Genomic DNA, 71754 nt, shown 5'->3' on the forward strand with positions numbered 1-71754 from the left:
TGCTGAAAAGGCAGGTGGAGGATGGCGTGCATGCTTCCCGGGGGTCGGGACCCATTCAGGTGCGAGTGATGGAGCTTAGCATGGAACAGGTCCCCAGCAAAGAGTCTGTGAGTGTGTGCAGGCTTGCGCGGGCTACTTGTGCAGTGGAGGGCGGAGTGGAACACACTCACCTTTCCTGCGCGGTGGAGCAGGGAGGCGAGCAAGCCGGGTTCCTATCCTAGATCTGCAGGGCCTCAGCTAGCCATTTCTCCGAGCTGCCCTGGGCAACGGGAATAAAACCAGTCAAGACTGACTTCAGAGGGTGGGATCAGCCTTAAACGAGAGGATAAAGGAGACGTGCTGAGAACAGTGCCTGGCGCACTTGGGGAGCTCGTAATAGCGCCTGCCGTTACTTTGCTGCTGCTACTGCTGTTTGTAGTAGTAAACAGCCCCGCCCCGCCCCTGGATTGCCGGAGTTCCCTGAGGACAGAGTCCCAAAATGACCCCTAGGGGGCGATATCACCCCCGTCGAGAACCCCTGGCTGGAGAGCACCACTATGCGATAGAAACAGGAATCAAGCCACAAAGGTAATTTTAGATTTAGAAAATTTAGAGGTAGCTGTGTTAAAAGGAGAAGGATAAGAAAGAAAGAAGAAGAAGACGTGGGGAGGGGGAGGAGGAGGAGGAGAAAGAAGAAGAAAGAAGAAAGTGAAATGAATTTCACGTATGTTTTATTTACTCAATATGTCCAAAATATGATCAACTAACTGATAGAAAAAATTATTAGTGAGATGTTTTACATTCTTTTTGAAACTCTTTGAAACTCAGTGCGTTTTACACTCCAGCCCATCTCAGTGGCTACGTCTCAAGCCCTCAACAGCCACGTGCTATCCGATAGTGATAGTGATAGCTATCCGAGAATTTTTTTTTTAATATTTTATTATTTATTTGTCAGAGAGAGAGGGAGAGAGAGCGAGCACAGGCAGACAGAATGGCAGGCAGAGGCAGAGGGAGAAGCAGGCTCCCCGACGAGCAAGGAGCCCGATGTGGGACTCGATCCCAGGACGCTGGGATCATGACCTGAGCCGAAGGCAGCTGCTTAACCAACTGAGCCACCCAGGTGTCCCTATCCGAGAATTTTTTAGCACTGGCTCTCATTCCCAGCTGTGTCAGATATTACCCACATGGCCTTGGGCTAGTCATTTCACCTCTCTGGACCTCGGTTTTTCCATCTGTAAAATGGGGGTACTAAGTCTATCTCCAAGCTGTAGTATGAGAGGCAGATGGCGAGAGTTTAAAACCCCTTTGCCCGCTTTCCCACAAGCATGGGAGGAAATCCGGTGAGTTGTCAACTGCAAAGCCTTTGTGTAAGGCTTAGTCATTCAAGGTGGTCCCTTCCCTACTGAACACTGGTCATAACTCAGTGCAAAGCTGTAAGTAGGAAGGTGTTGCCTTCTCAGACTTCCCTAGCTGTTGCAAAGGCCTGGAAAACAGGATTCACCTGTCTTGGATTTTTTATTTTTATTTTTTTTAAATCATTTTAATTATTAGACAGAGCATAAGCAGAAGGGAAGGGCAAGGGGAGAGGGAGAGGCAGGCTCCCCAGCTGAGCAGGGAGCCCCAGTCAGGGCTCGATCTCAGGATCATGACCAGAGCTGAAGGCAGATGCTTAACCAACTGAGCCACCCAGGCACCCCAAACCCTTGCATTTTCAAGATGGAGACACTGAGGCACAGAGCAGGAACTGACTTATCTGAGGCCAAAGAGTTTATGGCAGAACGAAGCAAAGATCAGGGCTTCCCACTCTCAGGCCAAGCTCTGTTCTCAGTGCCCCTTCCTCTTGCTCTGGACCAGGTGTCTGAGCTCTAGGGGTTAAGTAAGCCATGGTGACTGCACTCAAGGTCCAGTGACGGAGACAGTCCAGCGTGGTAAGAGCTGTAGTGGTAGGAGTCTAGAAGCGGGGTATCTAACCCAAGCTGGGCTGGGGGGAGAAAGTTAGGGAAGGCTTCCTGGGGCGATGCCAGAGCTTAGTCCTAAAGTGTGACTGGATTAGGCAACCAGAGAACTGAGCAGGGGATACCTTCCAGGCAGAGGACCCAACAGGGATGGAGGTTTGGAACAGAAAGCAGCACTGGGGCTCAAGGCAGCAGGGTGCTGGCAGGAAGACTAGCAGATCTGCCGGGTCAGGAAATGATGCTGGAAATGTAAATAAAGACCAGGTCGTGAAGGGTCTCTTAGACCAAGCTGGGGCTGAATCCCATGTGCCTTGGGAGCCCCTAGAGGACTGTAAAGAACTGAGATGGCCAGACTTTTAGTTAAAAGGAAGATTCCTGGTGTACCTTGGTGGCTCAGTCCATTAAACGTCTGCCTTGGGCTCAAGTCATGATCCTAGGGTGCTGGAATAGAGTCCTGGGTCGGGCTCCCTGCTCAGTGGGGAGTCTGCTTCTCCCTCTCCCTCTGCCCCTCCCCACTGCTCATGCTCTCTCACTCTCTTTCTCAATCTCTCTCAAATAAATAAATAAAATATTAAAAATAAAAAATAAATAAAGGAAAATTCTGGGTGTGATGTGGTGAGAGAATGAAGAGGGGGTAGGAGTGGCAGCAGAGAGCCCATTGAAGCCAGAGAAGATGCAGCCTGAAACAGGGCTAGAAGGGAGCGAAGAGTCAAGGGACAGTTAGATTTATGCAGTAGAACTGACAGAATTTAGTAATTCAGCAAACAAGGGGACTATGTCAGCTATTGCCATGTAACAAACCATCCCCAAACTCAGGGGATTAAGAAGACATTTATTCCTACGAGTCCTGCATCTGGAGACTGGCTGATTTAATCTGAAATTGGCTGGACATTTCTGCTGGTTTGGGTTCATACAGGCATCTGCTGGTCTGCTGAGAGCCTCTGTCCTAGGCTGGCTTTGCCTGGGGGCAGTTGGCTGGAGTGGCTCTCTGCTCCATGTGTCTTTGCCTCCTCTAGGGACGGTAGGCTCACCCCCACATGTGCTCATGGCAGTGGCAAAGTGTAAGCAGAAACATGCACAACCTCTTGAGGACTAAACTTGGAACTGGCTCACTGTCCCTTCTGCCTTACTCTGTTGACCACAGCTAGTTCACACTGAACCCAGACTTGAGGGACAAGGATATCTCCCCCTCCTTTTGATGGGTGATGGTGGAGGCAGCATGAGATAGTAGAAGCACGGAGCTGAGCTGAGAAGGGAAACGGCACTGTGTGATCTTAGATATCTACCTCTCTGGGCATCAGCAATCCCAGCCGGTCGGGTTGGATTGCATCATTTAACATGTTCTTCTAAATCAAGTTTGCCAGGGAGGGGCTGTTCATTATAACTAACCATGGAGCGTTTACTATATGGCTGGGCTTTTTGTTCAGCTCACTCAAACATAACAGCACTTTGAAGTTGGTATTGTTATTGTCCACACTTTCTTTCTTTTTTTAAAGATTGTATTTTATTTTACTTTTCTTTTTAGAGGTTTTATTTATTTGAGAGAGAGAGAGTGTACGAGCAGGGGAAGGGGCAGAGGGACAAGCAGACTCCCCACTGAGCGGGGAGTCCAACAGGAGGCTTGATCCCAGGACCCTGAGATCAGGACCTGAGCCAAAATCAGATGCTTAACCGCCTCCGCCATCCAGGCACCCCAGATTTTATTTTTTTAAAGATTTTATTTATTTATTTGACAGACAGGGATCGCAAGTAGGCAGAGAGGCAGGCAGAGAGAGAGAGGAAGGGAAGCAGGCTCCCTGCTGAGCAGAGAGCTGGACATGGGGCTCAATCCTAGGACCCTGAGATCATGACCTGAGCCGAAGGCAGAGGTTTTAACCCACTGAGCCACCCAGGTGCCCTCCAGATTTTATTTTTAGGCAGTCTCTATACCCAATGTGGGGCTTGAACTCACAACCCTGAGATCAAGAGTTGCACATTCCACTGAGTGACTCAGCCAAGCACCCCTCATCCCCATTTTCCATATAAAGAAACAGCGCAAAGAGGTGAAATGTCAAGCCCTGGGTCTTCCATCAGTGTAGGTCAGTTTTGCCTGTTCTTGAACTTCATGATGTTTGAATCACATGTGCTGTGTCATAATGTGCAGCTTCTTGGGCTCAACATGATGCCTGTTCTTTCTATGTGGTTGTGCATAGCAAGGAGCTGGAGTTCCTTCTCGCTGGTGTGCACTATTCTACTGCATGAGTCTGCAGGAGCTCGTTTCTCTGCTCTACGACAGATGTCTGTTGGGATAGTTTTCGGTCTGTGGCTGTTAAACCGTGCCTGTGTGAACGATTCTTGCACAAGTGGTTTGGTGGACATACGTGCAGGTTTTTGTTGGTTATATGGCTGCGAGTAGAAGGTTTTGGTAAGAGGTTTGGCTCTTTTTAATTTTCTACATTTTCCAGATTTTATAATTAGAGAAACAGGTGAAGGATAGACTTGCTGGCAAAACTAATTAGAAGTCAGCTCTTGGGCTCAGATACAGACAGACAGACACACCCATGTTAACTCTTTTCCAGTTTTCTCCATATATATTACTTCACACTCACAACACCCCCAGAGAGGTAAACTTGATGCCCTGATTTTACAGAGGAGGAAACTGAGGCTGAGGGAGGTCCCATGCCCTGGAGAGGAGAGGGCCATAGCTGTGGATGCACTTTGCAAAATATAAAGCATTCCTCAGATTTGTGAAGAATGATTTCCCCATCCAGGGCTCACTCAGCCATACCACACAGCTTCTAGAGAAAGCACAGACCCGGATTTCTCTCGGGGGCGGGGGGGGGGGGGGGCGTTATCCTACCATAACAAATCTTTATCACAGAGCCCAGGGTTTTTTTCTTCCAAAAGGATGAGACTGGTTTCTGAGGATACATTAAACCCATATATCCTCTTGGTTTCTGGCAAGGTTTTATGACTCTGTTAAAATAAAGATCCTTCAGAAAGGGAAGGTGACTAATCTTTATGCAAACCGAATAAGCCCTGGGTAGGAAGCCCTTGTTAAAAGGGCTACAAAGAGCCCCTGCTGTGGACCAGGCTCTCATCCTTCCCACTGAACCCACAGAGCAGTTCTGGGAGAAAGGTGCTATTACCCCAATTTACAGATAGAAGAAGAAAAGCCCAGGAGGTGAAATGACTTGCCTCCACCCCACAGTTGGGACTGTTTGGGGGAAAAGGAACTCAGTCTTATTACCTCTTCCCAGGGTCCGTTGGACTGTTTCTCAGTCCATTTAAACTGACTCCATCGGGAAAAGCAGGAGCCGGTGCCAGTGAGGATTCCTGGGTACAGAGGTTGCTCATGGACATCCAGGAATAGGAAGGAGTGCCATTGGATCTGGAAGGTTCCTTCCTCTTCCTCTCTTGGGACAGGGGGTTCCCCTGTCTCTCTGCTCTTTTCTCTGTCTACTCCCTTCTTCTACCTTTCTCTGCAGACCTGTTTTCTTATTTACTTATGGTTTTTCTGCTGCCCCCAAACCTGCCCTGGTCTTGGTCTTGGCCATGGCCAGATTTCAGCCTCGGGGTCCTTGACTTGCAGTTTGCACCTCCTCCGTCGTCAATCTTCCCAGCTGCTCGCAGTCTCCTTGCTAATTTCCCAGGAGAGAATCTGGTTGGCTCATTTGGGGTCATGTGTCCGCTGGTCCAATCAGCGATGCTCGGAAGTGGTCTGCGCAACAAGCTGAGATTGACACCCTGCTTTTTCCCTCCCTCGCGCTGGAGAGATGCTAGAGCTGAGAGTATATGGTGTGGCTGGGGTCTGTGCGGTCTAGACTCTGCAGGGAGACACCACTGGGCTGAGGGGAGTCCTTGCTGCTGCTGCTGCTGCGGTGGTTTATGGGGTTGCGTTCGACAAGGGAGAAGCTCCCTGGTATGGACGGTAGTTCTGACAGTGGCAGGCATGACTCACTAAAATGCACAGGGATGGCTTGTTGGACAGTAGACAGAGGAGACCTCATTGCCTGCAGACCTGAATTTGGTTGGACATATCATAGAGAAACCAGAGAAGTCATCACTCACTCTGTCAGGCGTTTGGATCCATGGTCTTACCGGTTCTCCCCAAGCTTCTGTGAGGTCCGGATTATCAGCTCCGATCATGGAGGCAGTGCACACCCAGAGAGCTTGCATGACTTGCCCAACGGCCATAGCAAGAAAGTGGAGCAACAGGAATTGGAACCTGATCCTACCTGACTTAAAATGTATGCTTTGAGGGGCACCTGGCTGGCTCAGTCGGTTAAGTGTCTGGCTCTTGATTTTGGCTAAGGTCATGATCTCAGGGTCCTGGCATTGGGCTCCCTGCTCAGCAGGGAGTCTGCTTGAGTATTCTGTCTCCCTTTCCCTCTTCCCCTTCCCCTGCTCATGCTCTTTCTCTCTCACAAGTAAATATATATATTTTAGGGGCACCTGGGTGGCTCAGTGGGTGAAGCCTCTGCCTTCATCTCAGGTTATGATCTCGGGGTCCTGGGATCGAGTCCCACATCGGACTCTCTGCTCAGCTGGGAGCCTGCTTCCTCCTCTCTCTCTCTCTGCCTGCCTCTCTCCCTACTTGTGATCTCTCTCTGTCAAATAAATAAATAAAATTTAAAAACATATATATATATATTTTTTTAAAGATGTATGCTTTTAGCCACTGCCTGCCATCTTTGTACCCTCGTTACACTTGTCAAAGTCTCTATAGTTAGTACACATCGCATACATGATCTTACTGGAAGTATGAAACATCCTTTGGGGCAGCATACCCATGCTTACATTTCCATTTTACCAAGGAAAAAACTAAGGGTCCAAGAGAAGTCATGACTTATCCTTAGTTACCTGATGGTCCGTGGCAGAGCTGGGACCAGAACCCAGATCTTCTGGATTCAAATGTATCAACAGGTATTACTGCATCAAAATGTGTCCATGTCATTGCTGGTAGTATGGTTCTTTTTTTTTTTCTCAAATGTTCAAACTTGATTGTCTAAGAGAAATAATTACAAATATATCATTCCCTATAAAAATTATGTATTATAATATACATTCAGTTCAAAGAATAATCATCAACATTCATGTATCTACCACCACCTTAAAAAACTCCTACACAATCTCATTCCTGCCTTTTTTCCCCTCCAGGGGTGACCACAATCCTGGATTTTATATTTAACGTTTCCTTGCTTTTCCTTATGGCTTTACCAACATATATTTATGTCTCTAAACACTTTGTTTCTCCCTCCGTGTTTGCGACTTTGGCACTCAGTGTTGCTTGGGAAAAGCACCCACTTGAGTACAGCTTTGGCTTATTGAGGTTGGCTTCTCCGCGGGGCCCTGGCACAGGGATACGCCACATTCTACCACTCCTGTGGATGACGTTTCAGTGGTTTCTAGTTGTTTCTAGTCCATGTCACGGTGACCATTCTTGTTCCTCTCTGCTGATGAACACAGAGAAGAACCTCCCTGTGATCCACACCTGGGAGCAAAATTACTGGGCCATGAGGTAATCATCGCATCTTCAGCTTTATGAGATAATATCAGAGTGTTTGCTAACAAGATTCCTCCTCTTTCCACTCTGCTAGTGGTAGGTGACAATTCCCGTTGGTCCACACCCTTACGGGGTGAGGTGACAGGATCAGATTTAAAACATCTTCCTTGTCTGCTGGTTGAATGTGCTATCTCACTGTTGCTTTCATTTGTATTTTTTTGTTTTATTATCTGAAGTGTGATAGGAGAGGCAGCTGCTTATAGAGCTGCAGTCTTTATCGCCAAAGGTAGCAGGATTGTGGGAAATTTCCCCAACCTTGTTGAGGGTGGGGAAGGATGGCAGGCAGGAGAGGAAGGAGAGAGCTTCAGAATCATGTGGCTTCTCTCAAAATTCCAGCCCAGCATTCCTGACCAAGGCAAGCTACCCTGTCCTTCCCAAGGTGTCACCCACCAGCCTCCCAGGCCTCTCCGAGCCCACGCCTTTCACTGAGTGAGGTCATTGGAATGCCTGGAACCCAAGGGACAGCCACATGGATGGGTTTGTGAGGCAAGCGCACAGCCCTCCATAAGAAATGACTGCACCTGGTCTGTCTGGAAGGAAGAACATTCCAAACAGTCCAACCCAACTTCACATTTTCCATGTGAACCAAAGTGGGAGGAAAACTTCAGCCAGAGGTGGAGCATGGAGTGAGAGGGTCAGAGAGGGCATCATTTTCACCTATCCCTGTGAGGCCCCAAACCAGTTTTACTCCTGGAAGCACATGTGCCTTAAGGCTTTTCTTCTAGGCAGTATGGAGAAGAATGGAAATCTCAAGAATGACTCCAGACCCAGTTTTTCCACTTCCAGCTGGGTGACCTTGGGCAGATGACATCACCTCTCTGCTCACTATAAGGTGGGGCCATAATGCCCATGTCACAGTGGGTGACTCTTGGCCCCAGGGCTAGCTCAGTGCCTGCAACATAGCAGGAGCTTTATAAAAGACATAATAATAATAATAATAATAATAATAATATCTTTTCAACTTTGGGAATGTTCTTGAGCAGGCTAAGATTAAGATTGGTTTTCTTGGGGTGCATGGGTGGCTCAGTCACTTAGGTGTCTGACTCTTGATCTCAACTCAGGTCTCAGTCTCAGGGTTATGAGCTCAAGACCTGCATTGGGCTCCATGCTGGGGTCAAGTCTACATTAAAAAAAAAAAAAAAAAAAAACCAACAGATTTGTTTTCTTTTTTATTTTTTTTATTTTTAAAGATTTTATTTATTTATTTGATGGGGAGATCACAAGTAGGCAGAGAGGCAGGCAGAGAGAGAGGGGGAAGCAGGCTCCCTGCTGAGCAGAGAGCCCAATGTGGGGCTGGATCCCAGGACCCTGAGATCATGACCTGAGCTGAAGGCAGAGGCTTAACCCACTGAGCCACCCAGGTGCCCCAGATTTGTTTTCTTAAATTGAGAATGTTTCCCCTCCTCTAGGAAGATATATGTTTTTAAAGATTTTATTTATTTATTTGAAAGAGAGGGAGACAGAGAAATAGCATGAGCAGGAGGAAGGAAAGAGGAAGAGGCAGGCTCCCCTCTGAGCAGGGAGCCGAGGTGGAGCTCTATCCCAAGACTCTTGGATCATGACCTGAGCTGAAGGCAGATGCCTAACTGACTGAGCCACCCAGGTGCCCTGGGAAGATACATTTTTTTTAAGCTGACGTTCCCACAGTTTGAGGACTGGAAGAGAAACTATTGCATTGCTGTAGTTTAGTTTCTTAATGGTTTAAAAATCAGTCAATCTGGGGCGCCTGGGTGGCTCAGTGGGTTGAGCCGCTGCCTTCGGCTCAGGTCATGATCTCAGGGTCCTGGGATCGAGTCCCGCATCGGGCTCTCTGCTCGGCAGGGAGCCTGCTTCCCTCTCTCTCTCTCTCTGCCTCTCTCTCTGCCTGCTTCTCTGTCTACTTGTGATCTCTCTCTGTCAAATAAATAATAAAATAATAAAATCTTTAAAAAAAAAATCAGTCAATCAACGGACACAGACTGAACTTTCCCAACAAGTCCCTGAGCCTCTCTGCTGAGTCAGATGGGAATGATACTTGAGACTTGACATCGCTCAGTGTTTACTGGGTTTCAGAGGCTGGCCTTGCTAGGAGCGATGGAAGCTGTTGAGGCAGGTAGGGTGGCTGTTTCGAAGACAAAATCTGAGACTCAGAAAGGGGTAAGGGACTTGCCCAAGGTCATACAGGAGGGTGGGGAGAGAGGAGGGATTGGAGCCCAGATTGTCCTGCCCAAGCCAAGCTCCCCGCTGCACCCAGCTCCTCCCACCTCTGGTGCCAATCCCCTCCTGAGCCTTCTCTGCTACCCCGCCTCTGTTCTCTGTGCTCCAGCCAGCTGGGCTCTTTCCCAGGCCTTGCACTTTCTGACCTCTGGCCCTCTGCTCTTGCCTTTCCAGCCACCAGGAATGCCATCCTTCCTGACCTTGACTATTGAAATCTTAATGTAGCTACCCATTGGAGCTATATGCAGCCCTTAAGAATGATGTTATGGGAGGGTGCCTGTGTCTCAGTGGGTTAAGCCTCTGCCTTTGGCTCGGGTCGTGATCCCAGGGTCCTGGGATCGAGCCCCGCATCGGGCTCTCTGCTCCTCGGGAGGCCTGCCTCCGCCTCTCTCTCTGCCTGCCTCTCTGCCTGCTTGTGATCTCTGTCTGTCAAATAAATAAATAAATAAATAAATAAATAAATAAAAGAATGATGTTATGGGAATGACTGATGGAACAAAGTTCAAAATATATTAAGTTGCAAAACAAACTATGAAACAAATTCATATATAATTATAATCACATTTTTATTTTATTTTTTAAAAGATTTTATTTATTTGACAGAGATCACAAGTAGGCAGAGAGGCAGGCAGAGAGAGAGAGGAAGCAGGCTCCCCGCGGAGCAGAGAGCCCGATGTGGGGCTCGATCCCAGGACCCCGGGATCACGACCCAAGCCGAAGGCAGAGGCTTTAACCCACTGAGCCACCTAGGCGCCCCTATAATCACATTTTTAAAGTGTGTATATATAAATCTGCCTGGCCAGCTCCATCCCAGGGGGCTACCGGTAGGCCCCACAGTCTTCAGCTAGGGTCATGCCAGAGATGGGCCTTACACAGAGTGCCATCTGCTTTATCTTACCCCGATCATCTGTACCAGAAGCTCCAAGCTCCAAGAAACCTTTGGATTGCCCATGTCCCAAATACTTAAACCCAGATTCAAGCACGCAGAAGAGAAAACGAGTCTTTAAGAATTTTTTGTGACAACATTGCCAGTTTCCATTTAGAAAGCTGAATATAGGGGCACCTGGGTGGCTCAGTCATTGGGCATCTGCCTTTGGCATCGGTCCTGGTTCCAGGGTCCTGGGATCGAGCCCCAGCATCGGGCTCCCTGCTCTGTGGGAAGCCTGCTTCTCCCTTTCCCACTCCCCCTGCTTGTGTTCCCTCTCTCTCTGTGTCTCTCTCTCTCAAACAAGTAAATGGAATCTTAAAAAAAAAGAGATTAGTTAAAAAAAAAGAAAGCTGAATATATTTTCTGGAGTTGAACTTTCACCATGAAAAATGCTCATTGTTTTAATTTCTGCAATTAATTTCTCTGCTAACCAAAAGGTGTTTTTGTTTTTTGTCTTTGTGTTTATTTTAAGAATCATGCATGCCCACTCTAGGAAATTTGAAAAATTTTTTAGGAATAGAAGAAAGGGGGCCACTTCTGTGGCTCAGTGTGGGTGAGCATCTGCTTTCAGCTCAGGTCATGATCTCAGAGTCCTGGGATCGAGCCCCACGTCAGACTCCCTGCTCAGTGGAGAACCTCCTTCTCCCTCTGCCTGCTTCTCCCCCTGCTTGTGCGTGCTCTCTCTCTCTCACTCTCGCTCTATCTCAAATAAATAAATAAAATCTAAAAAAAAATAATCGAAGAAAGGTCTCTAGGGAGATATACATTGTAAAAATTTGGTATCTTTCCTGGTGACCTTTTTTTCTTTCTTTTTCTGTGCACGGAATTATTTTGTTTAGTTTTCATTGTTGCTGAGCAAATAGAATGATGGTTTCTGATTCATAATTTACAAAGCTGATTTCATGTATTTATAACAAGCCTGTGATGCTTCCAGAGGCTCTGCCCCCTCTGGGAATTGTGGGGGTGGGACTTGTTGCTCTTCCCTGTGTTCTCCTGACACTTTGACAGCGCTAGTTTCACTGTGTCACTACTAGCACTAAGCAGTATGCTTTTAAACTTAAAAGAGTTCATCTCGAGTGTCTCAATTGTCCTTCTAGAACCTAACTCTTGCCTTCTTTTCTTTTTTAAGTCCCAGAGCTCTGGACGTGTGCCCTTCTCGATGAATTCTCAGTAATCGGTTTGTTTTGTTTTCTCTAAGCTCATGCATACTTCAAGTCTTGGGAACCAGAATGTTTTGTCTGTTCAGGCTCAAAGTGATCAGTGGGACAGGAACCAAAGTTAAGTGCCTCATGATGTGTCAAGATGAACTTAGGAAAATGGTGAGCTGTTGACCGGACTACTTCTGAAAATCTGTTGGTACTTCTTTTCGTCTCTGGTTTTAAAAGCTCCCCAGAGGCAACCTGAAACCCAGACTCTTTCTTCTCAGAATAGGATGGGGGAAATTCCAAAGTTCTCATTAAACACATTTATCCCTCAAGGTTTGGAAGGAGCCCAAATGCCAAAAGTGAGAATCCCAAAGCACTGTCCACATTAGTGTGAGCTCCTGATAAATGTCTAACAAATTCAGCATGTGTCCTCTGGGCTTGAAGAGTTGCTGGGCGAAGTTCCAGAATAGTGAGACGTCTTGGGATTTATCCGGTTTAGGAAAGACCTTTAATTACCAGCTGTCACCTCACTGTTCTTCAAATAGTCAAGTCTTGAGGTCTTTTCACTGTGGGCCAAACTGATGGAGGGCCCCCACCAGTGTGAAGCAGAAGGATGACCTTGTCCCATAGGCAAGACAACTGTGAAGGGAGCTGTGTGTGTCCAAGTCTGCGAGAAGAGAGAGCCACCTAGAATGTCCCCGCCAAACCAGTCCCTGGAAGGCCTTCTCCAGGAGGCCTCCAATAGATCCCTGAATGCTACGGAAACCCCAGAGGCTTGGGGTCCAGGGACACTCCGGGCCCTCAAGATCTCCCTTGCTCTGCTCCTTTCCATCATCACAGTGGCCACAGCCCTCTCCAACGCCTTTGTTCTTACCACCATCTTCCTCACCAGGAAGCTCCATACCCCAGCCAACTATCTCATCGGCTCCCTGGCCATGACTGACCTCTTAGTCTCCATCTTGGTCATGCCCATCAGCATCGCCTATACCACCACTCGCACCTGGAGTTTTGGCCAAATCCTGTGTGACATCTGGCTGTCTTCCGACATCACGTGCTGCACGGCCTCCATCCTGCATCTCTGTGTCATTGCTCTGGACAGGTACTGGGCCATCACGGATGCCCTGGAGTACAGTAAACGCCGCACAGCCGGCCGGGCGGCCGCCATGATCGCCACCGTCTGGGTCATCTCCATCTGCATCTCCATCCCGCCACTCTTCTGGCGGCAGGCCAAAGCTCACGAAGAGATGTCGGACTGCCTGGTGAACACGTCTCAGATCTCCTACACCATCTACTCCACTTGCGGGGCCTTCTACATCCCGTCTGTGCTGCTCATCATCCTCTACGGCCGCATCTACGTGGCCGCCCGGAACCGCATCCTGAACCCGCCTTCGCTCTACGGGAAGCGCTTCACCACTGCCCAACTCATCGCCGGCTCTGCGGGGTCCTCGCTCTGCTCCCTCAGCCCCAGCCTCCACGAGGGGCACACCCACACAGCCGGCTCCGCTCTCTTCTTCAACCATGTGAAAATCAAGCTGGCCGATAGTGTCCTGGAGCGCAAGAGGATCTCCGCGGCTCGAGAAAGGAAAGCCACGAAGACGCTGGGGATCATCCTGGGGGCCTTTATCATCTGCTGGCTACCCTTCTTTGTCGCATCTCTGGTCCTCCCCATCTGCCGGGACTCCTGCTGGCTCCACCCCGCCGTCTTTGACTTCTTCACCTGGCTTGGCTATCTCAACTCCCTCATCAATCCCATAATATACACTGTGTTTAACGAGGAGTTCCGGCAAGCCTTTCAGAAAGTTGTCCATTTCCGGAAAACCTAGTCTTATTTGCGGGTGACTCTTGTGATCTGTTGCATCCTGTAACCCACTGGAATTGTCTTGTTTATTTTTCCTGAGATTTGGGTCCATCCTGATATGTTGGGTTTGGGTTCGACCAATAGAATTGTTCAGCGTTCTTCTTCCTGTTGTCTTCTTGACTTCTGTGCCTCCCAAAGTGGGGCTGTTTTGTGAAGGGTGACAAGACTGAAGATTCCACTTAGCATATTTTCACGGCTCATCCATGTTGGGAGAAATGGGATCCCAAGGATTCCCCGTTGATTGAATTCAGATGAGAAGCTGTCCGACTCTACAGAGAGACCCTAGGTTCAAATGGGAGACTTTCTGGTCTACCTAAGTTTTGTATGGAGCTCAGAGGAGGAGAGTATGTGAGGTTATGACCTGAGCTGAAAGAGAATTGGAGTCAGGGTGGAGAGTTCTCCATACAACAAGGCACCTTGATTAGAAAATAACAGGCAGGGGCACCTGGGTGGCTCAGTGGGTTAAAGCCTCTGCCTTCGGCTCAGGTCATGATCCCAGGGTCCTGGGATCGAGCCCCGCATTGGGCTCTCTGCTCAGCGGGGAGCCTGCCTCCTCCTCTCTCTCTGCCTGTCTCTCTGTCTACTTGTGATCTCTGTCTGTCAAATAAATAAATAAAATCTTAAAAAAAAAAAACAACAGGCAGATCAGCTACCCTCTCCCCTTCCTCCTTCCCCAGGAGTTGCACCGCCTTAATGTTCTGAAGTTAAAACCCACAATCACCCTCAAAGACGTAGATTGACAGGCTTTGGACCCACCAAGCTTTGAGTGGGACACCATTCTGAATTTTGTTTCATGAATTTTTTTGAATTATTTTTTTATATCCTGTTCTCATCAGAGATCTTAAGATGTTGAGTCTTGTCAAATAAAAAGCATGAGATGTCATGGTCAGTGAGGTCTTTGGGTAATTTCCACCCCTCATCTCCAGATGAAACTTTCAATCCACTTCAGTCTCCACCATTTACTGTGCACCCACCAGGGGCCTGGCCCTGTACCAGTGTACTGGCATCTCCTCTCTCACTGGAGCCTCATCATAACAATGAAAGCCAGTCTCATGATGGTTAAAGCTGAGCACCTGATGCCTAAGTTCAAATTCAATTACTACCAAATTCTAGCTGGGTGGCCTGGGGCAAGTTTTTGAAGACCTCCTTGCCTCACCCTCTTCAGCTGTAAAATGGGGATAATAATAGGTATGTTATTGTATAAAAGCAATACAATGCTTTGTATTGCCCCGCAATGTTTGTGGGGTGCCTACAATGTTCCTTGTGCACATTTTGTTGTTGGCTCTTTATCCCCAATTTACAGATGCAGTAGAGAAATGTTCCTATTGTTAGGGAAGATTTCATAAAGAGGGGACAGCTCACCAAGAGCTGAGCCTTTGTGGCATGGGGAGCTGAGGAAGGGGAGATGAGATGGGATGAGTCCTCTTGGGGGAGATGGAGCAGAGCCGAGGAAGGTAGGCAAGATCACACCAGGTGGAAGAAAGCAGGCACAGAGACGGGGAGGTCTGTAATGCTCAGTGGGGGCGTCTCTGGGCACAGAGAGAAGAATGAGAGCCCAGAATATGGGATATCAGGAAGGGAGGGAAAAGCGGGATACCAAAATGGGGAGTGGGCAGGGGCCCACAGAGGGGTCTTGTGTTGACCTTGAGGTTCCTGCTGGACATTTCACAGAGTGCTCTCGGGACCATCTGCTTTAGATCCAGCAAGCTTGTTAACATTGGATTTCTGGTCCCCGCCTCAGATCCATTAAATCAGATCTCCGACAGTGAGGCCCAGGAATCTGCATTTTTAAAAAGAGTTTATTTATTTGACAGGCAGAGATCCCAAGTAGGCAGGGAGGCAGGCGGGGGGCGGGATGGGGGGGAAGCAGGCTCCCTGCTGAGCAGAGAGCCTGATGCGGGGCTTGATCCCAGGACCCTGAGATCATGACCTGAGCCGAAGGCAGAGGCTTTAATCCACTGAGCCACCCAGGTGCCCCATGGAATCTGCATTTTAAATAAGCCTCCCTCTGACTTCTTGCAGTAGATTATTTCTATCTCTCTAATGTTTGGGAACCTCCATGTTAGTGTCTTGCTCCCCCTGTGAGGTCCTTCCCTGAGCCCAGAGACACCTCTCAGCATGCTCATTGCTCTCCCCTCCACCTGGCATGCCCTTTCCTACCTTCCTACTTGTGCTCTCTTTTCCATCTCCTCCATCTTAATTTGGGCCATCTTCCTGATCTGGGAAACATTAGGAATTCAGAGACAGGACAGGAAAGTGTTGCTCAGTGATTAGCTCAGGGAACACAGGCGTTGAAGTCAGAAATAGCCAGAGTTGAATCCTAGTTCTGCCATTTATCAGCTGTGTGACGTAGGGCAAGTCCCCTGTCCTCTTTGTGCTCCAATTTCTTTATCTGTTAAATGGGGTTGTCAGTATCTAAGCCATAGGGTTTTATAGGGATTTAACGAGGTGGTAATTATAAAATGCTTTTTGCGGTGTCTGCCACATAAGTGCTCAGTAAAATATCATCTGTAACTGTTTGAGAGCTTTGAGCCAATTACAAAGGGAGCTCAAAAGTCACCTCCTCAGAGGCCTTCCTTGACCATCTAGAACAAAAGTCGATAAACCTTCTAAAAGACGCCTTTATAGGGATGCCTGAGTGGCTCAGTCAGTTCAACCTCTGCCTTCACCTCAAGTCGTGATCCCACAGTTCTGGGATTGAGCCCTGCATCAGGCTCCTTGCTCAGCAGGGAGCCTGCTTTTCCCTCTGCCTGCTGCTCCCCCTGTTTGTGCTCTCTCTCTCTCTCTGACAAATAAATAAGTAAAATCTTTAAAAAGAAAACATGGCTTTATTGGGACATAAGTCATACACCAAATAATTAACCCACTGAAAGTATACAATTCAGTGCCTTTTAGTATAACCATCACCACAGAGTTGTAAACCATCACCACAATGAATTCATCACCCCAAAAGAAACCCTACACCCTTAGCCAACACTCACCAGCCTCGCTGACCCTAGGCATCACAGATCTATTGTCTGTCTCTATAGACTGCCTATTGCAGACATGTCACACAAACGGAATCAAACAATCTACTCTTGTGGCTGGCTTCTTTCATTTAGCATAATGTTTTCACAGCTCATCCATATGATTTATTTTAGATTGTATTTATTTATTTGAGAGAGAGCACTAACCAGGGAGGTAGTCAAGCAGAGGGAGAAGCAGACTCCGCACTGATCAGGGAGCCTGACGCAGGGCTCAATCCCAGGACCCTGGGATCATGACCTGAGTTGCAGGCAGACACTTAGCTGACTGAGCTGCCCAGGTGCCCCCACAGCTCAACCGTATTAGAGAATGTACACTATTACATTTCTTTCTATTACCTGCTAATATTCGGTTGTATGTCTAGACCCCATTTTACTTATTCACTCATCCATCGATGGACATAGTCCAGTTTTCCCCCATTATAAATAATGCTGCTGTGAACATTGTACAAACTTCTGTATGGACACATGTTTTTATTTGTGTTGGGCACACACCCAGGGATGGGATTGCTGGGTCATACAGTAACTCTATGTTTACCCTCTGTGGAACTGCCAGATTGTTCTCCAAAACGGCTGCTCCATTTTGCGTTCCGATTAGCAGTGCATGAGGGCTCCAATGGGTTTACATCCTCATTGGTTTTTGATGATGTTCCTCATTTGTTTTTGATTATAGCCATTCTAGTGGGTGTGAAGTGGTATCTCATTGGGAAGGCAGACTGTTTTTTAAGGGCTGGATAGTATTTTCATCTTTGTAGATTCTATCATTTCTGTTATGATTATTCATCTCTGCCATTGTGGCACAAAAGCAACCATAGACAATATGTAAATAAATGAGCTTGGCTCTATTCCAATAAAATTTTATTTACTAGAATAGGTGCCAGCTTGGGTGGCTCAGTCGATTGGGCATCTGCCTTCTGCTCGGGTCATTATGCCAGGGTTCTGGGATCAAGCCCCCATGGGGGGGCTCTCTGCTTGGTGGAGAGACCGCTTCTCCCTCTCCCTCTGCTGCTTCCCCTGCTTGTGCTCTCTCTCTGCTGTCTCTCCTCTGTCAAATAAATAAAAAATAAAAATCTTCAAAAAATAATAATTAAAAAAAAAAAGCAAATACCTCTCCCCGTATCTACCTAGTCATTCTCTATCCCCTTTTCTGGCTTTATTTTATTTTATTTTATTTTTTACTGTACTTATTACTGATGATGATATGTATGTGTTAGTTTTGCTTCTTGTCTGTCTGCCACCTCTAGAGTGTCAGCTTGTTCAGGGCAGAGATCTTACTTGTCCTGTTCACTGTTCAATACCCAGTACACCTGTATTATGTATTATAGTACATAATACATAATAAATATTTGAATGAATGAAGGTATGAATTAATGGAACACCATTTCCAGGTTTACAAATGATTTCTCAAAAACTTCACCTTTAAAATTTTAAGACAGGTGACAGGCCCTGGAGCTGGAACCTCTCAGATCGTGAGATCTGTTGTCAGACTAGATCTAGGTCAGAGTGTAGCTGATGCAAAGGTGAGTGAAGAGGCTGGGTGACCTCCGTGTCTCCAAGGAGCCAAGGCTGGGGCTGACCTCTTAGCCTGCACTCAGCCCCGCCCTTCAGTCCTTTTGTTCAGATGACCCCCTCCTCCCTAGTCTCCACACACTGACAGTCAAAGACAGCTTAGGAGAGAGATCAGCTGTTTTCTGATCTTTGTTATTACCTGAAAGCGGCCCTCTGGGGTATCATTACTGCACAGTAATTAGGCCACATGAAGGTCAAATTAAAAATAAACTTGTTTCCCATGATCACAGAGGAAGCCTGTATTTGAGGCCTTTCTCCTCCACGCCCCACTCCCCCAACATCCTTGTCATGCTCCTAATTCCTTCCCACTTAGTCACAAACACACGGCATGATACTGGTGATGGTGGGGGAGAGTGGAGCCTTGGCCAGGAGGGGACTCTGCTCATTTCTGATTGGAGCAACCTGGGCACCCTGGCGGACAGGGCAGGGTGCCCACCTAACACCTAGTCCCGCTTCCTTGCCCACAGAACCCCAGATCAGCTCCAATGGCAATGTGGCCAACCCCCCCCCCCCACCAGGAGGTGAATTCTCATTGGTTTAAACCGGGTTTCCACACCCTTTGCCAGGGATTGGTCAAGGGATAGACACGTGAGCCAGTCCTGGCCAATGGGATGCGAGTAGGGAGACTGACCCGCCAGATTTGCCTAGGACTAAGGGGGTTCCCAGGACCTGCAAATTCCAGTACAAGCCAGGAAAGTACCAGGCAAACCAGAACAGGTTGGTCACGCAGCATATAAGGGGGAGCCGGCAGGGGGCTTTGGGAAAGATACTTCTTGCAGGAAAAGTGCGACAGGAAAGGGGAAAAAAGGTCTTCCCGCTTAAGAGAAGACCCGTGAGGAGGGGAAGCTTGGGCAGCCGTGCTGGGATTCTGTAGGAAAACATCACGGATGCGAGAATGGCGAAGGGCAAAGAACAAGCCCCAGGTCCTTGACCACATCACCGAGGCACTGCTGCCTCCCGGGAGCTACCTGTCTCAGAGTTCTTGCTAACTGAGCAGTAACAACCCTCATGGTTGAAACCCTGTTAGCTGGATTTCTCTGTTACTTGTTCCCGAACACATCCCGACAGATAGGGAAGGGCCCTCCTCTCTCTTGCTATCTCGTCCTTCCGTAGGGGGGAGGGCAGCGAGGCTGGGCGCCATGAGGCACTCTTGGGTTGGCACAAACTTGACGCCCTGGGCAGGGAAGTAGAGACAGCCAGAGGATGTTCGGGGTGTGCCCGCAAGTGTGGTAAGCAGCTTATGCGCAAGGGCTGCTTTGAGAGGTGACCCAGGGAGCCTGGGATTTCCAGTGTGGTGCAAGCGCTCCGTGAGGTCCCCAGGACCATGTGGCAGCAGAGGAAATGAAGGCTCAGAGAGGGTGACTCATCTGAGGCGGCACCAGTCAGTTTGAACCTCCCTCTGTCCCATCCAAAGTGCATGCTCTTTCTTTCCACGGCACTGTCTTGGTTACACCACCAAGAAGGGATACTTACGGGGCGCCTGGGTGGCTCAGTGGGTTAAAGCCTCTGCCTTCAGCTCAGGTCATGATCTCAGGGTTCTGGGATCCAGCCCCGCATTGGGCTCTTTGCTTGGTGGGGAGCCTGTTTCCCTTCCTCTCTCTCTCTCTCTGCCTGCCTCTCTGCCTACTTGTGATCTCTGTCTCTCTAATAAATAAATAAAATCTTTAAAAAAAGAAAAAAAGGGATATTTACTGGAACATTCCTGGTGATGGAGAGATCATTTTCCATGAAACACCCAGCCCATCATGGGTCAGCACTGACTGTTCTTCCCAATGGGCCCAAATCTGATTTTTTTTTTAAAGATTTATTTATTTTGGAGAAAGAGAGAGAGAGTGTGTGTGGGGGGGTGGGGAGCAGAGGGAGAGGGAGAGAGAAAACCTCAAGCAGACTCCTCGCTGAGTGTAGAGCTCAACACGGGACCTTGAGATCATGACCTGAGCCAAAATCATGAGTCCCACACTTAACTGAGTTACCCAGGTGCCCCCCAAATCTGATTTCTTTTTTTTTTCTTTTTTTAAAGATTTTATTTATTTATTTGACAGAGAGGCAGCAAGCGAGAGAGAAAACAAGCTGGGGGGAGTAGGAGAGAAGCGGACTCCCTGCCGAGTAGGGAGCCCGATGTGGGGCTCTATCACAGGACCCTGGGATCATGACCTGAGCCGAAGGCAGACGCCTAATGACTGAGCCACTCAGGCGCCCCCCCCAACCCAAATATCTGATTTCTAGTGACTTCTACATACATGGCTTAATCCTGATCTTCTGAAACCTGGAGGCCAGGACTGTGCCTCCCCAGGCCGATCAGCCTCATCTCAGCCTTCCTTCTCTTAACGTAACTGAAGAAGGAATTGGTCCATAGTGCACTTGCAGTCAAACTAAAGCACTAAATCTTTTTTTTTTTTTTTTTTTTAAAGTAGGCTCCATGCCCAGTTTGGGGCTTGAACTCATGACCCTGAGATCAGGAATCTCATTCTCTACCGACTGAGTCAGCCAGACACCCCTAAAAGCATAAATCTTGTACCCACTTAGTGCTTTTAAGATTGCTCCACTCTTCTGTCCCCAACCCCTAGTTCTACACCTGTGTAATTTAACCCAAGAGCAGGATTTTTTTTGGTGATCCACACTGCATTTCTCCTTGCAGATTCCTACATATTATTTTACAGACTAAGCAGTTTTTTAAAAAGATTTTATTTATTTATTCGACAGCGAGAAGGAGAGAGAAGCAAGCAAGTGAAAGGAGAGGCAGAGGGAGAAGCAGACTTCTTGCTGAGCAGGCTGCGGAGGGGCGGGGGGTGCCCCCCCCCGCCACTGCCACGCAGGGCTGGATCTCAGGAGTCCAAGATCATGACCTGAGCTGAAGGCAGACACTTAACTGGCTGAGCCACCCAGATGCCCCAGAGTAAGCAGTTTTTGTTTTTTTTTTTAAGATTTTTATTTATTTATTTGACAGAGAGAGATCACAAGTAGGCAGAGAGGCAGGCAGAGAGAGAGGAAGGGAAGCAGGCTCCCTGCCAAGCAGAGAGCCCGATGTGGGGGCTCGATCCCAGGACCCTGGGATCATGACCTGAGCCGAAGGCAGAGGCTTAACCCACTGAGCCACCCAGGCGCCCCTTAAGCAGTTTTTGAATCCTGATTCCGTCAGCCTCTATACGTGCTATTTCCCAACTTTGTAGGATCCTCGTAGAAAATGCATCTCAGTCTCTGAAGAACTGTTACATCCACTGAGGACTGGGCAGAGCCCTTGGACCACTTCCTCCAAGCCAGCATCTCCAAACATGATAAGGAGGTCTGCTCTACCAGAGGTACTGATACTACCCCCCTCACCCTGTGTTAAAGTTCTTTGGAGCGACAAAATATGATGTGCATACATACAGGAAGAGATTTATTTCAAGGAATTGGCTCACATAATTGCAGAGGCTTGATGAAGCTGATGGGCGGGAGGTTCAGAAAATAAGTTACCCTCTGAGTCGAGGGCAAGCTGCTATAGAACTGGAAAGAGCCAGTGTTGCAGATGAAGTCCCAAGGCCATCTTCTGGAGAATACCCTCTTGTTCAGGGGAGGTCAGTCTTTTGTTCTATTCAAGCTTTCACCTGATTGGATGAGGCCCGCCCACATTGTGGAGGGCAATCTGGTCTATTCAAAGTCCATCAACTTAAATGTACATTCATCCAAAAACACCCTGGAAGAAACATCCAGAATCCTGTTTGACCAAATATCTGGGCATTGTGGCCCAGACTAAGTTGACACATACAATTAATCATCACCCCCCTTCCTGTTCTCACAGCCAGACTTCTTAGAGCACATGTCACTCTGACCTGTGATCTCTCATCAGACCAGGAGCTCCACAGGGACTCTCCTTGATCTCTGTATTCTTAGTACCTGGCACACAGAGCTCAATTAATAATAATAGCATTTATCAAGTTCCTACTGTGTACCCAGGTACTGCCCTAAGCCTTTTATGAACATTAACTCATTTAACCCACATAAAATTCGTCCTTTTGTTATCCTCCAGATAAAGGACTGGAAGTCCCAAGAAATTAAATAATGTGCCCAATGTCATGCTTCTGGTAAGCAGCAGAGCCAAAATTCAAGCCATATAGTTATAGCCTAGAATCCACCATGTTAACCCAAGGGGATGAGGCCAGGGTCAAAACAGCATGGGCTGAGAGGGGCAGCATAAAGCAATGAAAAAAACACAGATTTAGGGGCGCCTGGGTGGCTCAGTGGGTTAAAGCCTCTGCCTTCGGCTCAGGTCATGATCCCAGAGTCCTGGGATCGAGCCCCACATCGGGCTCTCTGCTCAGCAGGGAGCCTGCTTCCCTCTCTCTCTCTGTCTGCTTCTCTGCCTACTTGTGATCTCTCTCTCTGTCAAATAAATAAATAAAATCTTTAAAAAAAAAAAAACACAGATTTAGGAATCAGACGGATGGGGCTACCTATTTCAGCTCTTCCATTTACTTGCTTTCTGTCTCTGTGCCTCACCGTGCTCTTACTGTTACCACGTGGTAACAGTAATGTCAGCCTCCTAGGGTGGTTGCACTTGGCACTGTGCCCAGCACTGTAGCATCCCAAAACCAGGAGATATTCTTTTTCTTTTTAAGATTTTTTTAAAAATTTATTTGATAGACAGAGATCGTAAGTAGGCAGAAAGGGAGGCAGAGCGAGAGGGGGAAGCAGGCTCCCTGCTGGGCAGAGAGCCCGATGTGGGGCTCGTTCCCAGGACCCTGAGATCATGACCTGAGCCAAAGGCAGAGGCTTAACCCACTGAGCCACCCAGGCGCCCCCAGGGGATGTTCTTGAATGACACCCGGCCACAGCTCACACAGGAGGAATTTTGTGGAGCATCGATGATGTTCTAATACTTTACATTTTCTTCAATTTAATCTTCAGATCAGCCCTGGGAGGAGTCTGAGTCCTGATCCCCTTTTCACAGATGGGCAAAGGAAGTTTGGAGCACTTACGAGTCCCTTAACTAGGCTGGTACAGCCCACTGTCCTGACACATTGCAAAGCTGGTGCTCTCGCCTCTATCCCAGGAATCATCAGCTCAGGAGGTGTGGGGGCCATTCACAAGCAGACCGGCTGTGACGCAAGGGAGAGATATGGGGACTCTGGTGACCTGGAGCTCACATGCCTTATCTGAAGGTGGTGGTCACTACTCATCTCCCATGGACTCATGTTGTTCAGATATGTGCTAGTGCTGTGGATTTTTTAACAGAGTGAGGAATTTGGATTTTTCTACCCAGTCCTCTTACTTTGAATGTTGACAACTAATTAAAGAACAGACAAACCACCGTGCTACTATGCCAACCACAAAACAAACTTGTGAGCCAGATTTGGTCCCTGGGCCACCAGTTGGCAACCTCTGATCCTCCCCACACTGCTGGCTGATTTTTGTGCCCTGTATGGCGGTTGGTTCCCTTGAAGAGCTCACCGTTTATCGGGAGACCAAAGTGCAGGATCAGATTAGAAAGCCAGACAGTCCATCCTCCAGTGCGCCTATCCTGCACCCTGTCCTGTGCCCTGCCCCCACAGCTACCATTCCAGGCATCTCCCTGTCACGGGGGGATGACTGGCGTGGGGGGAAGGGGAGGGACAATGCCCCCGGGTCACACTGCAACCCACAGGGAGCAGAGGCTCGCAGTCCTCTGCATCTGGGAGTCTTCGAACAGTGGAGTTACCTGTTTTACAAGGGTCCCCCAGGGATTCTAGACCAGGAGGCTATCAGAGGGAAGAGGACATTCAAGGGCATCCAGGACAATGCCAATCAGATCACTAGTGTCAGAGCAGTAACTCACACATTTTGATTGCTTTACTTCTTTGATTTCCCCCAACAAGCAGGTTAAATGGGAGCCACTATTATCCCCATTTTTCAGATGGGGAGACTGAGGCTTGGGAGGGTTAAGTAATTGTCCTGAGGTATCACAGCAAATAAAGAGCAAAGCCAAGACTCACACCTAGTCAGTGTGACCCACCCAAGAGCCAGTACCACTAGGTTATCAGCCCACACTGCCATCCTGAGCCACACTCCACTGCTTGCTTGACTCCTTGCCACTCCTACCGAATATCCTCAAGTCTCAGCTCACATATCCAGTGACGGGGCTCATTACCTTTCTATTTTATTAATCACTGCTACACTCACCCAACACTAACCAGGTGCTAGGCCTTGCACTAGGCATTTTTTTATGATTTTTGGGGGGGGGGTTGTTTATTTGTGAGAGAGACAGAGAGTGAGCGAGTGGGGGAGGGGCAGAGGGAGAGGAAGAGAATCTGAAGCAGACCCCCTGCTGAGTGCAGAGCCTTCTACTCAAAGACTTGGGGCTCAGTCTCAGGACCTTGAGATCAGGACCTGGGCCGAAACCAAAAATTTCAACCAACTGAGCCACCCAGGTTTTTCTGCACTAGGCATTTAAAAAATATTTTATATCATTCCATCCTCATTGGTCCTGCATGCTCCATAGTATACCCATTTTACATATGAGAAAACCAAGTTTTAATGTGATGAAGGAACTTGTCCAGGGTTACAAAATTAGGGACAGACTGAGATTCAAATGCAGCTCTGTTCTTTCCCTCAGACTGAAAGTCTCTCTTGATTTGGGGGCGGAGAAAATTCTGGCCCTTGAAGTAGTAGCCCATAATTCCCAGTTCTCCCAGCCCTCTTCCCCAGATGTTCTCTTCAGACTTTTGAGGGTAGACATTTGTACCCTTTGAGTCTTTTTGTATAATGGAGTCAGTGTTCCGGATCCTTCCACTGCTCCCCATAAAATGTGGTTTTGTGGTCCTCCCTCAGCCATTATTTTGTTCATTCTTCTATGGATAAATGACAATTTCCCCATGTCCCATTCAAAGTTCTAATCCCAAATGGAACACAGGACTCCCAACATGGGCAGAAGGACTATTACCTCCTTCATGGAACATACAGTGCTTCCATTAATGCAGCTCCAAACCCCATGAAATATCTTCCATGTATAAAGCAGTTGGTATAGAGAGTGAAAAAGTCAGCAACTTCCCAGCCCTCTGGGAATTTACATCTACCCACTGAGCAATGGAAGGAGGCACAGTTGCCGGTCACTTGATGAACTTTATAAAGATTTTATTTATAAATTTTAGAGGGCGGGGAGGGGCAGAAGGGGAGGAAGAGAGACAAGCAGATTCCGTGCTAGGTGTGTAGCCTGATGTGGGGCTCAGTTTCACGACCCTGAGATCACGACCTGAGCCGAAACCAAGAGTCAGACACTGAACCAGCTGGGCCACCCAGGCACCCCAACTTGGTGAACTTTAGATATAGATCCTAAAACACTAGAGCTGGTAGGGCCCAGTCCCCTCCTGCTCTTATTTTTACTGATGAGGAAACAGCCCAGAGAGGGGCAGCGGACAGACCCAAGATTCCACAGTGAGACAGAATCAATTTCTGCCTTTCTCAGAACCTCAGGTGCAGGTGAGCCCTGGGGAGAGGCTTGATGTAGACTGGGATGAAAATACCACCCTTTGGAATGTTGCTGTTAAGTGGACCCGCACGAGGCCTCTTTCTTCATAGCTTTGGTCAGAAATCTTGGTTTAGGGGCACCTGGATGGCTCAGTCAGTTAAGCGGCTACCTTCGGCTCAGGTCATGATCCCAGGGTCCTGGGATCGAGCCCCGCATCAGGCTCCCTGCTCAACGAAGAGCCTACTTCTCCCTCTCCCTCTGCCTGCTGCTCTGACTACTAGGGCTCTCTTAATCTCTCTCTCATAAATAAATAAAATCTTAAAAAAAAAAAAAAAATCCTGGTCTATTCCAGATATGACCACCAGGTGGCGGAGGGGCACCAGAGAGGGGCGGGAGAATCAAAGGCGGGTGCGTACCTCTCATTCAGAGCAATTTTCCTTTGCTTGTGGGAATGGTGAGGTGAGAAAAGCTCTGGGCGAGCACTCCGGCAATGGTATACATTAAAAACATGCAGCGTGGCGCGCCTGGGTGGCTCAGTGGGTTGACCCTCTGCCTTCGGCTCAGGTCATGATCTCAGGGTCTTGGGATGGAGTCCTGCATCGGGCTCTCTGCACAGCGGGGAGCCTGCTTCCCCCTCTCTCTCTGCCTGACTCTCTGCCTACTTATGATCTCTGTCTGTCGAATAATAAAGAAAAATCTTAAAAAAAGAGATTAAAAAAAACACGTATGCAGCAGTGAATTCTGCCTCAAGCTTAGGGCAGTTGTTAAAAACTTGGACATCGTTATCCCACAGACTTGTAGGAAACCTAGCTCCTCTTTGCCCCTTGATCATGTCACCTCCCTGACATCTGGCCTCTGACACATAGAGTAGTCTCTTCCTGATTGGTCCCTTTCCCAGGTGGATGGTGGGCAATTCCCCCCTCCCCAGCAGGGAAGCCTTCGTCAAAAGGCAGGAAGTCTTTGCTGCCACCTGGAGAAGAAGGTGAAGGTGAGGCTACTGTCACCTGACAGCCTCACAGCTCAGCTTAGGCCTGGCTGCTCATCCACACGTCGGTCCATCTCATATCACACCGGAAGCTACGAGAAAGCTCTGAGGCTGGCAACCAGGAATGTTCGGGGCCATGGGGGGCCAAGGATGCTGGAGAGGAAAGAGAGGGTTGGAGGAGTAGGCTGGGCCTTGGGAACTAAACCAAACTATTGACTTTGAAATTTAAACTGGGAACAACAGGAACTTTTGAAGATTATTCATCAGAAGTATGACTTGGGTGGATAAGTGTGGAGAGCAATCACTCCGGCTGTGTATGAAGGGAGGAATGGAAGTGGGAGAGCCTGGAGGCAGAGAGACCAACCACGAAGCTGAGCAAATAAGAACTTCAGGCTCAGGGGCGCCTGGGTGGCTCAGTGGGTTAAAGCCTCTGCCTTCGGCTGAGGTCATGATCCCAGGGTCCTGGGATTGAGCCCCGCGTCGGGCTCTCTGCTCAGCTGGGAGCCTGCTTCCCCCCTTCTCTCTCTGCCTGCCTCTCTGCCTACTTGTGATCTCTCTCTGTGTATCAAATAAATAAATAAAATCATTTTTTAAAAAAAAGAGCTGCAGGCTGAACTCAGGTGACAGTGATGGTGGCCGATATTTCACCCACTCAGAGCTTCTGATCAGCTCGAAGCACCCCAGGGAAACTTGTCTGTCTTGCCCATGAGCTAGTTCCCGCAGGGTAAGGGGCTGCCCTGATGCCAGGCAGGAGGAAGAGGGAGTCCCAGCAGCGGTGTCTCCTAGATCCTTGATGAAAACATCCTGGCAAGAGAGAGGTTGGCTGAAAAGAGAGACAAGATCCTGGGTCCGGGTGGAGGGGACAGGCAGTGTAGACTAATGGTTAGGAACACATGATGGAGTCAGACATATCTCTTTTCTATCCCAGCTCTGCCAGTTCTTAGCTGTGTGACCAGAGACAGGTCGTTTTGCTTCTCTGATCCTCAGTTTCCTTATCTGTAAAGTGTGATTCTGAATAGGGCTCCCTCCATGAAGCTGTTTGGGGGAGGCGGCTGGACAGAGTAATGTGTTTAGTAAGGCTTGGCACAGTGCTTGCTATCCATCACGTGGAAGCCGAAAGCGGGAGCTTCACGTCCTCAATCACACTTGAAAACAGAGTCTGGGGGTGCCTGGGTGGCTCAGTGGGTTAAGCCTCTGCCTTCGGCTGAGGTCATGATCCCAGGGTCCTGGGATTGAGCCCTGCGTCGGGCTCTCTGCTCAGCAGGGAGCCTGCTTCCTCCTCTCTCTCTGCCTACCTCTCTGCCTACTTGCAATCTCTGTCAAATAAATAAATAAAATCTTAAAAAAAAAGTTTCTCTTAAAAAAAAAAAAAGAAAAGAAAAAGAAAACAGAGTCTGTTGCTGTGACATGGGCGTCGTTCTGGCTCTGTGGCACCTTTCCAGGCCAGGATGGCTCCAAAAATGGGCCAGCCTGGGCTGTACACACCACACTGAATTAAGCCAAGAGCATAGAGCAATGATGATTTGATCAGCCTGGGGCTACATTCTGGGGAAATGTACCATTTCTGTTCTACTTTTTGAAGCATTGAAGTTATTCTCCTTACTCTAGGGTCTCAGGCAACATTGCTTGTTTTATTTTCTGAGGTTCTTCCTTATTTTGTGGGTACTCATGCACTACAGTCTTCTTTTTGTACCAGGTATTACGGCAAGTGCTTTGTAGAATTCTTTCATGTAATCTGTGTGGCAACTCTCTTAGGTAGGTCCTGTTGGCTATTGTGTCCACTGTGCAAATGAAGGAACTGGCTTAAAGAGTTAACCAAGGTACCTGGATCTGTTTAACACCAGCTCCTTTGCTCCTTGTGTCTGACTCCATCACTTACCTATCCTGTAGACAGGTCAGTAGAAAGAAACCAGGTTACCTTCAAGCAACCTGCCCCAGATATCTCCCGTAAGTAGGATGCCAAAGCTCGTCTGGTTCAAAAGCCAGTAAGAGAGATAACCATGTGACTCATGGCCCAGCAGATGTCATAAAACAGCTCATCTTATTAGTTGAATTGAGGGTGTCTCTTGTACAATACATTCCTCTGAGAGTTTAGTGTAGAGAAAAAGTTCTCTCTCAAGTCAAGTCCCATCAGACTATAGTAATAGCTAATTTGTACACAGAATTTACTACACGACAGGTTTGTTATAAGAACTGAATATGCTTTGGCTCATTTAATCCTCCCAATGACCCAAAGAGAGGGGTTATTCTATTATCCCCATTTTTCAGATGAAGAAACAGAAGCACAGAGAAATTAAACAACTGCCTAAGGTCACATGATTAGTATGTGGTAGACTTGCACTTCAAAACAACAGTCAGTCTGGCCCCAGATTTTGTGTGCTTGACTATGTGTCTGCTACTTCCCATGTAATCTGTAACTCATCTTGTTTCCCTTTTTGCCTTGACTGCCAGGAAACTCAGCCATGTTTCCCCCACCCCCACCCCCACCCCCAGGAAACTCAGCCATGGTTTTTTGTTTGTTTGTTTTTAAGATTTTATTTATTCACTTGTGTGTGTGTGTGAGAGAGAGAAAGAGCGCACAAGCTGGGGGAGCAGCAGGCAGAGGGAGAAGCAGGCTCCCCACTGAGCAAGAATCCCAATATGGGACTGGATCCCAGGACTCTGGGATCATGACCTGAGCCAAAGACAAACACTTAACTGACTGAGCCACCCAGGCATCCCTGTTTTGGTTTTTGTTTTGGTGTATCACGATGCTATCCTTAGAAAAGTCAATTTTTCATCTTTCTTCCCTCCTTCCCCACTGGCCTTTGGTCTAGACCTTCGTTCCTCATTGATTCTTGCTCTTTAATTGTCCATCAGATAGGCTTGAGGCTGCAGTGGAAACTACCTCAAAACGCTTTGGGGAATAGGCAGGACAGAATAAATCAATTACATGAGCAGAGACAATTTCTGATCAGCTGAGCCTACCGGACACAGTCCGTACTAGGTAGCTGTCTTTTGAACATCTTCTGTGTGACCAACGCCATGCCCCATGATGTGGCATATTTAACAATGAACCCAAGTTAGTCCCAGTGTTAAATTATGCTAACTGCTCTCATAGAGAAATCCTGAAATTTCAATGCCTTAATACAGTGGAAGTTATTTCACTGTGTGCCCCATTCAGTCAAGTGATTGAGGGAGACCCAGGCTGACCAAGGCTCTGGCACATTCTGTATGTGTCTTCTGAGGCCACCCTAGTGTAGGCATCCAGTTGGCAGGTGATAGAGAAAAGGTAAAGCTCTGAGAAAGCATACATACTTCTTAACTTGGATTTGGCCTGGGTATGGCCCACATTGTCTCTGCCCACATCCCATGGGGAACACTAGTCACATACTTAATTACAAGCAGTACTAGAAAATGTAGTCTGGGCTGCTTTTCTCTGAAACAACTCTACCCATGGGAGGCGCCCATCTTTGGTGAACAGCTGACGTTGTTCCAGTTCACAAGGAACTGAACATTTTTGAACCATCAGTCCTTATAAAATGGCCAAGAATACCACCTAATGTATATTGCAGGCACGAGGAGGGAAATGATCTTCCATTACTTAGAGGGAGCCAGGAGCAAAATGCAGTATTTACATTTTGGACCAAACATATCTGTCCAACAGGAGAAAGGACTACTATGGGAGAGAGAGAATTCATCATGATGAAAGTATGCAAACAGAGGCAGAATTTTCTCTTGGCTGAAGTTTCTTCTCAGAAGGAGTCAAGCTAGATGCCTCCTACCAGTCCTTCCAACTTCAAGCTTCCATGCTGGGCTCCATAGTCATCTCTAAGCACCTTTTTTTTTTTTTTTTCTTGCCAAGCTCTAGGTGGGGTTTTGGGGAGCCTAAAACAAATAAGACAAGGTTCTGGCCCCCAGGTTGCTTGGCTGTAATGTGTTGAAGCAGGATATCTAGGAAGAAGGATAGAGGAATGGTCTGAGCTTTGGAAAACGGAGGCTGGAGTTTAATTTCTTTCTTTCTTTTTTCTCCCTAAGATTTTATTTATTCACTTGCGCGCGAGAGAGATAGTGAAAGAGGGCATGAGCAGGAAGCAGAAGGAGAAGCAGGCTCCCCGCTGAGCAGGGAGCCCAACATGGGACTCCATTCCAGGACCCTGGGATCATGACCTGAGCTGAAAGCAGCCGCTTAAGGGACTGAGCCCCCCAGTGCCCCTGGAGTTTAATTTCTAACTCTGTTGATTTTAGCTGTGTGACATTGGAGAAGCCACTTGGCCTCTCTGGTTCTCAGTTTTCTCATTTCTAAAATAGGGACAATGTTTTCTTTGTAGCTTCTGAGGACTTAAATGGCACATATTATTTATTTATTTTTAAAGATTTTATTTATTTATTTGACAGAGACGTAGCAAGAAAGGGAACACAGCAAAGGGAGTAGGAGAGGGAGAAGCAGGCTCCCAGCGGAGCAGGGAGCCCCATGCTGGGCGAGTCCTGGGATCCAGCCCTGAGCCAAAGGCAGACGCTTACGACTGAGCCCCCCAGGCGCCCCGGCACACTTATATTTAGAGCATTTATAGCCCAGTGAAATGCAATAAGCACTTCATTTTATTCCAAGCAGTATGTTAATGACGACCTTGCGTAGGTCATTTCAATTTTGTAAGCCCCGGCTTTCCCATCCGTCGGATGGAGTTAAAGCGCTCCCACCGCAGGGCTGGAATCTTGCTGTGTTGCGGGGTCTGCGGTCTGCCGTTTCATCTCTCGGCTTCCTCCCGGGGTAAGTGGGTCACATCACACCCAGTTCCTAAGGACTGAAAGCTTGTGGATGGCAGTCGGCACCTTCCGGCGGAGAGGAGGAACCTGAGTTAACAAGGACGCGATTTCCTGGCCGCGCTCCCCGGGAAGGAGGTCTGTGCTGGGTCCCATCCCCCGGCGGTCCCGCTCAGGAAACGGGGAGAGAAAGCCAGGAACCAGGCCTGCCAGGCCCCGGGCCCCTTAGCGCCTTCCCTCCTCCCTGGCCCTCGACTGCAGGAAGCCGGCTGGCGGGCACGCCCTGCCCGGTGGGTGGGAAAGGCCGCGAGCGCGCCCCGCACTGCCGGCTTCCCAGACCCGCCGCGGCGCGGAGCTGTCACTGCGGCAGGCGCGCTGCCTCCCCCGCCGCCCGCACTCCCTGCGCAGTGTGCCCGCAGGTCCCCATTCACCGAGGCTGAGTCCCCCAGGCGCCGCCGCCGCGCCGGGCTCGGCTCGGAGCCCACGCCGGGGATGGGCTGCGGAGGGAGAGGTCGCTGAGGCCTGAGGGTTTGTCGGTGAGTGGTCCAAGGTCACGGCTGGCAAACAGCGAGGCCGGGATTCGACCCGCGGTCGGCTGGACCCTGAAGGGTGCGCCTTCAGTAGGCGGTCCTGGTTCAGATTCTTGAGGGGTTCCGGGAGGGTTAGGTTCTAGTGGAAGCTCAAGAACAGGAGGTCTGAATCCCGGGGCTCCCGGAGGTCTGTGAACTTCTTGATTTTGCGTGTAACATGTTGTGTGCTGCATTTTTGCTCAGAGTTTTAAAGGCGTCAGTATCCAAAAAGGGTTAAGCACCGTGGCTTTCCAAGGTCATGGGTTCCTCGGTGGGGACCCCAGTTTCATGAGGACTTGAGGTTCCTCAGCTGCCTATAGCACCTTAAAAATCTCACTGCAGGGCCCTGGTCCTACTCCGGTGGGACTGGGGTTCTCTATAGGATCCCAGGATCTTCCGGCTGGATCTTCAGAATCTTTCCATAGAGTTTCTGGGGTATGTTTGGGGATTTGAGGTGCCTATGGAATCCTGGAGTCTCTTTTCAGAGGTTCTAGAATCTCTAAGGTCCTATGGTCCTCCGTGGTGTGAGTTCTAATCCTGGGCCTCAGGATGCCCTGAAATTGTAGGCAAGATATGGTGGGTGTGTCGTATACATGTAATTCCTGGGAGAGGTTTCACAGATGTCACCAGATTCTCAATGGGGTGTCTGATCCCCAAATCTGGGAAGACTCTTGCTTCAGAGCACCCAGTGTTAAACAGACCCGATTCCTCTTTCACTAATAAAAGCCAGGGAAGAGTAAGATGGAGGAGATGGAAAGCAGAATTCTCTAGAAGGTACAGCATGGACTTTGGAGTCAGGTGTTCCTAGGTTAAAATCCCAGCTTTTGTGCTTAGCTGCTGTGTGCCCTTGAACAAATTCTTTAGTCTTTCTGAGCCTCAAACCCACCTCCTCCAGGAAGTCTTCCCTGTCTCCTGGATTCAGTTAGGTTCCCACTCCACATCCTCCAAACCTGATGCTCCCTGGTGCTTAATACAATTGTTTTTATTTTTTTTTATTTGCTTTTATTTTTTTTAAGATTTTATTTATTTATTTGACAGAGAGAGATCACAAGTAGACAAAGAGGCAGGCAGAGAGGGAGAGAGGGAAGCAGGCTCCCTGCTGAGCAAAGAGCCCGATGCAGGACTCGATCCCAGGACCCTGAGATCATGACGTGAGCCGAAGGCAGCGGCTTAACCCACTGAGCCACCCAGGCGCCCAATACAATTGTTTTTAAGTAACAAGTTGTGTTTAATGTTATTTTGTCTCTCTACCCCAACAGCCATGCTCTAAGAAGGCAGGGCCCTTTGCTGTCTTCTAGTCTGTGCAGTGCCTGGGGCATCTTAGGCCCTTAGCCATTTATTATGAAATAAATAAAAGAGGGAGGGAGAGGAGGGCTGCATGCCAGATGCTGCATTGGGGGCAGAAAGGGATCAGAAATGACTAAGTGTCGTTTCTGTCCTGGAGGAGGTTCCAGGCTGGTGGGAGTAATGATAGAGTTCGGTAAGGAACCATAAATGTGTTAATGGGGTAAATGTTAATAGGGAAGGCACCAAGAGATCTTAAGATGAGTGAGCGTCCCTCAAGAGCTGGTGGAACCCCTTCCTTTTGTGTTATATGTCATGACTTAAAAAGAGCATAACTTACATGAAATATCTGGGTAAACCCTTATCTTGCAGGGATGGGGACACTGCTGCTGAGAAGAATTCAGTGACTTGGTCAAGGCCACCCACGCAATAATGGCTGCCCAAGGACATAAGTCAATCGCTTTGGAATTCAGCCCACATCCTTTAGGAAATGGGCTTTGATGTTGTGAAGGTCTTGGTTTGGATCCCATTAGATGTGAGACTTTGGGCAAGTTGCTTTACTTCCCTTGAGCCTTGTTTCCTAATCTGCAAAGTGGGAATAATGACCTTTATAACCTGTATGAGATAGTATCTGTAAAGTGCCCAGTATGATGCTTGGTTTATAGTAAAGGATCCATAAGTGTTTGTTGAATGAATGAATGAAATACAGGTCTTGGTGGGTGGCCTGCTATTTGAAGGGACTGGAAATCATGCCACTGAGGGGGACAGTAGGAGAAATTGAGGGCAATTTTTATTCCTTCCCACTCTTGCTTTCTATGATTCCTATGAAACTTAGCACTGGCCTCAACCACATTGTTATAATTTATTGTTTGCAACCAGCAAAAGTAGACCAACACGAGCTTGGTTAGCTTTCCTTTTATACCTATTTTTACTGCATTTTTTCTGATGACCACATAATGTAAGCTCCTTGTAAAAAATTTAATTTGCAGGAGAGATATGGGGAAAAACGAAAGTGCAAGTTTAGGCACAGTAGACAAAAGATGCTGACATATTGTTATTCTTAGGGAGCGGCACAGGGCAGGCAGCAAAAAAATTCTTCTTACTTTAAAGTCTTTTCCTACTGGCCTTGCCATGGCTTCTGGAAATTATGTTAGGATTCTTGCCTTTGGCTGTAGCATTGAAAGTTCAAGTGTAGTGAAGGGCTAGAGAGTGGGTTGAGGGAGAATTGTCTGGGTAGGGGCTTTCCTTGGAATGAAATGGAAACTGTGGAAATTTCTATGGGTGTATGCACAGATGGTTCAGATGCCCGCTGCTGATTGCGTTGTAGCTGTTTTCATCCCCTCTCCTCTCTTAGAATTTAGCAGAGTCTTTTTGAAAGTTCCTGCTATATACACACACACCACAGAGAAAAGCAAATCAGAATGAAAAAAAGGTCTATTTCATTCTCTATATTCTCCACTTTTATGCATGTATTGAGTGCATACCTTAAAACCATGAGATCCCACTGCACCTATAATTCCGAACCCTACTCTTACTCTTTTTCCTTTTTTATAAAGTTTATTTATCTAAGTAATCTCTTCCCCCAATGTGGGGCTTAAACCAAGAGTCACGTGCCTCTCCTACTGAGCCAGCCAGACACCCCAGACTTTTCCTTTTTTCACTAAAATTTCTTCCTTCCTTAAGAGAGGTATCAGTCTCCAAACAGTAGATTGCATATTTGTAACTGAGCTTTCTATTGTGTTGTGGAAGCCTTCTACATTGTTGTCTGGTTTGGGCATTTTGTCCCATGTCCCTTGCTTGCCGTTCCAAAGTGTTCTGGGAAGTGTGGATTCAAAGCTCTGTACCACTGTACTGACCATTCTGAGGGCTACAATTTATATAATATAAAAATAGGAGTACTGAGTCAATGGAGAAATGAAACCAACTTATCTACCAGTTTGATGAAACCAAACAATCAAACCAAACTATCAACCAGTTATTTTGATCTTTTATGGCAAAACTGCCCGAGGGACAATGGGTTATGTGGTGAAAACATTTGCAGCAGAATTTCTTCGCAGCCGAAGTGCCTAGAACCAAAAATCTACCCTACTCCTTTTACTGAGTGAGATTCTAGAGGCCAAGACTCCTTGTTCCCCCTACATCCAGCCTGGAGGCCAGCACAGGACAGGCCTTACTGGGAGGATGTGTTGGAATAGAACAGCAGCCACCATATTGGGGCATGAACCAGGTGAGGCTAGGCTCCGAACTAAGCTCTTCCACAAGTAATTTCATTTAATCCTCTGTAAAGCCACTGTATGAGATAGGTACTATTATTATTACCATTTTTTGGATGACAGACTGAGGTGCAGAGACTTGAAAGCCCAAGGTCTTGAGATTTGCATCCTGAGCTTTTCTGTGGCAAAACCTTTGTTGTGAATGAATGAGAGAATACATGATTAATGGGCTCGTGGGTCTTGGAGAGAAGGTTCTGTCTTCAGAACCTCCCCTGTAGGGTTCTCTCTGCCAATGGTTTGCAATGCCTGGAAATCGGCATCCCCACACAGGAGGAACTCCGTAAAGGCCTTTTCTTTGCCTGCAGCAATCCTGTGGCCATGCCTACTTTTCATGGGAAGTGGCATTTTTGAATCTCTTCTTCTAAAAATAAGCTGCACTTTGTTAAGGGCCCTTAAGAACCAGCCCAGGCATTTCAGGACAGCCATTTGCCTGTCTGCAGCTCAGGAAATTAATCAGAACCCCAAAGCCTTTTCCCTCTTCCCACAGGCCAGCATTCTGGAAACGCCCAGTGCCTTGCTGCAGCTCTCCTCGAGGACTGCAGAGATGCCAAGCGCTGTTGAACACAGATCTATCTCTTTGTCAGGGAAGCTAGAGCGGAAAGGCACGAGGGAGAAATGGGTCAGCTTTGCTGCAAATCACTTGCAGAGAGAACTCGGAGCTGTCCCCCACTTAGGGGGGTGCTGAGTTGACACAGATGCCCTGGGGTGTCAGATGTGACTCCGCAGAATCCCCCTGCGGTCTAGAAACTGGAGCGTTGGTTTCTGTTCTGAGCCTCTTCTCTCGGGACCTCCAAGTCTAACCCTATGAAATGACTGGGAGGAGTATCACTAGGGGTGCTATGTGCTATTAGGAGCTGGAAATAATATTGGTGATAATGATGAAAATAAGAACGACAACCACATCATTTCTGGAACACTGTGCCCGGTGCTTTCCACACAGTATTTTATGTAATTTCAGAACAAACACTGCAAGGACTATATTCATAGCCCCATTTTACACATGAGAAGAATGAAGCTCAAAGACAGGTAGCATGGGCCAGAACAAGGGTGTATAATTCCAGGGTTTTCTGACACCATGTGTGGTTTCTGACCTCAAGGAGGTGAGGAAGTGCTAAGAAACAAACAGAAGGTCAGTTTGACACAAGTTACAATGTGTTCATGCCCACATGAGAGTTAAACATCGCACACAGGTGTTCGGGTATGGAGAGCTGGGAGAGTGGGCTACTGGTTGGGGGAAAGTAGGAGTTGTAAGTTGAGATGAGACAGCAGGGGAAGAGCATGAGCCATGGGGCAGATGTGGGAAAGCAGTGGGTGTGCGAGTGGAAGTTTGGATAAACTTTACAGTGTGTGTATGTCTGTGTGTGTGTATAAAGGTAGGAAGAGACCAGACCAGGCCAGGGTTTTGGCCCTTATTCCGCAGGCAATAAGGAGCTTACACAAGAGATGTCTCAAGAGACCAGCTATGCTGCTGCAGTCAGAGAAGTAGCAGCCCTCAGTGCATCTGTGTCCTGGCTTGTGAACGCAGCTCTGTGCCAGCACGTGGGAGGGCATCTATGGGGAGAGTGTATCTGTGGCTGGGTGTGGGATTTGAGCTCCCTTCAAAGGCCCCCTCCCCACTTCTCTGAGCCCTAGGTCCCTTGCACGTAGTAGCTTCCCTGGAAATGTGTCATAGAACTATCGGAGGGACTTTTGAGATGATCTGGTCATCACTCCTTCCCATCTTAAAGAAGGTAAAAGTCAGGAACATAAATGGAAAAAGACTTGTCTAGGGCCACACAATGAATTAATAGCAGAGCTGGGGACTGGAACCCATTCCTCCACGCTGAGTGCCTTTTCCACGTGTGTTGAGTAATGGAAATAGTATTCTTTTTTTTTTTTTTTAAAGATTTTATTTATTTACCTGACAGACAGAGATCACAGGTAGGCAGAGAGACAGGCAGAGAGGAGGAAGCAGGCTCCCTGCTGAGCAGAGAGCCCAACGCGGGGCTGGATCCCAGCACCCCGAGATCATGACCCGAGCCGAAGGCAGAGGCTTTAACCCACTAAGCCACCCAGGCGCCCGGAAATAGTATTCTTTGAGTGATTACTCCATACCAGGCCCTGGGCTAAACACCTTTACATGGATTATCTCATTTAATCCTCACCACCCTCCTGGGACTGCCCCTCTTGAAAGCAGGACATCTTCCTCGTCTGCCATTTCGATTTCGCACCGCGCCTAGCACAGGCCTGGGGCACCTAGCTCGTAAAGCTATAAAAACTTGGCAAAGTCCAAGTCCGAGGAGAACGGGGTTGAAGAACGGAGGGGGCGGGACTTCCTATCAACCCCGCCCCCTCACGGGAGGCCCCGCCTTCCAGGGCTCTGACGCCACACAGGCCCCGCCCCTCATTGTCAGTCCGGGGGAGCCGGAGGAGGCGCCGGCTGCCGGGAGCGGAGCGCCGGACCCCTCGGCGGGCGGGAGCGCGGGCCGGAGTCGCCAAGGTGAGGGGTTCGCGGGGAGACGGCAAGCGCGCGGCGCGGGAGGCTGGGGCGGGCGGCCGGGGCCGGAGGAGGGCGGCCGGAGGGGGCGGCTTGCCCGGGCCAGGGGTCGGGGCACCCAGGAGCGACACGACAGAACCGGTGGGCGCACCCGGGGGAGGGCTGGGGGGTACGGAGTTGGGGCGGGGGGCGGTTGGAGCGGAATTTTGGAGAAAGGACTCGGAAGGGGAGATTTTTTGGGGGGGCGAGACCTTGAGAAATTTTTTGGAGTTGGAAATTTTTCTGTTGGAGGGGGAGGGAAGGTTCTGAGAGACTTTTGGTGGGAGCGAGAATCTGAGGAGAAATGTTTGGGTCAGAGAGCCGAGGGGACATTTTCGGGGGGCGGAGGAGAGTTTCGGGTCGAGTTTGGGCTTCAGCCGGAGGGAGCGCGGGGCGCGGTGGGGGCGGGGAGCGGCTGGCCAGGCGGGGGGCCGGGACCGCCGGGGAGGGGGCTGCGCGGGGCCCGCGGGCACCCGGGAGGAAGGAAGTGATCTTACAGGAAGAGCCCGGGAGCTCCCGAGGTGGAGGAGGAGGACGAGGAGGAGGAGGAGGAGGGAGGTTTGGGAGCGCTCGGGCTGGGCTGCTGGACCGGGCTGCGGGGGCGCGGGCCGGCTGGGGAGGGGTCCCGCCGCCGCCGCCGCCGCAGCTGTCGGCCCGCCGCGCCGGCCCGCGTCCCGGCCGATGCTGGCCTCGCAGCCAGACCGCTGGGCCGGGAAGGAATTCGAGGCATTCGCTTTGTTTAAGTTGCCAGTAGACAGTCCTTAGGACTAATTAATGGTGGAATCTGCAGGGGTACGCGGGCGAGCCGGGCCGGGGCCGCCCCCCGCCCGCCGCCGCCGCCGCGGTGAACTTTCCGCAGCGCGCGCGGCCCGCCTCCCTGCGCACCCCCGCCCCTGCCCCGGCCGGGAAGGAGCCATGGCTTCCCGAAGCGCAGGAATGAAGTGCGGTTTCTGGGGCCCGTGGCCTCTGGCTGCGGAGGCTGCCTGCGGGGAAGCCGGCGTCCCGGAGCGGCCGGGCTAGGGGTTCGCAGCCCGCGTGAGAGCTCTCAGAGGTGCCTGCGGTTTCTCTTAATAACCTTGGAGGAGGCTCTGCGAGCCGAGAAAGACCATCTTGCTTTGGAGCATCTGTTTCTTCGTCGCGTCAGCCCCTTTCCTAACACTGCAGAGCTTGTTGTGGCTTGTTTCGGAAATGCCGAGACCAGTGCTCACACTTAAGGGTGGGAGAAGGAGAGAGACTAGCGCCCCCCCACCCCCCCAAACCAACAAAAAACCAGCCCTGCAGTGTAATCTCCAGAAAGCCAGAGATAGCTTGCAGATTCTCCCGTCACACCTTCACGGACTTGAATGACCTTGGGAAGGGGATTGTGCTTCTGAGCTTCTGGTGCCTTATCTTTTGATTGAGGAGAAAATACCCTCTGGACATCCCTGCCTTTTGGGGATATTTTCAGAGGTGGGGTTAGTTCAGGGCATTTTACGGACTGCTGCAGTTCTGGTCTAAGGAGCTGGACTAGAGTCAGAGTTGGGGGAAATTCAGATCCCCAGGTAAGATTTTATTGGCTCAGATTAGGTAGGTAGGGAGGGACAGCTTGGATTTTAGGAGGATAGTTCCCTTTGGAGAACCTGTACAGTATGTTCCAGATTGGATTCTGTCACGTTGTGTGCAGCTTTGGCGGCATTCGTGTGGTTAAATTAGGTAACTCCCATAGATAGTTCTTCTGTCAGAAATAATTATTTTGCTCAGGATTCCCCTTGGGGCAGATTAAGGTTTTGCTTGATTTACTCAGAAGAATTTTCCAGGTTTCTAAAATTAAATCACTTTTCTAAACATAGTAACTAAAGTTTGAAAAACTGGAAATAGTGGGGTGGGGAGGGAGTTGATTAGAATATGAACAAGGTAGCGTGTACAGGTTCATTGTTGTTCTGTGATTACTAACAGGGATTGTGAATTAGCCTTGATTAACAGGTATTTTTTTACTCCTAAATAATTTAAGAGCAAGAGAGGGAGCTTATTTTTTGAGTTGCCTCCTTGTGCCCAGGAATTGTGCTAGGTGGTATAGATCTCATACAATTTTCACAACAGTGCTGTGAGATGGTATTTGGCTACCCTGCTTCACAGATGTACAAACTGAAGGTCAGAAGGTAAAATGACTTCCCCAGGTTTACACATACAGTTGGTAAGAAGTGGAGCTGGAATTCAAACCCAAGTCTGTTTCTGAAGTCCATGGTTATGTCCATTAAGCACAATGCATTAGTTCCTAGGCCTCAGACTCAGCCACTGGGTCACCTTGGACTGTAGAATAAGTCCATTAAGTTTATTCCCCAGTAGTGTTGCTTGCTTTTTCTTCCATCAAAGTTGTCAGTATGCTTTTGAGATATTTTTGGTTTTCAAAGAAGTTGTGCTAGTGGTTTGTCCTATATGCAGTAGGTGCCTAATATATATATCTATTTTTTTATGATGGAGGCATTTGTATGGAAATGCAGACACCTGGGTGATCATAGATTTCATTTATAGAAATGGAAGATGACGGATAGCTAGTGGCCTTTCTACTGTAGAGGCCATCATTTGGGTGACATTCATGATCAGAAGCAGAACCATTTTTCATGTAATACAGCTTTCTGGGACAGGGTCAGCTTCTGAAAACTTCATTACTTACAGGTAAGACCCAGATAGTCAAGCTGAAAGATTTGGTATAAACTTTGAAGCACATAATAGATGCTCAGTAAATATTTGCTAAGGAACTACATGCATTCTTTTTTAAAAAATCAGCTTTATCAAGGTGTAATTTACATACAGTAGAATTCATCAATTTTAAGTGTGCAGTTTGATGAGCTTTGACAAATGTATGCAGTTCTGTAATTCCCACGACTGCCATCATTTGTTTAAACTGTGTTGTTTTTAAGGTATTGGTTCGCTAAGTGATCCCTGGGAATGTTGTCAAGTTTCTGTGTTCCTAGATTCGAACTGGTGAGATCAGAGTGAGTACTAGAGAGTCAGTATGCCAACTTTGTAGGAAATAGGGAAATCGTAGATTATTTATTGGTGAGGTGCATGCGAAGAATAAGACAGGTAGAGATAGGGATACTTGGCAGATCAGGGGAGAGAAATTCATGAGGAATCAGGTTTTCATTTCAGGGCAAGGATACACATTGTGGGGGAACATTACTCAAAGATTTATTCAGGAGTCGAACTTGTATTTTTGTTTCCTTTTTGATATGGTACCTTCTGCAGTATGAAAATTCAACATCTTTGCCTGTTCTTAGGAAGTGTATAGGAAGTATACTTACACCTTATAGTTCAAATAATTCTTAAGGGTGGGGATGCTGTAAAATAATTGAAGCCGTTGCCCTTCCACCTATAGCAGAATATCCTTAGTGTTTAACTTATTTTAGCTAATATTCTGCAAAGGGAATATATCAGGTAGAAATTGTCTTTCTTGGAAGACTTAAGATTATTTTTTCCTTGTCATATTTTTTTTTTAAGATTATTTGGGGGGGGAGAGAGACAGAAAACGGGGGTCAGAGGGGGGAGTAAAGGGGAGAGGAAGAGGGAGAGAAGCAGACTCTGTGTTGAACGCGACTTGGGGCTTGATCTCACCACCGAGAGAACGTGGACCTGAGTGGAAATCAAGAGTCAGATGCTTAACTGACTGAGCTACTTGGGCACTCCTCCTCCTCATAATTTCATAGCTTACTGAACCTGTCCCAATCTGCTAAAGCCCAAGTCTTTCTTGGAAAAAGTTTGAAGCCTCTGTTTCCAGGCTTCTAGAAGTAGTCCCATTAAAAAAATTTTTTTTTTATTTATCTAGAGAACAGGCATGAGCGAGTGTGAGTGGAGGTTGGAGGGGGAGAGGGAGGAAAAGAAGTCTTAGGCAGATTAGGTACTGGTTGAGGGGCTTGACCCTGAGGTCATGACCTGAGCTGAAATCAAGAGTCCAATGCTTAACCTACTGAGCCATCTAGGCGCCCCTAGAAGCAGCCCCATTTTTATCTCTTATTACTTGTTTCTCTTTATCCATTCTGTTTCTATATGTTGACTACTTGACAACCCTTCTCTCCTACCTGCCAGTCTTGAGAATGGAAACTCATCAGCCATAGGCCCTTCGTATAACATTAGGAAATAATAATTAAATTAAAATACCAGTCTACCAACTCAATATTTTGGGTGATGGTAGGGAGAAAATAATAACTCTGTGCGTAGTTATTATCTTCTTTATACATGAGGAAGCTGAGCTCAGAGCAGTTACTGGCAGAGCTAGTGAGGGGAAGAGACCAATGATTTGAGCTCAGAGTGACTGGTACTCAAGTTTGGGATCTGTTTTGTTACACTCTGTGTATTAGGGTTGAGGGAGCAAGGGAAGAACTTGGAAATACCATATTGAAATATAAGGCAAAGCATAGCAAGCATTGCAGATCTTTCAGGCATTGCTGTGGGTTTTTTGGTTTTGTTTTGTTTTGAAGATTTTATTCATTTATTTGAGAAACAGAGAGCACAAGCCAGGAAGAGGGTCAGAGGGAGAAGGAGAAGCAGACTCTGCAGAGCAGGGAGCTAGACTTGAGGCTTGACCCCAGCATCCTGAGATCACCACCTCAGCTGAGGGCAGAGGCCCAACCCGCCAAGCCACCTAGGCACCCTTCCCATTTTTTTAAAATAAAGATTTTATTGGGATGCCTGGGTGCCTCAGTCCATTAAGCGTCTGCCGTTGGCTCAGGTCATGATCCCAGGGTCCTGGGATGGAGTCCCACATCAGGCTCCTTGCTCAGCAGGAGCCTGCTTCTCCCTTTGCCTGCCGCTCCTCCTGCTTGTGCTGTCTCTCTCTCTGACAAATAAAATCTTTAAACAACAACAACAAAAAGATTTTATTTATTTGAGAGAACACGTGTGTGCATATATATATAGAGAGAGAGAAAGAGTACAATTTGATTTTTTCTTTTTTTTTTTTTTAACAAATTGGATCTATCTGTGGAACCAGCACCTAGATCAAGAAACAGTATTACTTGTACCCAGAAGCCCCCCACCGAGCTCCTTTCCAGTTCCTGTCTCCCGTCCATCTCTCTGCATGACTTCTAACAGCATATATTAATTCTGCCTGTTTTGTACTTTTGTAAAAATGGAATCACATAGTAGATATTCTTTTGGGTCTGATTCCTTTTATTCAACAGTATGTTTGTGAGTATGCAAAAACTTTTAAGGGTTTTCTTTAGGGCTTGGAATAAAATCGAAATTCAAACTCTTTATTTTGGCTTATGGTGTCTTATATAACCTGGTCCCGCCTACCTTTCCAACTTCACCTTATACCAATCTTGTTGGCCGTTATGCTTCAGTCACAGCAGCTTTTTACTTACCCTTAACAAGCTTTTTCCTACCACAGGGCCTTTATATGTATAAGCTGTGGCTCTCTCTTTCTTGAACACCCTTTCCCCTTTCTTTGCCTGGCTGCGTCCTTCAAGCCTCAGCATATGTATCAGAGATAACCCTCCTCATCATTTTATCTTGCCTAGTCCTGTTCCGTTATTCCCTGTTACTGGAGTCTGTTGCCTCCCTTCATAGCACCTATTACAGTTTATAATGATATATCTGCTTGCATGATTATTATCTGCCTTCCCCACTAGACTTCACAAGAGCAGGGAACTCCTCTGTTTTGTTCATCAGTGTATCCCTAGTACCTGACACAGTGACTGACGTGTAGTCGGTATTTAATATTTAATGACCACTTTCCCAATTCAGCATCTTTGTTTCCATTATCTTTTGTCCTTTTCTTCTCTTATGCTGTTTAACTATTTAAACTTTTCCATCCTTCAAGGCTCAGCTCAATTCCCTTCTGTGAAGTCTGTGCTGATTTTGCCATAGTAAATCTTCTCTCAAATTTTGACATTTATTGCTGATACCCCTCATGTTCTTGGTAAGTCATACTAGCATGTATCTTATCTACCTAATTGGATCCAAGGCTCCCCTCCTCCAAATCTTGTAGCTTGTAATGCCAGTACCCCTTATGTTCTTGGTCAATTTCACTAGTTTGTATCTTTACCTAATTTGACCAGAAGCTAAGTTGTTTTAGCTGGTAACTCCCCTCATTTATTTTAACTGGGCTTTGCACATGGTAGGCCCTCAGCAGAATTTTTGATGATTGATCATAATGATGCTTATGTATAGGTAGCAATTTTAATTTCTTAGGCTTATTAACGTGGACTCTTTTTTGCTTCTCCCTCTTCCTCTGCCTGTTTCCCCTGCTTGTGCTCTCTGTCAAATAAATAAAATCTTAAAACAACAAAACAACCATGGACTCTTTATTAGAATTCTTAGTGTCTTCTCTAACTGGGAGCTCCAGCTGCTTCACAGTGGTTGGCAGTTATCAGAGTGTAAAAGTACAGAAGTCCAGTCCTGGTACCACAAAGCAGATACTCCTTTGGAATCTGTCACCGGCAAAGAACTAATTATGCACAGTTTTTTCTTAGATGCTTAATCAGTGCTTGTCTAATGCTCTCAGATTGGAGTTATTAACTGAAACGAGAGACAGGGTAATACCTCACTTGAACTATTTTGTTGAATAACATTTTATTTTGATGTCAAGGGTGAAGACTCCGAGACAATCAACAGTACCATCTCTGACTTGTCAGTGAGCTCTCAGTAGTAATTCCTCTTCTTTTATTAAAGGCAGAGGACATAGGTACTAATATTGTGCATACTTTAAGGCGATTTAAATGCAAATTTAAATTCCTTGTAACTGGGATGATTTAACTTAATATACATGTGGCAAAATGGGGTGATACATGTAAAACCTTTTTAAGAGGAGCCTAATTAAAAAAAAAAAGAGGAGCCTAATACGTATTTTAAAGCAATGATAATTGTGACCTTTTTTTTTAAATTAAAATTTTAAATAACCTCTGCACTCAACATGGGGCTCAAACTCATGACGTGGGGATCAAGAGTTGCACACTCTGACTGAGCCAGCCAGGTACCCCATTTTGACTTTTCTGATGGAATTATATCAGAAGATTGTGGGGTGATTTAGTAGTTGTTTTTGTGGAAACATTGGAGCAGAGGTACTTAAGGAAGTTTCTGAGAGAAGTTGTTGGAATAATTTTGTTCACAATCGTTCCTAATCTCTCACTGTTATTTTTTTCCATTAACAACTTAGAAATATCTTATGAAACCAGCCTCTTCACTTTTTACCCCTACTAGGTCAAAATAAAAAAGTATAATAAGTAGAATGCATTTATATATACCCATACTAAGTACTACCCCTGGACTGTAATAACTGAACTTTTCTTTTGAAATGTGAGGAGACAAATGATAAACTATGGGGAATTCGTTATAAAAAGCGACTCTAAGCATCTGCCTTTGGCTCAGGTCATGAGATCTAGTCCCACATCAGGCTTCTTGCTCAGCAGGGAGTCTGCTCTTTCTGCCCGCTGCTCCCCCTGCTTGTGCGCTCACACGCTCTCTTTCTCTCTCTCTCTCTCTGACAAATAAATAAATAAGATCTTGTAAAAAGTGACTTTCAGAATGGATTACAAAGTTAGTATGTACTCAACCCAGTCTCCTGCACTTTTCATATTCACAGTTGTTCATAACATTGGCTTCTAGGCATCGGGAGATCTTGGAGTGTGTTCCTGAGTCATTTAGTTTTATTCAAGTAAACTTTTATTAAGTGTGATTTATTATATTCTGATTCTTTGGCATTTGGTTATCTACTTGTGTCTTATTCTCATTCTTTGACCATTTTGGTTAAATAGCATTTTACCTTATAAGGTCATTTAAAACTATACAGTTTAAACTGCCTGCTGTTCTTCCTGCTTGTGCTCTCTCTCTTCCGTAGCCTCAGAAAGCCTCAATTTTTCCGTCTTTCCGATGGGAAGAGTGGTTGTGAGGATTAAATAATTTAATGTACAGGAGCATTTAGTTCATAATACCTGGTACATAGCAAATATTGGCCGTTATTTCAGTTTTACATATTTGTTTACCCAAAGAATAGAAGAAAAATTGTCTGTTCTTATTAGTTTTAAAATTAATATGATTTAGTCTAAAGTCAGATAACATCTTTGTATATTGGGCAGACTAGAAAAAACTCAAGAATATGTACGTATGTATGTATGTATTTATTACTTTATTTATTTGAGAGAGAGAGAGCTCAAGTAGGCAGAGCGACAGGGAGAGGGAGAAGCAGGCTCCCCGCTGAGCAGAGAGCCCAGTGTCGCTCAATTCTGGGACCCCTGGATCATGACCCAGTGAAAGACAAAGGCTGAACCAACTGAGCCACCCAGGTGGCCCAAGAATTTTTTAAAGCTTAATTTTAACTTTACTAATTTCTAATGAAGCTAGGGGCTTTCTCAGTGACTAGTTTAATTTCATTTACTAATCTGTTTTCCTTGAATGGCTCATCCTTAGCTCCAAGTGTTAGCTATGTGGTTGGAATTGGTACAAGTGAGAGATAATTTCTGGATGTTCTAGCCAGCTCTTCATCACTTAAAGAGAGACCCTGCAACTGGAAATTGAGATTACTGTTTGTAAGATAATACATGAGACTCTTTCAAACCATTGTAATACTTGAAAATTATTTGCCTACTTGAAAATCACTGAAAAATATTGAGTCTGGCTATAGAATTTTGGGCTGGTGATATTAATATTGTTAGCCATTTACTTTTGCTTTTTCTAGGTAAAGATCTCAAGTGATTTTACAACATTAGTTATATTTATTAGGTACTATCTTAAGCATTTTATGTGCATTCTTTCATTTACTTGTTCGTTTAACAAATATTTATTGAGTACCTGCCATGTGTCAGGCACATAATCTCATTTAATCCTCACCACACCCATGAAATAGATATATTGTTTATTATTTTAGCCCCATTTCAGAGATTAGGAACTGGGACACAGAGAAACTGTGTATCTTACCCAGTGTCACAAAGCTGTTGAGGGTCAAATTTGGGATTTTTAGAAAATTTTGATTGACAGTTGCTGAAATATTGGCATAAATTACCTCTGTGCCAGATTTTTTTTTCTTTAGGAGAAAAATATTAACCAAATTTTGAAGTGTGTGCTAAGTAGATTACAGTCCAGGTACTTGGAGCAGGATGTGTTAGGTTTAGGTGAACTAAGCTAGGATAATTTCCTCTCTTACTCCAAATCCAGCTCTCTCTTTTTTAAAAAAGATTTATTTGTTTGACAGAGTGATCACAAGTAGGCAAAGAGGCAGGCAGAGAGAGAGGGGGAAGCAGGCTCCCTGCCCAGCATAGAGCCCCATGCAGGGCTCGATTCCAGGATCCTGAGATCATGACCTGAGCCGAAGGCAGAGGCTTAACCCACTGAGCCATCCAGGTGCCCCCAAATCCATCCCTTTAAACAATGAAAAAAAGAACAAAAGACAAGTTTGGTTTTTGTTTGTTTATTTGTTTTTCCAAAAGACAACTTGGAAGTTCCTTCTTTTGGAGAATTCTAGTGTACCCAAACCAGCGTGAACCAAATGTAAATTTTCAAGAAGGATGGATATAAATAACCATATTAAACACTGTTCCTTCAGAGGTACTCTGGGAGCCAGTGTTACAAAGCAGCATGGTTCAGTTGTTTCAATTAAACAACTTCAGTTGTTACCCACAGTATCATTTTGTTGCTTTTGCGCAGATCTGGTATGATATTTCAGACTTCCATTTTCATTAACTCTGGTTTTATGGTCATCTCTGCGGGGTATCTATAGGGTGATATGACTGCTTTTTTTTTTTTTTTTTTTTTTAATTTACTTATTTGACAGACAGAGATCACAATAGGCAGAGAGGCAGGCAGAGAGAGAGGAGGGGAAGCAGGCTCCCTGCCAAGGAGAGAGTCCGATGTGGGGCTCAATCCCAGGACCCTGGGATCATGACCCGAGCTGAAGGCAGAGGCTTTAACCCATTGAGCCACCCAGGCGCCCCATGAGTGCTTTTTAAAAAAAACAAATATACCAGGGGTGCCTGGTGGTTCAGCTGGTTTTGCGGCTGCCTTCAGCTCAGGTCATGGTCCCAGGGTCCTGGGATCAAGCCCCACGTTGGGCTCCCTGCTCAGTGGAGAGCCTGCTTCTCCCTCTCCCTCTGCCTGCCTTTTTGCCTACTTGTGATCTCTCTCTCTGTCAAATAAATAAAATCTTAAAAAATAAAAATAGAAACAAATACCAGACATTTCCAAAATGGGAAATAAATATATATTTATTTTAATGAGATTTCCAAGCTGTGCTATACTTCTTTTGAATTTGCTTTTAGAGCATATTGCACATTCTTAATCCTGATAAGTCTTCATTTCAGCGGAGTTATATTTAACTTTTAGAGATAAGCAAGTCTGGTGAATGAAGTGAGTAATCTGTATGGTTTTTGGTCATAAATGAGATGTAATTCTAAGAGGTGGAGACTAGGAATTTTGTGTGTGAGGTTCATCTTTTGAGAATCTGCAAATAGAATTTCAAAAAGGTTTTGAGGCTTGGTGGCATTCCTGGAAGAGATTCTTGCTTCCCAACATGACTTGAGTTAACAGCACTTGTTTTGAAGCTGTAAATAAAAATCATTGCTTGAATATAACTTGTTTAACTTGTACTCTTGATTGAGTTGAAAGTCTAATGAGAACATTATCTTGTATTAATAGCAGTATCTTATTTGTAAATTTTAATAGTCTCTTTTTTTCTGTCTAAAAGATAGTTTTTTTTTTTAAAGGGAAAGAGTATTTTTAGTCTGCTGAGAGGCAAATATATATATAGGAACAGATTTGAACTCATTATAATTAAAAGGTGAAATATATTTTGCTGACCCACTTACCCCGGCATTATGTGTGTGGCCTTTCTGTGGAGGCAGAAGAGTTCAGATAGAAAATTGGTACCATCCATCTGGGTCTGACAACATATCCTGTTCTTTTTTTTTTTTTTTTTTTTAAGATTTTATTTATTTGACAAAGAAAGAGATCACAAGCAGGCAGAGAGAGAGAGAGAGGGAAGCAGGATCCTGGGACCATGAGCTGAGCCAAAGGCAGAGTCTTTAACTCACTGAGCCACCCAGGCACCCCCATATCCTGTTTCTAAAAGTAAAGAAATATCTGGTTTTATCCAGTTTCAAGTTAACTGGGTAAGTTAAATGCTGAGCAAGATAAATGTAGTTAATTTTTGGCTCTTTAAAACCCTGGAACAGCTTTATCACAAATGTACATCCTCCTGATTACCTGTGGGTGTTTATCTTATTTAGGTCTTGTTGGTGATTTGTATCTAGTATCAGTGAATAAGCAGAATTAGAGTTGAAAATTTTCTACGGATTCTGTGTCATTAAGGATGAATAATAAGTAATAAAACCTAACATTATTAACTATATGCCAGCTGCTGTATTCAAGTGCGTTTTATATCTTTATTTAATCTTCCTCTCAACAGTTCCTTGGGGTAGATACTATTATTATCCCCATTTAATAGATAAAAATTCCTTAAGAAAGGAGATCAGGATGCCTAAAGTCAACATAGCTGATGAATGCCAAGGTGGAATTTGACGCCTGAGCTTGCAACTGAACGTTACAATGAGCACAAGCTTTTATGAACTATGTGCATTTCAGATCATTCTTCCCTAAGTAAATGAGGTCAGTGTTGGCTTATGTTTCCTAGGAGAGGAAGAATATCATTTTTAGATCTTGATTAACCTAAAGATGTATTAAATGTCTTTAAAATGGAAGACTGGGGGTACCTGGGTAGCTCAGTGGGCTAAAGCCTCTGCCTTTGGCCAGGTCATGATCCCGGGGTCCTGGAATCGAGATCCACATCGGATCCTCCATCAGATTCCTCCTCTCTCTCTCTCTGCCTGCCTCTCTGCCTACTTGTGATCTCTGCCTGTCAAATAAATACATAAATAAATAAATCTTAAAAAAAAAAAAAAAAGGAAGACTGTTCCAGAGTATACAAAAGCTGACTGAATAGGTAAGATACTGTGGAGGTAGTTTAGGCTGTTTGTGTAACAAAGTAGTAGTTGCTGGTAGGTTTGTATTGGGAATACCAGTTGTTGTATTTTAAAGGTTTACTTGGGAGAGAGAGACAGCGAAGGGGAGGGGGAGAGGGGAGAGAGAGAGGGAATCTTAAAGCAGACTCCTCGTGGAGTGTTCGGAACCTGAGGTGGGGCTCTGTCCCAGGACCCCTGATGCCTTGACCTGAGCCAAAACCAAGAGTGGGGGGCACCTGCGTGGCTCAGTGGGTTAAGCCTCTGCCTCTGGCTCAGGTCATGATCTCAGGGTCCTGGGAGCGAGGCTCACATTGGGCTCTCTGCTCAGCAGGCAGCCTGCTTCCCCCTCTCTCTCTGCCTGCCTCTCTGCCTACTTGTGATCTCTCTCTCTGTGTCAAATAAATTAATAAAATCTTTTAAAAAAAAACCCCAAAAAACCAAAAACCAGGAGTGGGGCCCTCAACCAACTGAGCTGCTCAGGCCCTCAGGAATACCAGTTTTTATACTTCTGCCACAGCTGTACTGGAGTATGATGTGAGATATTCTTAATATAATTTGATAAAATTAGATACTTTCCAGCATATGCTGAATTTTTTTTTTTTGCAGGGAACTTGAAGACTGATGATTATGTTAGACTCGTTTTAAAACTGAATTCCATCATGACTTGAAAGAGACTATCAGGATCGTAAAGCAGTATGATGAAAAAAGAGATGGCTTAGTAGTGAGGCGGTTAATGGAGGAGGGGGTAAAATAATAAGGTAAGGGGGGGGATAAAATTTCCGATCATAAAAGGCAAGAGGAGTGGATTAGGGCCGAAATAGGAGAAGTAGATGGCTGTTAAGTGGGTATGTTGAGAGGAGTGCAGAGAATCGAGGGAAAAGAGGTAGGAGACAAGGAACACTGGCTTCATTTATGTATTTGGTCAGTTTCACATCAAATTTAAAGGTCAGTAATTGGGGCGCCTGGGTATCTCAGTGGGTTAAAGCCTCTGCCTTTGGCACAGGTCGTGATCCCAGGGTCGTGGGATCAAGCCCTGTATTGGGCTCTCCGCTCAGCAAGGAGCCTGCTTCCCCCTCTCTCTCTCCCTGCCTCTCTGCCTATTTGTGATCTCTGTCTGTCAAATAAATAAACAAAATCTTAAAAAAAAAAAAGCCAGTAATTTAGTCAATTCAATTTAATTTATAGTACCTGTTGTGTATTTAACCCAGGGCTAATTAATGTGGACAAAACAAGAAGACAAAAGAAGTGCCATATATAGCCCTTGTTCTAAGGAATTTAACATTCTAACTGGGGAGACAGTACCTGGTTTTTGCAACGGTTCCATGACAATATTGGATTATATGTTAATGCCCAAATGGGTGATACTGGCTGGTGATTCTGGAGTTTTCATTTGATAAGCCATTCATATTTCAGAAGAACTTTTTGTTTTCCAAGTAAGGGCACAAAAAAGAAAAACCACCTTTTCATCTGATACAGTTGTATCAAAAAAGATGGAACATTTTATTTTTTATTTTTTAATTTTTTTTAAAGATTTATTTATTTGAGAGAGAGAGAGCGAGAGAATGAGACAGAGAGGGTGAGTGGAGAAAGGTCAGCAGGAGAAGCAGACTCCCTGTTGAGCAGGGAGCCCTGTGTGGGACCTGATCCTGGGCCTCCAGGATCATGACCTGAGCCGAAGGCAGTCACTCAACTAACTGAGCCACTCAGGTGCCCCAAGATGGAACATTTTAAAACAGAAGGGAAAGGGCATCCTCTCAGATGAAAGTCTTTGTATTGAATAATTTAGCCTTATGTAAAATTTTGTATTCTTTGGTGAAAATGCCACCAAATCTATGGTACAGTGAGTGGTAACTGCTCTAGGAGGTCTGTTAAGCTACAGGGAAGAATTTACTGAGATTAGTCTGGGCTGAAGAGGTCTGTGAGGTCTCCATGGAGGCAGTTAGACTAGAGTTTGACGAAGATGGGTAGATAACGACGTGGAGAGACAGAAAGGAGGGAGTGGTTTTCCAGGCCAGAGCAACAAAACAACGAAGATACTGAGATTGGGATAAATGTGGGTTATTGATCAGACCTAAGAATACTTGTCTACTCTACCCTTGAGGATCATTGTTGGGGCTGCCACGAGCTGGCAACTTTGTTTCCCTGCCTCAGACATCTGTAGTTGCTGGTAGCCCCCCACTTGGTCTCTACCAGACATGCCGACCCCACAGCCAGACTAGAATCTGAAGTAGTGGCACCGGGCATGGGGCCTCTGGCTCTCCTTGGATAGTGCCAGTCTCTCTGCTGGCCAGTGTTGCCCCCAAAGTAGCTTGGGGCCCTGCCTACCCTGCCTGTAACACCTAACAAGTAAACACACCTGTACAGCTCATCTACTAGAGAGATGCCTGTGAGGGAATGGGGCTTCTCACCTCCTCCTCTCCTACTAAACAACTATTTTGGCCCCAGGCGAGATCACTGGGGGAGGGGAGGGTGTCCAAAAGTGGGGACTTGTGTTGTGGAAGGGGCATCTGAGGCCACTTGAGGAGGGTCACCATTTTTCCCTGCCTGGATTGGCTTGGGTGTCTGCCAGGCCGCTCCGTCCATCCTCTGAGAGCTGTGTCTCCTGCATAGGGTCCCACACAGGATTGTGAGGCGAGGGGTGGTAAGGAGCCGTGAGTGGGTGGTGAACGGGGAGCATCGAGGGCCTCAGGGCCAGGTCAGACCTCACACTCAGTACACTGGGTGTGAGCGCAAGCCCCGCTTCTAAGCCCTTAGCTGGATCTAATCCGACTCCTCTGGCTCCACAAGCTTGCAGGTGGGAAGCTTTCTGTGCTGAGTGCCTGCTTCATCAAAGCTGACAAAATAATGCTTTAGAAAAGTTTTCAGCCTTTTTGTTCTAAAAGTTCTGACAGTTTTTCACTAATGAGAGTTGTGAAAGCATCGTATTTTGTTCTAAAAACAATAAACCACTTTCTGTGGAACTGTGAAAAAAGCAAAAGGATACTTGTCTGCTCCAGTAATAGAGTTTAAATTATGGACAAGGAGGAGATGAGATTAGTGAGGTAAAGCTTGAATTATGAACAGTCTTGAAGACTATACTGGGGGATTTGGATTTGATCTTGCTACCATTTAGGAACCACTGAGGGTTTATAAAGGTAAGGCACTGATCAATACAGAATTATAGACTGATTAATCAGGAGGTGTTATTGGAAAGGAGGCCAGTTAAGGATTTTTGTAGAAATTCAGATGTGTGTACTATCAGGACCTGAATTTAGGCACTTTAAAAAAAAAAGAGTATATTAAAAGTTTTGAAGAAGGAAGAGATACGAGTTAATGTTGTGGATAAAGAAAGATAACTGTCAGATTATGAGTTTGGTAAAACTGGGGGGCATTTGTGATAACTAGTTAACTGAAGTTGGAGAAGGGGACAAAGGGGGCAGCCTTTCTGCCTCAAATTCTCTATTAAATATTACTCTGTATCCACATGCTTTTATGACACCATTTGTTTATTAAAGATTTTATTTATTTTAGAGGGTGTGAACAGGGAAGGGGCAGAGGGAGAGGGTGAGAATCTCAAGCAGACTCCCTGCTGAGCCCTGAGCCAGACATGGGCTCCTTCTCATGACCCTGAGATTGTGATCTGAGCCAAAACCAAGAATCGGGTGCTTAACCGACTGAGCCACCCAAGGACCCCATGACACCATTTATTTGAGATATGTTGAGAGTCTCTAAAATTGACTTGGGATTGAAGTGGGAGTTAAAAGGTTTCTTTTATTTTGGAAACATTCATCTGGGGGGATACACACACACACACACACACACACACACACACACACATATTATGTATGTATATGGTACATTTCAAACCATTAAATGTTTTGCATAAGTTATTAGTTACAGAAATTGTATCCTAATAAATAATAATGTTGTTAGTTCGATGAGCTGTCAAGTATGGAGGAATTTTTGGGATGCATTGGTGGCTTTAGAATGTTTTCATTCAGGGGAATTTGTCCTGCATACATTGACAACACAGTGTGGCAATACACTGGTTCACCTTGGATGGTTTAATTTATCATGATATAGTTAAAATAGTCTTTCAGTTTTTGTCATTGCAGGATGTTATAGTAGAGTATATTATCTATCATTTCGTTAGCATCTACACCTGATGTCTGCTAACTCTTCAGGGTTTCAAACTGCCTTATGAAATAGGTATTGTTACTCCTACTTTACAGATGAGGAAACTGAAGCTCATAGGGCTTTAAGAAATGTTCCTCAGGGAGCAGTAGAATTAGGATTCTCCGTTAATGTGACATAAAGTCCATGTTCTTTCTTCTACTCTGTTCTTGGATTAGAGGTCATAAGAATAGGAATAAGGAGAGGGAAAGAAATAATTGATTAGGTGGTAATTCAAATCAGTGATGTGCTATCCACATATTAACTGGTGTTATCTAGCCTTTTCCATCCTGTGTGTGCAAGAGTAGTGGGAGGAGGGCTTCGAAGGCCAAATGCGGGGCTCAGTTATTAAGTGTCTGCCTTCAGCTCAGGTCATGATCCTGAGGTCCTGGGATTCAGCCCCGTGTCAGGCTCCCTGCTCGGTGGGAAACCTGTTTCTCCCTCTCCCACTCCCCCTGCTTGTGTTCCCTCTCTTGCTGTGTCTCTCTCTGTCAAATCAATCAATCATTCAATCTATCTTTAAAAAAAACAAACAAAAAACGAAGACCAAATATGATCTAGCCCTAGTTCTAGTCAAGGACAGTCACTTATCTTGGATAATGTCTCTCATATCCTTTCGTAGAGCTTTCAACAAATCCTTCATAAAAATAAATGTCCAATTCAGAAAACAAACAGCCTGCTGATACAATTCGGCAAAGTGCTATTCTGGCAAATGGCATCTAAGGAAGTTTCAGGGTCCAGCTTCTGGGAAAGTGGGATTTGAAGGTCAGTCTGCTTGAAAGCGTAGTTAGTGCTGGAGACTAGCGGTCATTGATACCTAGCACTTTTTGGGGCGGGGGGGTGGTATCTGCCTTTCTTAATTCTCCTCATTATCCACAGCCATAAAAGTTTTTAGCTTTTATTCATGTATGCTGTTGATAATTTATTTCTTCAATGTTCTCTCTTCTCCGTATTCTAAAGCTCAGCCCCACCCCTCTCCACCTCATTCCTGCTGTTTCTTTACCAGAGGCTTGTATTTGGTCTAGTAGAACCTGTGCACAAATGTGATGAAAGCCCTAGTTCTTAACCTTTTCTCCCAGCATTTCCTCCATCTCCTAACACACAAGTGAAAAGTTTTTTTTCCTCTAATGAATGCTACTATTCGTATTTTTGCTGATTGAATATTTTGTCATTCCTTGAGCTGGGGAGCAATTAATATACTTCTGGCCCTTCACTGTTGCTTCTAGACCATTTTTTGCCATTTTTGCATGGCTTCTGATTTTTCAAAGTCCCTACCATTTGCTGTCCTCTGTTCTCATTGTGTTTGGTGACTTTGAGGATCCACAAGGATCACTTTTCTTCACCATCCCGTTCCCTAGTATGCACTTTGTCTGCATCCTCACTCTTAACTGATTCCTGTCTGTCTTCCATCTGTCGATTGCTTTCCTTGCACTCTTTATTGAGTCCTTCCTTTCAGATTAGGAATACACTGAGGTCTTCTCTATCCTAAGTAAGTAAAATCCCCCTGCCCTTCTGACTCCTAGAGTTATTGCCATATTTTTTTCCTTTTACTCTCAAACATCTAAAACCAGAGCATTCTCTCTGCAGCCTTTTCTTTCGTATTCCTTGTTCTTTAACACCCTTCCTGTTTCTGTCTCCAACACTTTACTGTAAATGCCCTTTCAAAAGTCCCAGTATCCGTATATTCAGTCATTTTCATAGCCTTTGTCTTCCATAATCTCTTGTCAATATTTAAGGTATTGATCATCTTCCTTGAACCGCCGTTCTTTGACTTGGAGTTAAAAATATGCGTGTTTGGCCCCATTGAGCCTGGTAAGGCCATTTTACCTGCAACTTGGCTGGGTGTTGGACTCTGGTGTTCATCTCGGGGCCTGTACTGACTAGCAGAGAAGGGGTGGAGCAGGTTGGCACTGTGCATCTCATAGTGCTCTGTACCCTGTGGACTTTTAAGTAAATAATTGATTTGACTTGCTAGTCTTCCTGTTCTTTCTCTTCCTCTCTCCCTAATCCTGCTGTGGCTTGTTTATGAAATGGATTGCCCACTTCTGCTCTTGACTCTGCTTAAACGCTGTAGTACATAAAGGCAGACATTTCTTTTTTAGAGCAGACTTTTGGAAAGAGTGTTATGAATTAAGTTCTTTGGTAAACTCATGTGAGATTTGAAATACTCCAGAAAATATGGGAAAGTTTAATGAATATCAGGTAAGTGGCCTTCATAAGAAAACTTTGATGTCTTCTCTCTTATTTTAGTATTTTTATGGAAGGTTATTTTTGGAAAAAAAAAAAACAAACCCCACATCAGATTCTATCACAGCAAAAAATAATTACACTGAGAATCTCAGAATAATAGAATTTCTAAGCCCCACTTATTTTCGGGAGTATTTGCTATAATAACACGGGACGGTGACAGTTCCCTGAAGTTTGTTACTAGGATTTTGACTTGAATTTGCCATGACAGTTTCAGAAAGTTGCAGAGATAGCTGGGAAGTAGTGGCGTTAGCAAATGTGGGGTAGGATAACACAGATGTAGGAGAGCGAAGGTTTGAGATGACATGATTTTTTAAGAAGAAAACAGTATTGAGTAATGCCACTTTTTGTTGCTGTTTTGCTCTGTTAAATGGTCATGGAAGCCTTGTATCCCAAACATTTTTTTGGCCTTAGAGATTTGAGTCATTCTCTGTTCTCAGATGTTTATCACCTTCCTGTACAGGAAATGGAATTACTCAGCCCAGAGAGATGATAAAGAGTTCTGGACTAAGTGAGTTTGGAGGTTCTGGTTCAGTTTTTGTCATATTTAGCTACATAGACTTGAGCGAGTCACTTTATGCTTTGGGCTTCAGATTTGTCAAATGAGGTGAAGTAAGTAACTTTGGAAAAGATACTACTATTTTAATTTGAGGTGTTTTGATAAAAAGCCATTCACAGTGAGTCTCAAAGTCAGTTTACAGATTAGTCAGAAATGTGATAATTCATATTGAGATAAGTCTGACAATTTTTGTTAGAAGAGTTTGCGGTATGTCGTTTGACATGTAAGAAACACTGCAGCTATGTCTTCAAAATGGTAGAAGCTACATCACTAGCATGTTCCCTGGATTATAAATGTACTAGAAAATATTATTGTACTATGGAGATACTGAAACGTGAAAGCCAGTACAGATCGCCTATTTCAAAATGATGTGACGGCTTTGAAGCACATATTTTTAAGTGTTTATTTATATGAAAAATAGGTAAAATGGCAGAGTGAAATGATATTAACAATAGTAGCTAATGACATTTGGTTAGCACTTCTTATCTTGCCAGCTGCTATCCTCAGATGATTTTATAATGCATTTAGTCTTTCTTTAAATAATTCTACGTGGTACCTATTATCCCTGTTTTACCAGTGAGGACACTGAAACACAGTTGAGTAACTTGCCCATACTGCTAGCGACATGCTGTCACATATGTGACTAGGTCTGTTTGACTCCAGAGCCTCTGTGCCACATACATGTATCTGTTATATGCTGAGTTCAGAGTGTGTACAGATGAAGGTATATGGTGCTGAGAACAAAGTAGAATTTGGATATCGATGTTTGACTAGGTTATTGTGTTTGCTTCTTTAAGCTATGTGCTATCCTGTTCTAACATAATTTTCATTATACATTTACGGTTTTTTTAGTTTAGTAATACCACTCACATTTACTGACTAATGTGACCTGGGTTTGAATTCCAGCTCTACCATGTGATTTTTGTGTAAACTCAGGAAACTCTACCTCTTTGTGCCTCAGTGTACTCATCTGAAAAATGGGGTTAATAGTATCTGCCTCCTAGTGTTGTGAGAAGTAAGGGAGTTGATGCAGAGGGCTTAGAATGACATGAAGTAAACATACAATAAATGTTGGCTGTTGTTATGTTTTTAACTTTTGCAAGTACCTTCAATACCATTTTTTTCAAATAACATTCCTGTGTGAGAGGTAGAGTCTAGAATTTTGCATATTTAGTCCCATTTTACAAATGAGAAATCCATGAAGCAACTTGTCTGAAGGACACAAGAGCAAAATTAAATGGAATTAAATTTAAAAGCTTAGTTAACCCTGGTCTGAAAGAGGGAAAAAAAGGTTTGGGGTGAGTGTCATGGCATAGTCACTTCTCTTGCTTGTATAAGTAGGACAAGCCTGTGGTGTTTGGACCGGGAAGGAAGATCATTCCCAGCTACTCATTTCTTTTTCTAGTCCCTGATTCCCTTCCTGCTGTTAGAGGGAGTTGTTGCTGCGTCATTCTTATGTCCTGGTGTAGCCATCTAGCAGGCTGAGAAACAACATTTGAAGGGTATCCGATTCTCTGGGAACTGAGAAAACAGCTTACCTTTTCTATGTGGAAAAAAGGTAAACCGAGTGGGAGGTGTGAGCTGCCCATATGAGCTGTGCTGTCCTGTGAGTCGTTCTATGGATTTAACTCTTAAACTGCTTTAACTGAATCCCACTCTTTTGTCCTGTGTCAGTTTCCTGTGGTTGTTTAGAGGCATGTTTAGGATTTAAGTGCTTCTGGGTTTTTGTTGTTGTTTGTTTTTTTTTTAACAGCTTCATGTGGCCTGATCTAGCTTAGCTGTCAGCACGGGATTTTGCTGCAGTGTGAACTGCATGGTCTCTGCATTGCTGTAACCAGATCCTGGGAAGACTTGCCTTTCCATCTCTTTGATGAAAAGATTTCTTTGCATCTCTCCCTCGGGCTAGTCTGCTGTAGCATTGGAGGCTCTCCCCTACTCTTTGGAAAAAACGAAAAAGAGTTTTTGAGAAGTGACCTTGTGTTGGGTTTCTTTTTGCCAGGATTACTCCAGCTAACGGCTGTTAGCTTTCCCTTAGCTCTGACACACAGGAACAACGTCTTCAGCAAATGTATATCGGGGCTGCCATGCAAGAGACTACTCCTGCTAGTCACTGGGAATGCGGAACATAAAAACTGAAGCAAGTTGAATTAGACTGAATAATGATTAAGGATAGATAAAATGATATATCCAGGAGAAGACATCATGGAGACTTGGACTGAATTCCCAGTTCTGCCTTTTATTCCCAGTGTGAGTCTGGGCAAATTTGTTTAACTTTCCTGAATCTCAGTTTTCTCATCTATAGACTAGAAGTACTACTAATAACTAATTTTTAGGATTGTTTTAAGGATTAATTGAGAGAATAAATTGATGACGCCAAACAATGCAAGAAACAGAACCGCGAAATGTTACTAACCTTCCTGCAGTTGATTGAGTTCCTTGTTAAAATCGGGATACTAATACTTAGCTCAGGTTTGTTGTAAAGATGAAATGAGAATGGAGAGAATTCGCTAGCTAGCCGGCATGCAGATGTTACATGTGCAGAAAAGAACCGGAGCAACTGAAATGCTAGAGGCAATATTTCTTTGGAAGAGACAAGTGAAAGTGGTACCTAAGTTGTACCAACACCGGCAACCTGTGAATTTCAGCAGTCTGCGTTACTCTTGCTGTGCTGAGCTAAATATGTGCATTTCCAATTGTATTTTGCCTGTGATTCAGTCCCTTCTTTTTTACACATAATCGTGTTCTACTCATTCTCAAAGATTAGCTTGAATTTTACCGTGAAGCTCTTGTAGATCAGTTCAGAGAAATGATTTGTCCTACTTCTAAATGCCATTGTGATGCTTAGCATGGACTGATTCATAGTGCTTTTGTTCTCCTGATCTGCCTGGAGAGATTCTATTCCTTCTTAAAGTCTTATTTGGGTCTCTTCTGTGAAACCTTTCCTAACTCTCACTATCAATCCATTCCTTCTGTATTTTTGTTGTTGTACATGTTGTGAAACGCTGCCTTTACCATGTTGTTAAAATTATTTGCTTACTTTTGTCTGCTTATCATGAACTATGAATATCATAAGAACAGAGTATTTTCTCTGTATTCCCATTTTATAGCACATGCCTGGTTCAGTAAGTAATGAATTGAGACTTCGATGCATTAATCTTGTGTTGGTATTTTCTTTTTCCAACACAGAAGGGCATGAGTGAGAAGTTCACTTTGGTGTCTCTGTGTGTTTTAAAATAAAACCAACAGGGTTGCATGGGTGGCTTAGTTCATTAAGCGACTGACTCTTGATTTCAGCTCAGGTCATGATCTCAGGGTTTTGAGATCGAGCTCTGTATGGGGCTCTGTGCTCAGGAGGAGTTTGCTTGAGATTCTCTCCCTCTCCCTTTGCCCCTCCTCTGCCCCAGCTTGTGAATGCATTCTCTTGCTAAAATAAATATTTATTTTGTGGATAAAATTTATTTATGGATAAATAAAATAATTTATTTATGGATAAAATTTACTTATGGATAAATCTTTTTTTTCCCCCCTGCTTGTGTTCTAAAAAATAAATCTTTAGAATTTTTTTGTAAAAAAAAAAAAAAGATTTCGGGGTGCCTGGGTGGCTCAGTGGGTTAAGCCTCTGCCTTCGGCTTGGGTCATGATCTCAGGGTCCTGGAATCGAGTGCCACATCAGACTCTCTGCTCGGCGGGGAGCCTGCTTCCCCCTCTCTGCCTGCCTCTCTGCCTACTTGTGATCTCTCTCTCTGTGTCAAATAAATAAATAAAATCTAAAAAAAAAAAAGATTTCATGTGCTTTTCATGTGCTTATTATAAGGCCATTGGTATATATTTCTTTGGAGAAATGCCTATGCAAATCCTTTGCCATTTTAAAAATTGTCTTTTTATTGTTGAATTATAAGAGTTTCTGTATATTTTGGATACTAGTCTCATCAGATAAGTGATTTGCAGATATTTTCTCTGAGTTTTTGGATCTTTTTTTAAAATAAATTCTTTTTTTTTTTAAGATTTTATTTATTTATTTCAGAGAGACACAGAGAGAGAGAGAGAGAGAGAGAGAGAGCGCAAGCGAGCATGAGTGGGGGAGAGGGGCAGAAGAGAGAACTAAGCTCCCGGCTGAGCAGGGAGCCCAAAATGAGGGGCTCGATCCCAGGGCCCGAGCCGAAGGCAGACACTTAACCCACTGAGCCACCCAGATGCCCCACTTTTTTTTTTTTTTTTAAAGATTATTTATTTATTTGACAGAGAGAGCACAAGTAGGCTGAGTGGCAGGCAGAACGAGAGGGAGTAGCAGGCTCCCTGCTGAGCAGAGAGCCTGATTCCAGGCTTGATCCCAGGACCCTTGCATCATGACCTTGAGCCAAAGGTGATGCTTAACTGACTGAGCCACTCAGGCACCCCTGAATTTTTGGATCTATTTGCCTAAAATTCATTGCCTACCTCCTATGTCTACATGATATAGGAGAACTAGAGGTCCTAAAAAAGCATATGTTGAGTGAAGGAATTGCTGTACTACAGGTAGCACTGGATTTCTGCATTGTAGAGGCCTTGGGTATAAGAAAGATAGCATTTGACTGGGAATTAGGAAAATTTGGGTTTTAGTCCTAGCGTTGCTATAGCCAGATAGTTTGACCTTGGGATATAATGTATTTCTCAGTTTCCTCACCTGTAAAGTGAACGATTTGGACTAGGTAGTCTTACAGTCATCACTAAAGTTGTATGAGTTGTTACGGTCCTTGGGGACATGTGTTATAGGTCAAATTAGACTGTCTCATTTGTTCTTAATACAGAACTCTCATGTATGCTGTTACTTTTGCTAGAAAATTTATTTTCTTCTCTTCAATCAAGAACCCTGTCTTTCAGGGCACCTGGGTGGCTCAGTGGGTTGGGCCTCTGCCTTTGACTCAGGTCATGATCCCAGTGTCCTGGGATTGAACCCCGCATCAGGCTCTCAGCTCACAGGGAGCCTGCTTCCCCTCCTCTCTCTCTGCCTGCCTCTCTGCCTACTTGTGATCTCTCTCTATCAAATAAATAAATAGAATCTCCGATTTTAGAGGTTTAAAAGAAAAAACAACCCTGTCTTTAAAACTTATAGTAAATTCTGACCAGCTCCAGTCATATAAATAAACCTGGATTTTTATTAAAGAATTTATAGCTAAAAGAGACCCTTAAAATTCTTTTAAACCCAGTATTCTTTATTATAAGTGATGAATTAGAGGCATAGAATAGTTAGGGCCGTTGATTTAATATCACATTTGCTGAGTGTCTGCTACGAACCTGGTTCAGGCTGTATAACTAGTTGGTGGCAGAATTGAGATGAAACAGATCTTCTGGACTCTGTTTGGTATTTCTGGTACACCACTTTGCCATGGATTACTAAATTACAGTCTGGTTAAGAGTAGTATCAGGAATTTGCCAGTGTTTCAGCTAAGGTTTATAATAATTTGCCTCCAAATTCTGATCTTTAATTAATTTGTGGCATTAAGTGGGATTGACATATATTTTTTACGTATTTTAGGTATAAGTTGATGGATAGTTTTAATTTTTAATTATTTTTTTGTTCAAGGACCTATTTTCAGCCTTAGAGAGAATTATATGTAGCTCTAAGGTCTCCCGTTGGCTGCCTGTGATTTTATTATAACAATTCCAGTCCAACACTGTTGGTGTTATACTGTCCCTGCCCATGGTGTCTCTGGTCACTGACTCTTGATGAAAATGATTGATTGATTGATTGGTTTTTAAGATTATTTATTTATTTATTTGAGAGAGATCGAGAGAGCATGAGACGGGGAAAGGGCGAGAGGGAGAAGCAGATGAGCAGGAAGCCTGATGCGGTACTTGATCCTGGACATGACCTGAGCCGAAAGGCAGTCGCTTAACCAACTGAGCCACCCAGGCGCCCCTGATGGAAAGGATTTATATTGGAATTGTGCCTGGTCCTAACCACCTGTTCCTGTTAATGTGGGTTTTCCAGTTCTTCAGTGGGATATGCAACGTCACTGGAATCACAAATACAGTTCTCTTGAAAAATCTCAAGCCTCTACCTAACTAACCTTGCCCCATAAATAGGTACTAGTGTGGGCTGGTGGAATTATTTGAGTGGGAGCATAGCGTATTCCCAAGGAGCCTGCAGTTACTTATGTGCAGTGTCAAAACTCAGAAAGCACTTAAATGAAAAACCTGATTCAGTTGATAGCAAAATCTGACCTGAACTAAAGTGAGGCTTTTTTTTTTTTTTTTTTAAAGATTTTATTTATTTGACAGAGACACAATGAGAAAGGGAACATAAGCAGGGTAAGTGGGAGAGGGAGGAGCATGCTTCCTGGCTGAGCAGGGAGCCCGATGTGGGGCTTGATCCCAGGACCCTGGGTTCATGACCTGAGCTAAAGGCAGACACTTAATGACCGAGCCACACCCAGGTGCCCCTAAAGTGAGGCTATTTATGATGTTTGTTTATCCCACTTAGTATGAGTATTCATATATATATGAACACACACACACACACACACACATTGTTTTTTTTAAAATAAACTCTACCCCCAGTGTGGGATCTCAACCTCACAACCCCGAGATCAAGAGAGGCATGCTCTACTGACTGAGCCAGCCAGGTGCCCAAGGATTATTCATATATTTAAGCTGTGGAAATACTGATGTGTTTGCCTATAGCATATTGCCCTGATCCCTATTACATTATCTTTCCAAAATCTAAAAAATCCTGAATTCCAAAATATATTTAGCCCTAAACAAGGGACTATAGATCTATATTTTTTTTGTTGTTGGTAGTTCCTTGTTATGTGGATGCTTCTTCTTCTTTTCTTTTCTTTTTTTTTTTTTAAGACTTTATTTATTTATTTGACAGACAGAGATCACAAGTAGGCAGAGAGAGAGAGGAAGAGAAGCAGGCTTCCCACTGAGTGGAGAGCCTGATGCGGGGCTCGATCCTAGGACCCTGTGATCATGACCTGAGCTGAAGGCAGAGGCTTTAACCCACTGAGCCACCCAGGTGCCCCATGTGGATTCTTCTTGAAATAAACCCCAAGGGGGGTGAATTTTTGTACTGGGCCTTTATTGGGCAGTTAATTTCCACTACTTTTCTTTGTTTTTCAAAAGAACATTGCTGTGCCTCCTATTCATTAGTATTGCTGAAGGAGTTTTCTCTTACTCTTTAAAAGTTTTATGGTTTCGGAGCGCCTGTGTGGCTCAGTGGGTTAAAGCCTCTGCCTTGGCTCAGGCCCTGATCCTAGGGTGCTGGGATCAAGCCCCGCTTCGGGCTCTCTGCTTAGCAGGGGGCCTGTTTACCCCCCTCTCTCTGCCTGCCTCTCTGCTTACTTGTGATCTCTGCCTGTCAAATAAATAAATAAAATCTTAAAAAATATATATATATAAAATAAAGTTTTATGGTTTTTTTTCTCTTCAATATTTTTTTTTTTAAATTTCTAAACTTATTGAACAATAGAGTGGATAGTATTATGAACTTTCACCTATATCAGTGGTTCTCAAATTGTGATTTACAGATCCCTGGGGGTCCCCAAGACTGCTTAAGGGGATCTGCAAGGTCAGAACTGTTTTCATAATAATACTAAGACATCATTTGCCTTTTTCACTGTGGTGATATTTGTACTGATTATGCCAAAGCAGTCAATGGTGGATAAAACTGTTGGTGCCTTAGCACAAATCAAGGTAGTGGTATCGAATTGTATTAGTAATAATTATGCTTGTGACACACTTGGAGTAAAATAACAAATATCCGTTTCATTTAAGAATGTTCTTGGGGTGCTTGGGTGGCTCAGTCAATTAAGCTTCTGCCTTCAGCTCAGGTCATGATCCCAGGGTCCTGGGATCGAGCCATCCTTCAGGCTTCCTGCTCAGTCGGGAGCCTGCATCTCCCTCTCCCTCTGCCTGCCGCTCCCCCTGCTTGTGCTCTCTCTCTCTCTCTTTCTCTATCTCTGTCAAATAAATAAATAAAATATTTTAAAAAATGTTCTTGATGAAGCAGTAAAAAGTACTAATTTTATTCAAGTTTGGCTTCTGAGTACACATCTTTTTATTTATTCCATGTGTTGAAATGGGGTGAAATACTTCTGCATATCAGGATATAGTGTTTATTTGAAGAGTTGGTTGTTTGAGTTGCAAGCTAAACCTCTTCTTTCATGAAACATAATTTTTACTTGGAAGAATGAGTGACAAACTGAAAGTTACTCAAATTTGGGTATTTGGGTGATTTTTGGAAATGAGTGAGATGAAGTTCGCCACTTCAAGGAAGACAACCAAAAGTACCTGTGGCCAATGATAAAATTTTAGATTTCAAGCAAAAATTAGAATTTTGTAACCTATATCTGTCACTGTGAGCTTTTCAGCTTCCTAATACTTAGTCTTTTTTGATGGAATTGGTAGTTTCTTAACAATAGTGATTTTTTGATACTGTACAATGAAATGTGTCAACATTTTAAGATCTGCATATCTGTCAACTTAGTGAACCAGTATTCACTGGTCACACCTAACCCTCGGTTGTGTTTTTAGTGTTCCTTCCCCTGGGGCCTGTCCCTCAAGCCCTCCAACTGGGGAAGCCTGAGTCACACCCCATGAGTCCACCTGCCACCCAGGAGGAAACCGTGCCTTTTGGAGCTGCGGAAAACCCTCAGAGCGAGAGAAACCTTCATGCCCCCACTGAGGCCATCCCCAAATTCCGCGCCACACCGGCGGAAAAGTCGGAGGCTGACGCCCAGCCACAACTCCTCCCTCAACTGCTCCGGGAAAGCTCCCCCGTGCAGGGGCCCTCGGGTGGGCAGCGTAGTCTCGGCCGGTTTTCCGGATGGCTGCGACAAGCACCGAGCGAGAAATCGCTCTAGCCCATGGGGGCAGTGTGGTCTGAATCGCCACCCAGCGCCGGCCAGTTCTCACGAGCGTTCTGCCCAAATCCATACCGATTTGGGAGATTTGAGGGAGGGCTTGTGGCTGGGTGTCAGCCTCCGAGGTTTCAGCCCAGTGTGGCGCTGATGGTGGGGGATGGCCTCGTGGCGGGGGCATGCAGGTGTCTCCCGCGCTGAGGGTTTTCTGCTGCTCCGAAAGGCACGGTTTCCACTTACGTGGCAGGAGGACTCATGGGGCATGTTTCAGGGTTCCCCCAGTTGAGGGCTCGAGGGACAGGGCCCTGGGAAAGGAAGACTGAAAAACCAAGCAAGGGTTAGGGCCCGAGCTTGGGGCACAGCAGGCCCCATCTGCCAGCATCAGGGAGGTTACCCCAGGAGGCTGAGTAGCAGGCGGCGTTGACCTCGCATGCGCCTGACTCACTGAGGGCTTTCTGCCAGGGTTGGAGCCGGGACAACTGGGGATCCCAGGCCAGGCCCAGGAGGAGACCCTGCAGACGTGTGTCGCAGGAAGCGAGTTTGCCGGGGATTTTCCGGCCAATTCTCACGAGTGTTCTGCCCAAATCGATATCGATTTCGAGCAGAACGCTCGAAATGATCAAGGTATGATTTTTTTTTTGAAGATTTTATTTATTTATTTGACAGATCACAAGTAGGCAGAGAGGCAGGCAGAGAGAGAGAGGAGGAAGCAGGCTCCCCACTGAGCAGAGAGCCGGATGTGGGGCTGGATCCCAGGACCCTGGGATCATGACCTGAGCTGAAGGCAGAGGCTATAACCCACTGAGCCACCCAGGCACCCCAAGGTATGATTTTATTAAAAGATCCATTCGAAGTGCAAGAAAGACCAATGGATTTTAATGTAACAACATATGAAAAGTTCCTATGGATATGCTTCAGATTCCATATTACAACTAACCTGCGAGAAACTACTGCTTGTCAAGTTATGGTGTAGTGTTATAGAAGAATATCTCTCTCATCATCTCAAAAGGCTGTCAAGGCACTCTTTTTTCAAGTACATAGTATGTGAAGTTATTATTTTCTTCTCATACAACAAAATGCCGTATTATAAGCATGATGTAGAAACAGGTGTGATACTGCAACAGAGGTTAAAAAGATTTGCAGAAGTGCAAAACCAATGCCACTCTTCTTACAAATTTTTTTGATTTTGGAAAATTACTTTTCATAAAAATGTTACTTATGGTAATATATAATGAGTTTATTGTAATTTGAAAATTAATACCTGTTTTAAAATTTTCTGTTTTAATTTTTTATATGGCAAATCTAGATTCATATAAATAAAAGCCCTTTGGGGTCTTCAGGAATTTTTAAGAGTGCAAAGGAGTCCTGAGATCAAAACTTTGAGAACTACTAATCTAGATTCATGATTGTTGCTTTTTAGTCATAATTGCTTTTTTCTGTTTGTCTATTTCTTTCTGAAACATTTGAAAGCAAGTTGCGTACATCATAGCCTGTAACCACTAAATAATTCTGCATTCAGTTTTGATACAATATTGTCTAATTTTCCTATTCAGATATCCCAGTTGTTCCATAAATATTCTTTATTGCTTCCCCTCCCCTTTAGACGCCAAGGATTTCTGTTTTTTTTTTCTTTTTTTCTTTTTTATTTATTTATTTATTTTTAAAAGATTTTATTTATTTATTTGAGAGCGAGACAGTGAGAGAGAGCATGAGGGAGGAGAAGGTCAGAGGGAGAAGCAGACTCCCCATGGAGCTGGGAGCCCGATGTGGGACTCGATCCTGGGACCCCGGGATCATGACCTGAGCCGAAGGCAGTCGTCCAACCAACTGAGCCACCCAGGCGTCCCATGTTTTTTTCTTTTTTTTTTAAATTATTTTTATTAACATATAATGTATTATTTGCTCCAGGGGCACAGGTCTGTGAATTTTAAGGCTTACACATTTCATAGCACTCACCATATCACATACCCTCCCCAATGTCCATAACCCAGCCACTGTCTCTATACCCCTCTAGCCCCCAGCAGCCGTCAGTCTGTTTAGTGAGATTAAGAGTCTCTTATGGTTTGTCTCCCTCCTGATCCCATCTTGTTTTTTCCTTCTCTACCCATCTTGCTTCTAAAATTCCTCATATCAGAGAGATCATATGATAATTGTCTTTCTCTGATTGACTTATTTCGCTCAGCATAATACCCTCTAGTTCCATCCATGTCATTGGAAATAGCAAGATTTCATTTCTTTTGATGGCTGCATAGTATTCTATTATTCTGTTGTGTATATATACCACATCTTCTTTATCCATTCATCTGCTGATGGACATCTAGGTTCTTCCCATAGTTTGGCTATTGTGGACATTGCTGCTATAAACATTCGGGTGTACGTGCCCCTTCAGATCACTACATTTGTATCTTTAGGGTAAATACCCAGTAGTGTGATTGCTGGGTCGTAGGGTAGCTCTATTTTCAACTTTTTGAGGAACCTTCATGCTGTTTTCCAGAGTGGCTGCACCAGCTTGCATTCCCACCAACAGTGTAGGAGGGTTCCCCTTTCTCCGCATCCTTGCCAACATCTGTCGTTTCCTGACTTGTTAATTTTAGCCATTCTGACTGGTGTGAAGTGTTATTTCATTGTGGTTTTGATATGTATTTCCCTGATGCCAAGTGATGTGGAGCACTTTTTCATGTGTCTGTTGGCCATCTGGATGTCTTCTTTGCAGAAATGTCTGTTCCTGTCCTCTGCCCATTTCTTGATTGGATTATTTGTTCTTTGGGTGTTGTTTGATAAGTTCTTTATAGATTTTGGATACTAGCCCTTTATCTGCTATGTCATTTGCAAATATCTTCTCCCATTCTGTCAGTTGTCTTTTGGTTTTGTTGACTGTTCCTTTGCTGTGCAGAAGCTTTTGATCTTGATGAAGTCCCAGCAGTTCATTTTTGCCCTTGCTTCCCCTGCCTTTGGTGATGTTTCTAGGAAGAAGTTGCTGCGGCTGAGGTGGAAGAGGCTGCTGCCTGTGTTCTCAAGGATTTTAATGGATTCTTGTCTCACATTGAGGTCTTTCATCCATTTTGAGTCTATTTTTTGTCTGTGGTATAAAGCAATGGTCCAGTTTCATTTTTCTGCATATGGCTGTCCAATTTTCCCAACACCATTTGTTGAAGAGACTGTCTTTTTACCATTGGACATTCTTTCCTGCTTTGTCAAAGATTAGTTGACCATAGAGTTGAGGGTCTATTTCTGGGCTCTCTATTCTGTTCCATTGATCTGGTGTCTGTTTTTGTGCCAGTACCATACAGTCTTGATGATTACAGCTTTGTAATAGAGCTTGAAGTCTGAAATTGTGATCCCACCAACTTTTGGCTTACAGTTTTCAACATTCCCCTGACTATTCGGGGTCTTTTCTGTTCCATATAAATTTTAGGATTATTTGTTCCATTTCTTTGAAAAAAATGGATGGTATTTTGATGGGGATTGCATTACATGTGTAGATTGCTTTCAGGATCATAGACATTTTCACAATATTTGTTCTTCCAATCTATGAGCATGGAACGTTTTTCCATTTCTTTGTGTCTTCCTCAATTTCTTTCATGAGTACTTTATAGTTTTCTCAGTACAGATTCTTTGCCTCTTTGGTTGGGTTTATTCCTAGGTATCTTATGGTTTTGGGTGCAATTGTAAATAGGATTGACTCCTTAATTTCTCTTTCTTCTGCTTTGCTATTGGTGTACAGAAATGCAACTGATTTCTGTGCATTGATTTTATATCCTGACACTTTACTGAATTCCTGTAGGAGTTCTAGCAGTTTTGGAGTGGAGTCTTTTGGGTTTTCTACATAAAGTATTGTATCATCTGCAAAGAGTGAGAGTTTGACTTCTTCTTTGCTCATTTGGATGCCTTTTATTTCTTTTTGTTGTCTGATTGCTGAGGCTGGGACTTCTACTACTATGTTGAATAGCAGTGGTGTTAGTGGGCATCCCTGCCATGTTCCTGACATGGAGAGCCTGGGTAAAGCTCTCAGGTTTTCCCTATTGAGAATGATACTCACTGTGGGTTTTTCATAGATGACTTTGATGGTATTGAGGTATGTACCCTCTATCCCTACACTTTGAAGAGTTTTGATCAAGAAAGGATGCTATACTTTGTCAAATGCTTTTTCAGCATCTACTGAGAGTATCATACGGCTCTTGTTCTTTCTTTTCTTTTCTTTTTGTTCTTTCTTTTATTAATGTATTGTATCACATTGATTGATTTGCAGATGTTAAACCAGCCTTGCAGCCCAGGAATAAATCCCACTTGGTCATGGTGAATAATCCTTTTAATGTACTCTTGGATCCTGTTGGCTAGTATTTTGGTGAGAATTTTCGAGTCTGTGTTCATCAAGGTTATTGGTCTGTAATTCTCCTTTTTGATGGGGTCTTTGTCAGGTTTTGGGATCAAGGTAATGCTGGCCTCATGAAATGAGTTTGGAAGTTTCCCTTCCATTTCTATTTTTTGTAACAGTTTCAGGAGACTGAGTATTAATTCTTTTTTAAACATTTGGTAGAATTACCCTGGGAAGCTGTCTGGCCCTGGGCTCTTGTTTGTTGGGAGATTTTTGATGACTGTTTCAATCTCCTTACTGGTTATGGGTCTGTTCAGGTTTTCTATTTCTTGGTTCAGTTTTCATAGTTTATACGTCTCTAGGAATGCATCCATTTCTTCCAGATTGTCAAATTTGCTGGCGTATAGTTGCTCATAATATGTTCTTAAAATTGTTTGTATTTCTTTGGTGTTGGTTGTGATCTCTTCTTTTTCTTCCATGATTTTATTTATTTGGGTCCTTTCTCTTTTCTTTTTGATAAGTCTGGCGAGGTGTTTATCAATTTTATTTATTCTTTCAAAGAACCATCTCTTTTGTTGATTTGTTCTACTGTTCTTTTGGTTTCTGTTTCATTGGTTGCTGCTCTGATCTTTATTATTTCTCTTCTTTTGCTGGGTTCAGGCTTTCTTTGCTGTTCTTTCTCCAGCTCCTTTAGGTGTAGGGTTAGGTTGTGTACTTGAGACCTTTCTTGTTTCTTGAGAAAGGCTTGTATCGCTGTGTACTTTCCTCTCAGGACCGCCTTTGCTGTGTCCCACAGATTTTGAACAGTTGTGTTTTCATTTTCATTTGTTTTCATGAATTTTTAAAATTCTTTAATTTCCTGGTTGACCCATTCATTCTGTAGTAGAATGGTCTTTAACTTCCATGTATTTGGGTTCTTTCCAACTTTCCTCTTGTGATTGAGTTCTAGCTTCAGAGCATTGTGGTCTGAAAATATGCAGGGAATGATCCCAGTCTTTTGGTATGGGTTGAGACCTGATTTGTGACCCAGGATGTGATCTATTCTGGAGAATGTTCCATGTGCATTAGAGAAGAATGTGTATTCTGTTGCTTTGGGATGGAATGTTCTGAATATATCTTTGATGTCCATCTGGTCCAGTGTGTCATTTAAGGCCTTTATTTCCTTGTTGATCTTTTGCTTGGATGAGCTGTTCATTTTAGTGAGGGAGGTGTTAAAATCCCCTACTATTACTGTATTATTGTTGATGTCTTTCTTTGATTTTATTTAATTGGTTTATATAGTTGGCTGTTCCCGTGTTAGGGGCAGAGATACTTAAAATTGTTAGATCTTCTTGTTGGACAGACTCTTTAAGTATGATATAGTGTCCTTCCTCATCTCTTATTATAGTCTTTGGCTTAAAAATCTAATTTATCTGATACAAGGATTGTCACCCCAGCTCTCTTTTGATGTCCATTAGCACCCCCTCACTTTAAATCTGGAGGTGTCTTTGGATCTAAAATGAGTTTCTTGTAGACAGCATATTGATGGGTCTTGCTTTTTTATCCATTCTGTGTCTTTTGATTGGTGCATTTAGCCCATTTACATTCAGGCTGACTATTGAAAGATATGAATTTAGTGTCGTTGTATTGCCTGTAAGGTGGCTGTTACTGTATATTGTCTCTGTACCTTCCTGGTCTTCTACTTTTAGACTCTCTCTTTGCTTAGAGAACCCCTCTCAATA

General features: G+C 45.0%; 1 protein-coding gene across 1 annotated transcript; it reads left to right on the top strand.

The window, feature by feature from the left end:
• Positions 1-12055: 12055 nt before the first annotated feature.
• Positions 12056-13694, top strand: LOC111154811 (5-hydroxytryptamine receptor 1D). The gene has a single exon (XM_022514734.1). It carries the CDS (start codon positions 12441-12443, stop codon positions 13569-13571), a length of 1131 nt encoding a protein of 376 aa, XP_022370442.1. The 5' UTR covers positions 12056-12440; the 3' UTR covers positions 13572-13694.
• The last annotated feature ends 58060 nt before the right edge of the window (positions 13695-71754 follow it).

Source organism: Enhydra lutris, unplaced genomic scaffold, assembly GCF_002288905.1.
Source record: "Enhydra lutris kenyoni isolate GAN:26980312 unplaced genomic scaffold, ASM228890v2 scaffoldscaffold38, whole genome shotgun sequence".
Lineage (NCBI taxonomy): Eukaryota > Metazoa > Chordata > Mammalia > Carnivora > Mustelidae > Enhydra > Enhydra lutris.

Coding starts and splice junctions, on each gene's coding strand:
- LOC111154811 (XM_022514734.1), top strand. CDS start 12,441: ATGTCCCCGCCAAACCAGTCCCTGGAAGGCCTTCTCCAGGAGGCCTCC.